General features: G+C 37.6%; 1 protein-coding gene across 2 annotated transcripts; it reads left to right on the forward strand.

Moving 5' to 3' along the window:
* Positions 1–43422: 43422 nt before the first annotated feature.
* Positions 43423–46727, forward strand: LOC129450646 (uncharacterized). Of its 2 annotated transcripts, none has more exons than XM_073870057.1 (8): positions 43423–43772; positions 43868–43991; positions 44184–44307; positions 44416–44500; positions 44602–44701; positions 44783–44919; positions 45020–45178; positions 45668–46727. In XM_073870057.1, exons 2-8 carry the CDS (start codon positions 43913–43915, stop codon positions 45806–45808), a joined length of 825 nt encoding a protein of 274 aa, XP_073726158.1. In that variant the 5' UTR covers positions 43423–43772; positions 43868–43912; the 3' UTR covers positions 45809–46727. The 2 variants fall into 2 exon arrangements, with proteins under 2 accessions (XP_073726158.1, XP_055069547.2); XM_055213572.2 differs by having other exon boundaries at positions 43640–43772; positions 44413–44500.
* The last annotated feature ends 24841 nt before the right edge of the window (positions 46728–71568 follow it).

Genomic DNA, 71568 nt, shown 5'->3' on the forward strand with positions numbered 1-71568 from the left:
ATATGTTTCCGGTCTGAAATGTGTGTTATAATGGTGTTATAGTGTCCATTAGCCAGATTTAATCTGTAAATCATCTTTCATTCAGTTTAACTCTTGTTGTAGTAGTTATGAAAATAATCTTGCTGAGCAAATTACTAAAAGTTGGTTAAATTATCGACGTGCTTATTGGTCACTAGTTTTGTGTAGACTGAAGGTTTGGGATCCATGGCCACTTTGAATCTCCAAGGACCATCCAAGATGCCATATGAATGACATGTTAAGCAACCAATCACGTTTCGCTTTGTGCGACATTTTGTTTAGGGACGCGGAAATGTTTTCACGATAACAGACCTGTCTGCAACTAGTAAATCATTTGTTCATGAACATCTCCAAAGTTTATTAGAACAATGGCAAACACGTTAAAATATCCCTTTTAACTAAAAACTCTTGGATATCTTTTAAAGACTTTATGCATTGCACCTCACATACTTAAAAAGTAGGCGCGTTTTTTCGATCTTGATGAAGCATTGTCACCAAACATGAGAGGATTCTTCTATGATCAGATTGTCACGGCTAGTCCGTGACATGTTTTGTGTATTGCACTGATTTGTCTCACCTGGACTTTCATTGACTCATTACGCCAATACACCACACCTGTCATTTGTTTAATTGTCTTTGTATTTATATGCCTTTATTCGGTCACACCGGTTGCCGGATTATTGTCATTGATACCCTGTCTGTTTCCTGTGTTGCTGTTCCTGTGTTCCTGCATTCACCATGTCTGCCCTCATGTTTTTATTATTAAATGTTATTTATTTTGAACCTTGCGTTTGCGTCCTGTCTCACTTCCCGAGTCATGACACAGATGTCTTGGTTTTGTTTCCAGGGGAACCATAAAAAAATCGCAATGCATGCATCTCTCTGATAATTCCTGTATAATTTAACCAATCAGAGGATGACTTTGAATCTGCTGAAGTGTTTAAGTTGAGTGTGCCGTATGTATCAGACGTTCAGTTGTCTGGTTTAATGTCACTGACGTGTGCAGGAAACTCCAGCGCCCCCTTGAGTATTGGGTTTGTTACCTCAACATTAATGCAGACAGAGCCGTCCGCTTGCCATGAATTTGGCCTTGCATATTTATACCTGATATTTACATTGTGAGGACATTTTAACTCATTCCCTGCCATTGACGAGTTATTAAGAGAAAACATTTGCATGAAAAAAATGTGTTCCTGATGAATTTTTATGGTAATTGTAAAACCGTAATTATCTCTTACGCAATTTATAAAAAATCTGAAGCAAAAGATGATTTATTAATTTTACACCTCATGTATGTTTTCATAATCATTCTGAATGTGATCTCTAACAAAATTCCTTCACAAAAATGCAATTTCAGCTTTTTGCAAAAAAATACCCATATTTAAGAGTTTATAAGCAGAGAAGAAATATAGATAGGATGAAAAGTTTTTTCCTGTTTTGTTTGTTTGTTTTGAAAGCAGAGGGTCTGTTCTTTCATTTTATATATTTGTATGTTTATATATTTTTAGAAAAAAATTACCTGGAAGGCATTTTGTGAAAATCGCCAAAAATGCTGACAGGAAAATTAAAAAAATAATAAAGGCTGGCGGGGAATAAGTTAGTATGGAAAAAGTATTGCAAATGCTAAACAGGTTTCTTTGAGCTCTAGGTTTAGCGTTACATAATAGAAAATATACTTCAATATAAGCCATTAAGTCAATGTGTGTCAATGTGTGCATTTGTTCGATTTGTTTGTCCTCTGCGTGAAAATCAAGAGAAATGCTTGTTTTACATCTCATAAATATATAGGGTACACGAGCTGAAGTCTCATTCTGATATCATTGTTTTTAAGAGCAAAGCATGAAGTTGATCTGCTTCTTTAAGGGCTACACGCTTCTCACAAACTTACTGTTCATAACTCTAATATCAAACCATTACTTTATCACACCTCTCACATAAACATCTCTGATGTCAAACTCGGACAGCATCCATTTCCAGGTTGTGTGTTTCTGTGAGCGAGAGAGAGAGAGAGAGAGAGAGAGAGAGAGAGAGAGAGAGTATGAGTCTCTTTCTATGACTGAAGGACGATTGCTCCACAGTGTAATTTCTGTATTTGGCTTTTAAAATACCTCTGAATGCCAAGTCCTCTTTCGGTGCCCCCCTCCGTCTTTTCCCTCCCAATCTCTCTCTCATTTCTCTATCTGTCTCTCACACACATTTGTGCTTTAATCTTTCTTCGTCTCTAAAGAGGCTTAGCCGTTTTTGTAGAAATGTCCAAATACCACCAAAACTATTTTACTTTCTTTTTTTCTCTCTATTATTTTCTTTCTCTCATTCTGTTGACAATGCTGAAAGCCCACCAACTCAAATCAAAGCCATACAAACGTCTTGTAAGGAAAATATCTGTTGTGATTTCTATATTTTTTATTAATTTAGTAAGTTAATCTTAAAGGGGTCATTTCACAAGACTTTTTTAAAGATGTCAAATAAATCTTTGGTGTCCACAGAGTACATATGTGAAGATTAACCTAAATACCATATAGATCATTTATTAGAACATGTTAAAACTTTGTAGGTGAGAGCAAACAATGTGTTATATTATTATAATAAGATCCCCTTCTGACATCACAAGGGGAGCCAGATTTTAATCACCTATGCTGGCAGAGAATGGTTTACCAAAACTAAGTTACAGGGTTGATCTTTTTCACATTTTCTAGGTTGATAGAAACACTGGGGACCCAATTATAGCACTTAAACATTTTTATGATGTGTATTCTTTAATGTTTATGTGAGGGTTTAACTGAGAGATTGAAAATAATAATTCGAAGAAATACTTATGACCTGTAAAGTTTTGACAGGTGTGGCAAAAAGATAAATGTGTTGTCTGGTTCAACAGACTGTCATTGTAAAGATCTTTTACTCTCATTCAGACTTTCCCTTATAGTTTTGCTTGTTTTCTTGTTGAATTGAAGAGTTTTATGACACAGCAGCCGAACAACAGGGAAAATCTTCCTTCCGTGAAGAAACGCTCTCGCGCATGAAATCCCAACTGCATTTCAGTCAACGCGGGTCAGAGTCAGTCCAAACATCAATAAAAGAAACACACGCTTCCGCGTTCAGCATGAGGTGTGTGCATGTTTGTTTGCGAGAGGTGAACGCGCTCGCACCCCGACCCGCCGGGGTCTTCCTGCACAAACACAAACACACACATACACACACGAGCGCAATGTTTACAAACTCACAGAGTTGTGACGACCGTCATTGAGCCTCCATAACACATCCAACAGTCCATTAGCCAAACCTACCTGATGAGATCTGCTATTTTATTTATCTTTTGAGTTCTCTCATGAGAGGCCGCGCGTTGCCGTTTTAATATCGCAAGTGAAACATGATTATGACCTCTTAATGCTGAAATTACGCAGCCTAGTTTATATTTTTCACTCTTTCTTTCAATGCGGAGAGTTTTTCCTGCATCGCACCCCATGGCATTAACATCTTTATCTCTGCGTGTGTTTCTGCTTTTAAAACCTTTCCCCCTGCTGTTTGAAAAATATTCCTCATTTCCCACCCCTACGGAGCGCAGAAATCCCCATAGGCGACCCATTTACTGCCCCCCCTTCAAACACTTACAGACGCCACACTTCTTTCTGTGCTGCCTCATTGGCTTTCGCTAAATTATGCAAATAAGGTGATGTTCAACATATACTTTTTCAGTTTCTGCAACTGCGCAAGTTTACACAGATTTGCCATCCAACGCGATGCCATTACGCTGCGCCTGCCTGTCAGCAAGATTTATGGATCGATGACAAATTAGTGCGAAAACGCTTTTCAACTGCTAATTTCTTCTCTTTCTCTCAGGTTCGGCCAACTTCCGCGTTTCGTCTTTTGGGGGCATTTGAAAGGAATCCTGTTTTTTGTTGTTGTTTTGGTGAATATGAATGTGCGCTCCCGCTGATATCATGCTGTTGAGCTCAAATGATTTCATTAATCAGAAATGATACACGGCGCTTTTACAGCACGACTGTGTTTCTGCGCTCGTAGAGAATTTACTTTATGCTGCTTAAGTTAGATTATTTCAAAGACTTCTCGTTCGGGATTCCCATCGGAAGGAATTAAGTGATCCCGCTAATCATTTCAGGGAGAACCAAACAATTCATCCAAAAATTTCTTCCTAAACAAAAAGAACATTCATTTGGTAACTTAAAAACCATCATGAAGTTCAGAAAGTCAATACACCTGCGGTTCTCACATCACAGTAACAATCCTTCATGTAGTTTGAGTTAGATGTGATTCAGTGATTCAGTGATTCAGTGAGTGGTAGTGATGTTAGGTTCTTGAACGAATCGTTATTTTGAGCCGGTTCTCAGGAAGTAACAAGTCGAGGCGGTTCACAAATCGAACCGAATCGAACTTTAGTTTTGGGCATAAGTTCCGGGTTGATGACGCAGGACGCAGAGCCGATATAGCATGTCAAAAACTCAAAACGAACAAAACGAAGTTTGTCGATGGTTGCCCAGGCGAGGATTGCGGACGATTCTGACACTGCGCGTGAATCACCGAGGATTTGAACGAGCCTGATGCGCAAAGTTTCTTGTTTTATTAGTTTCTTGCTATGCTTGTTTTATAAAAAGCTTTAGTTTTAGTACGATGTATTGTGCATGCAAATCATATTGTAGTTGTTTTTGGACTACCAATGAGTTTAAAAGACAAGTTTATTTGAAGAGTTTCGTTGCGAAACGAGATAAATCCATTTTTTTACATTTTTGTCAAAACATGTTTATTATTATACATGTTATTATTTTGTTTTATGGTGCTACATAGCTGTATTTTTTAAGTTATGAAGGTTAAACAAACCAACTGCAGTTGAATTGATATTAATTGGAATGCACAACCAAAAAACTAGATTTCTGAACAATTAAAAAAACGGATTTATATCGTTTTGCAACGAAACTCTTCATTTATTCTTTATACTTACACATCCGCAATTGTGCATCAGTGTCTTTTAGGAATCTTATTCAAGTTGTATGCTAGTCAAAACTGGTCAGTTGTATCTGGCATTTACAATCTGCAATTGAAACTGTGACCACAAACATTATTAATTTGTCAATGAAAGAAATAAATCAGCTATGCCTTCACAAAAATAACTTTTTATTTTTGAATGTTTCAATGTGTTGACACAAACGACTTTATATGACTTTTTCATCGATACAAGTCGTTAGAAAATAAACGTGTAGTGATGTCATTTTTTGATGACGTCAGGAACCGGTGAATCGGCTTTTGAACCGGTTCAATGAGCCGAACTGTCCGAAAAGAGCCGGTTCGCGGAAATGAATCGGACTTTGCATCACTAGTGAGTGAGTCATCTATGAGTTCGACACTCATTCGTGAGTCGTTTGACCACATCATTCACAGGATGATAAGACTGCACTGATCATATGATATGAGATCGTCCAGGGAATAATAGGAGATAATCCACTGTATTACATGTGCCAGGCCAGTAGATGGCGATGTTACCTTGTAAAGAAACACTATATGCCTGTACAGAGAGACAAATACAAACAATCAAGATGGCGAAAACATCAAACAGTTTTGTTTAGATAGATAATGAACCTGGACTATAAAGCATTTTGTAAACATTTTTGGAGAAGCGATAATAAACTCGAAATCTGTTTGTGCACTAAATTAAACCAATGAACACTTACGGTGCTTGTTTATCTTTAGATCTGTGCTCTGTTTCTCTGTTGATGTTGAAATGATGGTCTGAAGTGTCACTCTTACAGTAATGACGGTATACATGGCACACACACACATGCGTGCACCGGCCGCACCGAACCACGAGGATCTGCGGCCAAAGCTGGGAAACATTAAACAATTTTCCACCGTCTCTTAATTGTTTTCCGTTCGCTTGGCGATTGTAAAGACGCAGAGTTTCAGTGAATAGATTAGCGTACGCTCGAGCGCTCGTGACAGGAACGCTCTTAACCCCGCGCGGTTAGCACGCGCTCCTCGTTGTTATTAAACCCAACTGTGTGCGGATTCACCGCATTTACCCGCTCGGGGCAGGAAGGACACGTGTCGCTGGATTACAGGTTGCCAGCCCCTCGTGACAGGGGTTGATTTGGGCGCGCTGCCCCCCCACTGAGTGTTGTGACAGGCGGTCATTACGGCGTGCGCTCCACACTCAGCTGCACCACGCCACGCGCATAAATGGACACAAATGGGCCTCCGATGTACGCAAACTAATGATGCCCTCTCTCTTTTACCATCTCTGTTCTCCTGTGGAAACAGTCAGAAGTTTAGACTTCATCAATCATGACTCCAAATAAATCAAATATTGTACATACAGTCTAAAAACATTATGGTTGAGTAAAATATGGACTAACACAACTGTTGGGTTTTATTAGGTTTCGTTTTTAAAATGATTTTGGACATCTAAATGTAGCAAATTGTGCAATTTAATATTATTTTTGTGATTTGATACAATGCATTTAACAGCCACACAAACATATTCATATCAGCAAATATTAATACAATTTTGTATTAATTTAATGAGTTTATTTGAAGGAACTACTTGACCACAAAGCCAGTCTTAAGTAGCGTGGGCATATTTGTAGCAATTGCCAACAATACATTTTATGGGTCAAAATTATCAATTTTTTAATGCCAAAATTTTTAGGATATTAAGTAAAGATCATGTCTGTGAATATTGTATACATAAAATCTATTTATCATTAGTAATATGTGTTGCTTTATTTGGACAACTTTAAAGTTTATATATATATATATATATATATATATATATATATATATATATATATATATATATATATATATATATATATATATATATATATATAGTTAATATTTTTTTAAACCTCACACACTAGATTTTCAAATAGTTTTATCTCGCCCAATATTGTCCTATTCTAACAAACCATACATCAATATAAAGCTTATTTATTCAACTTTTAAATGATATATAAATCTCATTAACAAAAATCAACCCTTATCGTGATTTTGTGGTCCAGGGTCATATTTGAGTCCTCTTTTTCTTAATTATATTGTAAATGAAGTCACAGCTTAGGGGTCACGGGCACAAATCATTGCCTTGTGCTTAAATAACAATGTAATGTTGAAATTACTGTGTTAAAGTTTCAGTAGCATATGTTTAGAAGTTTTGTTTTAACGATTTGCCCTTGAAAAAATGAAGACATGGCTTAGTAATCTCCTAAACTGGATTTGAAATGGTCAGTACACATTTAGAAACATCATTCAATGATGACAGAGCGACTGTTTCATCCCAAATATTCAATTTGAAATAAAACTCCAGACAGATGAAAGCCGACCCTAATCTAATAAACAGATTTAGGGTTTGGTCTCACTGTGACGTGATAAATACGGTTTCGTGTTTGTGATTAGTACAGAAATGCTGGAATGGTTTGGGTCACGTGTGGCTGGATGTCGTAGAGGTTTGGCCCGGACCGCGCGCTGGATTACGAGCTGTACTGTAAGCTCTTCATTCTTTTACATCTATTATTTCTTCAGACTCGCCTGAGACCAAAACACAAACGCGGCCAGCAAAAAAAAAAGATTACGTCTGGATACCAAGTGTCCCCCGTCGGCCCCTGCTGGAAGAGAAAGATGGTGAAGCGTCATTCCAGGCTTTTGGGCAATGGGGGCACTTACAGCATTTGGGGTGTGAGCTGCGGTCTCAGCTGCAGATACAGATTGTGAGACTTCACAAAACTTGACTTCAAACGACACACACACAAACATTACAGGACTGATGCGTCACTAACAAAAATCCCTTCTGATAGCATCTAAAAAACTAAATGCTAAATGAAAATAAAATGTAACAAACCCTATAAAATAGTTTGGATAGAAAAACAAGAAGGTGTGATTTTTGAAAGGTATAAGAGCACACATCCCCATTTCTGGGGCCTCATTTATCAACATTGCGTAGAAAATGTTCTATATTTGTACCTACGAATGAAATTTAGAATGTGCCTAAGTACAAAAAAATCGTGATTTATCAAACGTGCGCACGTGGTTCGTACGCACATCAGTAAGTAATCCTTGATGATAAATCCCACTTGTTCTTAAGCACCATGCTCGTGCACGTTCATGTTCATTTGCATTTCGAAACGCCTCCAATGAACCATATATGGTGACAACACCTCCCGTTATAAGTCACGTGGTTGTGCTTTTTCCCTCATCGCAATAATGGCAAAGAGAGCATAAAAGAGAAACTTTACAGACGCAGAAATTGAGTTACTGGTGGATGAGGTTAAATCCTAATAACACATCCTGTTTGGTTCACTTAGTATGGGAGGAATGACTAACAAAAGAAAACAAATCTGCATGAGAACATGTTACCAGTGAGTTTAATTCCGTTGGGTATGAGAACACTTTTTGAGATAAAAAAGTCGTTTGACATTAAATTATCAGAAAAAAAAACGCGTCACAGCACACCGACGTGAAACGAGTGCAACTGGAGGAGGACAGACAACTTTCCACCTAGCCTTTACAGAAATATTACATTTCAAAAACACTTTAGGGTTAAAAAAAATGTATATTTTAAAATTAAACAATATGTTATTTGAACAATTACACCTTCTTGAGCCATCAATGTAGCAATATTTGATTTGTATTAATTAAATATAATTCCAGAAATGCTCGTCCCCACAGTCATGTACAGAGCAAAAATGCTTTATTTTGAGATCAGAAACAGTATTTTCTTCCATTTAAAATAAAATAATGTGTCCATAACTATCAAATAAATGATGTAAATAACATTAGAAAAATAAAATGCTTAATAAATATTATAAAATATATAATGAAAGTAGTGGTCCCCTGGGGCCTCATTTATCAACATTGCATAGAAAATGTTCTATATTTGTACCTACGAATGAAATTTAGAATGTGCCTAAGTACAAAAAAATCGGGATTTATCAAACGTGCGCACGTGGTTCGTAGGCACATCAGTAAGTAATCCTTGATGATAAATCCCACTTGTTCTTAAGCACCATGCTCGTCCACGTTCATGGTAATTTGCATTTCGAAACGCCTCCAATGAACCATATATGGTGACAACACCTCCCGTTATAAGTCACGTGGTTGTGCTTTTTCCCTCGTCGCAATAATGACAAAGAGAGCGTAAAAGATGAATTTTACAGACACAGAAATTACTGCTGGATGAGGTTACATCCTAATAACACATCCTGTTTGGTTTCCTTAGTGCGGGAGGAATGACTAACAAAAGAAAACAAATCTGCATGGGAACATGTTACCAGTGAGTTTAATTCCGTTGGGTATGAGAACACTTTTAGAAATAAAAAAGTCGTTTGACATTAAATTATCAGCAAAAAAAAAAAAAAAACGCGTCACAGCACACCGACGTGAAACGAGTGCAACTGGAGGAGGACAGACAACTTTCCACCTTGGACAGCAGCATATATAACCACCATCATTGGCGCGATCTTTGAAAACGCGCTACCGGCGGAATGGATTATTTGCCAAGTCTTCCAATAACGCAAGATAAGCCATTGCACTGTGTCAAGCATTTGACGGAGACTTCATTTATACAAATCACATGTAGAGCTTTCACAGTTACAGATACATATCACAAATAAATCATTATAATTATTTGCTGTTACCATACTGACATTAATCATTTTTAACACCTGCTTGTGGATAATAAATAGACACTTCTTTATACTCACTGGAACAGGGTGCTGTGTAGTATCGCTATTCTACCACTAGATGCTCTGCGTACGCATACTCCGAGGTGTGCGTATATTTACACACATTTCTAAGTATAAGTGCAATTTGATAAATTCCACACTTTGCGTAAAACTGTTCCTACGCACACTTTACGCACACTTCTGTGCGTACGCACGCTTGATAAATGAGGCCCCTGGAGTTGTGTCACTGGTGTTACCGTTTAACAAAAAAGCTCTTATATTTAAATGAAAATCACACTGATGACATCACTTGACTTCCTTCATTCAATTTCCTGAATATCTATGAAGAGACGCCCATATAAGTCCACTGTCTCTTTTCAGTTATCAGAAATCTTCTCATTTATCTCATGATTTCATATGAAGCTTTTACTTAAAGTCACTGGTATGACCTACTTTATTGTTTGGGAATTGCAAAAAACTAGAATACAAATGGATTAAACTACTAATTTAGTGAGTATATAATGATTGACAACATGTGCTTTGATACTTTGTAGCAGTAATGTTTTAAAATGCAGTTTTCATGAAAATTGTCACTGGTGTTACTGTCACTGGTGTTACCTTCCTTATGGGTAACAGCAATGAAGATCTTTTTTTTTGTGTGTCACTGGTGTTACTGTGTTTTTTTTTTCCTTTCACATTAAATAAAATCTTACACATATGACATGATGATAATATTAAATTCATTGAATTCTGCTACACTTAAGAAATAAGCTTTAAAGTACATGCACACAAAAAATTAAAAATCATTAAGCTGTCATTTAAAGAGTAATCTAATAATGTGGTATAAGTTTAGATCAGTGCTTCTCAATTATTTTCTGTCACGCCCCCCCCAGGAACAGGTAAACATTTCGCGCCCCCCCCAACTCTCCGCCGTGACTGAAAATAGTATAATTTTTCTATAAAATTACACATCTTCAAAAAATTGTATCCTTATTAACATTGAGAAAAAACAAAAAGAAAACACAAATAAATGAAATATCGATCAACTTACAACTAAGAATAACTTTATTAACATTGTTTTTTTGTCTGTAACAGAAAAGACTTAAAATGCATCAATTTGCCTGAAATAAAAAAATCAATCCTTATTTAAAGTATAATATTTTTTGACCATTTGATACTGAAAAATTTAATGTAATCAATAAATAATAATAAAAAACACAAGCGGCTTATCAGCGTGATTGGGGTGTAATGTCTTTAAAAATCACTTCCTGAAAAAGTATTTTCCCTGGGGTCTCGCGCGCCCCCCCCGGTGTCGCTTCGAGCCCCCCCTGGGGGTCCCGCCCCACTATTTGAGAAGCACTGGTTTAGATGTTAGAAAAAGAAATATATTTTAAGACATCTTGACATACCAAAAGTAGACGTTTCTGTAAAATGACCCGCATATTGTTGGACTAATGCAGTCTGTGGAAAAATCATACTTTTTACATTTGATTTCAATGACATATTTGTTGTCCTTGGAACAATTAACAATTTGTGTTCTTTGGTTGGTCACCATTTTTATCAGTTCATGAGTCGAGTCGGAGCTCATGTTGAGCTGCTTTAGAGGTGAAGAATAACTTTTTTCCTTTGCAAACCTCCACATTAATGTCAAGGAATGTTTGATTGTTTCATGTGACTTTTGGCAGATTAAAACAAATAATAACAAAGAAGAATAATTGGGATAAATTGATTTTAAAGTGTGCATGCATGTGTGTGTGTGTGTGTGTGTGTGTGTGTATGCATGTGTGCATGTGTCCATGTGTGTGTGTGTGTGTGTGTGTGTGTGCATGCATGTGTCCATGTGTGTGTGCGTGTGTGTGTGCATGCATGTGTCCATGTGTGTGTGCATGTGTGTGTGCATGTGTGCGTGCATGCATCTCAGATCCGATCATTCCCTCTGTATTCTGACTTTTCCACGCGCCACTGAGAATGCTGGGATATGCTGGTGTTATTTGTGATTTCTCTTCACTCTTTTGAGAGTCTGTGGCTCTTGTATGTGAGCAGCCAAACAGCAGGCTGAATTAAACCATGAAATTACAGATAACATTTAAAATAATCTCTGCATTATGATTACAGCAGGGCCATGGAGACATTTCTTAAGGCTCCAAAAATTATTCACTCTATTTATTGACTTTTTTCCACACTAAATGATAAGAATATGTAATCAGTTTTTCTGGTAATTTGTTGTGGATTAGTAGACGGTGTTGATCTGTTCAGATCGGTCAGAAACATCATCTGTGTGTTACGTTATAAACAACAGAGTTAATAAACCCAGCACTATTCATTCATATCAGATTTTATTAACCTCTCGCGTTGTCCTTTCTCACTTGCTCAACAAGTGACAAGTTAACTTACCGTATTTACCATATCGATTAGGTAAACTTTTTATCAATAAACAAATTACATAAACAAATATTAGAAAATAGATAAATGATCATAAAAGATGACAATAACAGTATCTCAAATGCTTGTTATTTCCTTTATGTTCATAAAAAAATATTATTGAAATATATATTTTATTTTGGCATATAAAAAAAAGTTTTGTTATTTACCTAAAATTGTTCAGAAAATGTAAAAGTCTTTAAAAAATTAATTAAAAAAAGCTTAGACAGAATGAAATGACATGAAGAAATGAAGACGAGAATATAAGAAATGTTTAATGGTGTGGTCGTCTCCCGCATGTATGTGAGTACAGTAAACACACTGCATTGTCTTTCTCTTTCTCTCTCTCTCTCTCTCTCTCTCTCTCTCTCTCTCTCTCTCTCACTCACTCACTCACTTTATTTTCCTGCTTTAATACTGTTTACACAAGTAACCAAACAAATCTTTGTGCCATAAGGTTGATTACTATATACATTACTTTATCCATTAATGCACCGTATAATAAACCATAAAATAACAAATATAATGCCACATACAGTACCTTAAAAATATTACTGTATGCGTTACGTGAGACCTTTGTGAAACAAATCATATGACATCATACCAAAAATGTTATTAAGAGAAGGATGTTAATAAAAAGCTGTTTTCATCCACCCACAGAAGACCTTACCGCCCAGATAACAAAGATTTTTATTGTGAATCATTTAGTGCTTGAACAAGAATACAAGACGTCCAGAACGCTGCTCTGATTTACAGTAAACTGTTGTAAGTGTGTGTGTTACTGTAATTTGCACCTGCGGTGAATAAAACGATTGTAAATGCAGCAGGTTAAAGTATTTTACACTTTGAAGCGCCTGGTAGAGTCAAAGAGGTCTGAAGAGAATCAGGGTTGGAGTGAAACAAAAGACTCGACTCAATTATAATTCTCTTTGATGGCATCTTCTTCACTTCGGCCCTTAAACTGAACTCTGTACATTACAGCGAGAGAAAGAAAGAAAGAAAGAGAGCAGAATATCAAAATGTATTGAAAGCATGGAGAAAGCAGGAGATTGTTCAGTTCAAGAATGTGCCAGCCGCCCCAGGAGACCAAACACAAGAAGAAATCACAGCGCCTGTAAATATTAATGTATGCTCTTTGATGCCTGTGTGCCCATTAACATGCACACCCAAACATCACATTTGTCAAAAAATGAGAAAGACTCAATGTGTATGTGTGTATGTGTGTGTGCGCGCATGTGTGTGTGTGTGTGTGTGTGTGTGTGTGTGTCCGGCAAAAGAGCAGACTGCAAAAGAGCAAAAAAGCCCAATTAAGATTTTTTTAAAGCTGGAGACACTTGAGATGAGATGGAGAAATGCAGAAAGTATCAGTGTTGACTTACTGCAAACAAAAGCGATTGGCCTGTGAAACAGCGCCCTCTTGTGTTCAAATGAACTTAAAAATGAAGCAGTATTGTAAAATCAGCAGATAAACCAAAGGGAAAAAGCTCAGGGGTTCTCAGTTTTGTCTTCAAACTTGTCCCAGATGTCTCTCCTGAGGACCCAGTAAGAGAAACCTTTGCTCTCCACATACAGAAAGTCCTTCTGTGAACCATTTCATTTGAGAAAAATTATATACGAAAAGTTGAATCTAATGAAGTTTAATTACAGACTTTGAGTATGTGAGTATAATTTGAAACATTGTTGAGATCTCTTATGAAACTTGAGAAGAAGAAGACAGAAAATCTCAATATGAGCTCCAATCTTATTGTTGTCAGAAGATATTAAAGGGATCTCATTGGTGATTTATATTTCATTTCATGGTGATATCACTGTAAAAATCTCTGCAGTATTACATGCAGCTGTTTGCCAGTAAGTTACTGTAGATTTAAATTGATGTTATTTACTGGCAATAATTTGTTCAATGGACACTAAACATTAACAAGTCTTTATCTAGACTTATTTAATGTTATAAAACTACACTTATTTTCTTAGGTCATTATGTTCATAAAAAAAATGCATCTTGATTTAAGAATTTTTAGATATTTTTACTGAAAGCATGACAAAAATACTACATAATAAAGTCATTTTTCTGCAGTGATTTATTATATTTATTCTCAGTTTCGGTCTCAGTTTAGACTGAAAAGGGTTAATGACAGAGAGTTATTTTAAAACATAATCTCCTTTTTGGTTTTATTAATAACACAGCTCACAGTGTTGTTGTGCTGATTCAAAAGAACAGAAGCAGGATTTTATTCAAGAACTAAATGCTATTATCAGTCATGTAAAGGGATAGATAGATACATAGGTTTTGGTGCCTTATCCACAGGCTGTGGTCACTTAATAATAATAATAATAATAATAATAATAATAATAATAATTTATTGTCATTGCTTTAGTACAATTAAATTACATTATTAGAGCATCAATTGCCAGTGCAATTTCATAAGTGCCATATGGATAAAAATTCTATAGAATATATTTGTTAGAAAAATAAGGTGAAATGTGTGAATAGGTATAAATATCTGGGGCACAATTATTTGATTTGAACACAGAGACAGCAGTGCCTTTACTGTCTTAGAAAACTAACATAGACAAGACACTGATGGAATTGTTTTACAAGTCCTATATAGAGCCAGTGTTGTCCCTTTTCATTAGCTGCTGGTTTGGACATCTTAGTGCGAAAGGGGCATAGCATAGGCAGTCCAATTTTTCCATTTTGCATAATCAGCCAAACTCCACATTATTGTTTCCCTTCGTTTTTTCCCCCCTCTCCTGTCTTTCCTTTTTTTTTGGCCTGATTTAGCTTTCTTTAAGAAAGACATTTCAGCACTGCAGAAGTTTGCGCTCCACCAGACTCTCAACTAACATAAACAAAATGCGCGTGCAGATGGACTAAACCATTTGGTGCATTAGCAAGGGATGTGACCGTGAGACTTTAGATAGTTTATTTAGCCAATACACTAACTTAACATTTCATCTGACATTCATTATGAAATTTTATTAGGAAATGAAAATATCACGGTAAAATAAAATTTATTTCAAACTTTTCAGGGGCCCCCTCTCCCCTTGGGGCCCTGGTAATGAGTTCTGGTTTTACCCCCGACGCCCCAGTGTGAAACAAAAAATGCACTAAATAAATGAGTCAAAACCAGTGGGAATATTATAGGTAAAGAGCAAAGAAGCTTGACAGTTCTGTTTAACAGAAATGTTTGAATCGAGCCCATTCTGTGATTTTAGACAGTGAACATTTCTTATATCCAGAGTTCTTTATGTTGCCCTCAGGTTGCCCTGTGGATTACCAAAGATTAAAAATAATTTATATAAATACTCTTTCGTTGAGAGTGCAATCAGACTATTAAATAAGTCTCAAAGGTATTTATTAAGGTTCCTATATTTTTTCTTTGTATTTTTGTAATTTGTAATATGTACTGCTATTTGCTTTTAGTACTATGAAGTACTGTATGTGTCAGTTTGTTGTCGGTTTACCTGTGCTGAAATCAAACTGCCCATAAAGGGATCTTAATAAAGTTTGACCTTGACCTAGGAATGGTACAGACATCAACAACAGTGATATAATAATTGCAGACATTATCAGCCATAGCACATGTATGTACACAGGACAATACCACAAGTGATTAGAAATGCAGTGTATAGGATACAGTAGTAACCAGAAAGATGTGTATTTGTGTGCTGCGGCAATGCAAAGTCCAGTTCACAGTTAATGTAAATGTTGAAAAATGATGCATAATGGATACAAATTAAGTAAATGGGGAGAGGAGAGGGGAATTTGAGAAATGTACACGTGGTTAAAGGCAAGGTGCATGATCTCTGAAAGCCAATGTTTATGTTTGAAATCACCTAAACAAACACAGCAATAGAATCTGGACCTTCTTTTGATAGACCTGCCCCACACATACGCAACCCAAGCAACGATGTCGTTTAGTAGACACGTGCTTTACTGCTGATTGGTTACAAGTGTGTTTTGGTAGTCGGCACTACTTCCTCTTCCAAAACTTTTTTTTTTCATAAATCGTGCACTCCGCCTTTAAGTGTAAATGACAGAAGTGTTTACGAATTTTGGAAGATGTGGACATTGAATGCATTTTGTGTGAAACAATAAAAAAATCCTTCAAGATTTGGTCCACGTAGACTTTTGTTTTACTGACTTTGCAAACAGTTTTTTAAATGTGCCCTCAGTGTTGAAGAAACTGTAATGTCTCCATTATTGTAACGTGGGTGCTTGAAATAAGCGAAGGAGAGTAGAATCCATGTGCAAAAGAGGTTTAATGAGTAAATCCCAAAAAGGGCCAGCAAACATATCCAATAAGGGCAATCCGCAAACGTAATCCAGAGACAGGCAAATGGTCAGGGCAGGCAGAGAAGAATCACAATATCCAAATAACAGGCACGGGTCAAAAACAGGCAGAATACAAAAACAAGATACAGATAAACAGGTAAAACAGGCAGAGTAAGGCTAAGTAAACAGGCTGGACTTACAAAGTAATAATCAGCAGTGAAATGAACAACAAGAAGTGGCTTTATACTATACAGACAGGAAGTGGGAAGTGAAACATGGCATGATGGTATTTCAAAATAAAAAATAAAAGCCGGAACAGAACAGGGTGTCATAATAACAGTACAAAAACACAAAACACATCCAAAGACAAGACATAAACCTTACAGAACCCCCCCCCCCCCCAAGGGCGACTCCTGGAGCCCAACAGTCATTAAATATAAAGTCTAATGGTGGGTGAGTGGGTGGGCCAGGACCTCTTGGCTGAGGCGGGGCAGTCCAGAGGACAGAGGAGGTCTTGTGGCCAGGATGGTCCAGGGTCATAGGGCAGGCTTGGAACTGGGTCATGGGCAGACGTGGAACTGGGTCATGGGGCAGACGTGGAACTGGGTCATGGGGCAGACGTGGAACTGGATCATGGGGCAGATGTGGAACTGGATCTGGCAAACACTAAACTACACAGGACTACACTAAACATTAAAACAAAACACTAAACTAAAACTTGAATACACTAAACTTAACTGGAACAGGAACAACTGGAAACAATAACTGGTAAGACAAAAAAGTAATGCAGACAAACCCGTACCGAAACACACACACAAGGACTCTTAAATAGGGACAAAATAAATTACATACACCTGGAAATCATTACAAGTAAGGGATCGGGGAAAAGTGACGAGACCCAAGAAATGCGTTGTCAGAATAAATCAATACTAAAACCACGCATCTCCCACATGAAACATTGTACTGTCAGAACCCTGCCATGCTGAACTATATCTAAATACAAAGAAGGATCTGGCAGGATCCTGACAAAATGGTCCAACCCCCATGTCTCTACGATGTTCTGATTGCTAGGGTACTGTATTTGGTTGCTAGGGAGAACATTTGCATCCATTTGTGATTATACTCTGAGCTACGGGTAAAACAGTCCAACCCCGTGTCTCTACACTGTTTTGATGCAGAGAGAAAAGTCCTTGTTTATTTGGTTGCTAGTGTAACGATACATATCACACAGGAAGCAGTCGCAGGAAATGTAAACGCAGGTTTATTTAAACACTGGAAATGACACAGGTAAACAGTAACAAACACTAATATCCACATGATGGTAACGGTGATCGAAGGACTACAGTGGTAAACGGGTGCTGGTGATTGCTGGTGCCGTTGGTGGAGTGATGTTTAGCCACTAGGTGCACTAAACTGTTGATTGCATCATCAATGCCTCTGCGGTGTTTATAAGCGAACTGATACGGATCTAACTGTGTACAATTTCCATCAGAATCCAGCACCACTCAAAACACTTTTCCAGACCTCTGATTTTTCCACTCCTGTAGCAAGTCTCCTCACCGGCAGCAAGTTTTTTTTTCACCATCTCTATCTTCTTCTCTAGGCGTGCACGCAGCAGTGTCAGGTCTGCCCTCGACACTCTCCATGATGCAAGTTTGTTTTTTTCACTGAGCGGAAAAGATTTTTTCTGTTGGCTTAAGCACATTTTTTGTAACTATTGACTATTTTTGCAAAACTTTACACACAAGTATGAAAACCCTTCACCAAATCAGCAAAACATTTTAGTTCTCTTGCAAAAGCTAAGAAACCTTGCTTAACTCTTGAAACCTTTGTAATAAAGGTATTTTCGTATCAAACCATTAACACAAGCCATTACATTAATAAGCAAACAATACGTCAACTACACACTGATGGTATGAATAAAAACACAATTGGCTTTTTCTTTCTCTGTGCACAAGGTAATCTGTGTCAGTTTGAGGTTATAATTTTGTAATAGTTCTGTAAGCATACAGGGATCCAAACTTCATGTACTGGTGTTTATTTACACACATTTCACTGAGAAAAAAAGTCAGTCTACATCGTGACGTCTCTCTGGGTCCGGCCACAAAACTTCATCTACATGACATGCAATGTCCTAGTCCAAGTCTCCAAGAATGGAGAGTATGCTGTAGGGGGAGGTTGAGTACTTCGAAGGGTGATCTGTAAACCAGTTGTGGACCAAAGCAGCCCTATGGAAACTAACACTGTCCCATATGATGACATATCTTATCTGCTCTGGTCTCTGAACATTAGTGAGCATGTCATGTAAGGTGTCCAGAAATGTAATAATGTGTGCAGTGTTATATGGGCCTAGGGTTATGATGATGAACAACACCATTTTGACTTACAGTTTTTGTCTATTGCTTACTCACTTTTTGCAGAATTTGGCTCATTATGTCTAAACTCTACACACAAGCCACACAGACATAGCACATGGAGATTAACAACTCACATCTATGCCAAAATGAAACATTCCAGTCAAAACTTAATTCAATTCAATTCAATTTTATTTATATAGCGCTTTTCACAATTTGGTAATTGTATCAAAGCAGCTTTACATAATAGATGCAGTGAAAAGCACAGAAAATCGACAGATAGCACAACATAATACACGATAGCACAAGCAGCTAAATTTGCTGCGGCTTTAAATCAACATTATAAGCGACCGTATTACTAATGTAACGTATAGAAGTTAAGCCCAAGAAGGCTGCCTCCCCGGGTTGAAAAACCCCCTAGGAGAAAAAAAACCCGGATTTTTAGCCGGGGAAGTAAAAAGGAGGAAAAAAACATTGGGATATATATATATACATTGAAACGGATAAGGAGATTAAGCGGGTTCTGCCGGTGGTCATTGGTCAAGCATCGGCTGGACATCACGTTGAAGAACAGCCAGTAGATCAGAGGTGTGCCGACTTTCACATTTACCGGAACTGGATCTGTTTGTCTCATTGTCCTCGGGATCGAGGACGAGACAGGGAGAGAGAAACAAAATCTTATTAGCATAGGGGCCGTTCACATGAAAAGCAAGTGTCATACAGTGATGTGGTTTTAGTCAGCTTGGTTCCGGACAGGCTAACTATTGCTGGTTAAGCGTATTACATAAAGTTGATGATTTTAGAAAATTTGTGGGCCCAGGGCGAGTCTATGTATGAGGCCCCCCATATGATCTTTAAAACAGAGAATCGTTTGACTAAGGCCAGAGGCCCCACTGCCGTCGTTAATACTAACGTACAGTGGCAAACGGTTCTGTATGACATATTATTCTCAAGATCATGGGAAAAGCCAAAATTGCAACCCGACCATATGTGGAAATTAAGACTCAAACTTAACACTCCTTTATAAAAATAAAAATTCTTGCAACAAAACAATACACACAAGCAACATTTTAATTACTTTTTCATATCACCAGCAACACACTGATGGGCTTTATTTAAACACTGCAGTCTTGGTTTCTCTATTTTTATAGTCATTTTCTCAGTAGTCTTCTGTAAAACTCAAAAGTAGAATTTCTGAAGTAATAAAACAACAGTTTTTACAAAAAACAAGCATTCTCACTGAAAAATAGAATCAAATCATCAAATTTAGCAACTAAATAAAAGTAAAAACAAAACAACTACAGGATTAAATTGTATTGGGGAAAAACATAAATGTTTTGTGTGTGGGGGGGTTTGGATCCTGCCTTCAGTTCGAATCTGGCAACAAGACCTCGTCAACATCAGAGGCGATGTCCTCGTGGGCTAGGCTTCGGGGAAAATATCACCTTGTGTGCTGAATCCACCAATCTATTTTTCTGATCTCACCTCAGTATCTCTGTATGCCTCTTCCGTTGCTTGCAGAAGAGTCATGCGGGCGTGTGGTTCCTAATCATATACTTTCCACTGCCACGATAAAAACTATTCCTCAATTTAGATTAGTAAAGGGCAGGTATAAAAGTGTGAAATGGTTATGGTTGTTGAAACGTCATTGGTTAGGTTCTTTTTCACATACAGTACTTTAAACTATACACAGTACTGTAACATCACATTTTTGAACAAAGTGTCTAATGTACGAAAACGTGTATAGTGTTTCGCAATAAGTATGTTACAGAATTCCAAACAAAGTGCAACGTTGACAATGTGTTTAAGCTATGGGTACACTTGCCCTTATTTATCAAAAGTGCGTACACCAAATTTCCAGCGTACACCTGGCGTACACCCAAAACCACAGTGACTTTGAGATTTATCAATATGGACGTTGGCGTACGGCACGCTCAAATCCTACGCCAGCTCAGGAGGTGGTGTACGCACATTTTGAGTTAGTGCAGGAATGCGCAAACACTTCCTAACACCACAAACCGCACTGACAAACTAAAATATATGATATATATTATGACCCACTGTAAAAAAAACTAAAACATAGTAATTATAAACTTCAGTGTTTATTTTTATGCAACAATGTTCAATGTTTAATTTGTGAGACTTTACCAAAGCATTTGATTTGTATGCATATGTATTCCTTCAGTTGAGAGCCTGTGCGCTTGACGTTTCAGAGCTAGCATGTGAACGGAGCTTAGCGTTGAGCGGTGCGGTAATATTACCATCAAAGCGCCTTTTCGAAAATTCCGCTCGCTCAGCACCGCTCGTTGAACCCAGAACGCCCTTTGATAATTAGCTAGTTCGAGAATCTGTAAAAACGTCTAGCAATAAGTTGTGGAATTCAAGCCTTATACATAAATGTAAAGTAAAAATCAAAGTTAAGATTGGACAGGAAGAAAACATTGAAAGGAAGTGCGGAGAGACTGTAAAAGTTAGCAAATATTCTTCCTGGAATCTGAAGCGGCACATTGCAAGAAAGCACAAGGATGTGCTACGAAAACATGGTAATAATGCATCAAAAGGTAAGCTAGTTACATACCATTCGATGATAAATAAATAGCTACACATGAATAGGTAAGGTAAAATGCTTGTGTTGAATGGAGCCGTACATCCGATCATGATGACATGCGGACAAAATTATGGCCACGAAGTATCTTTTATGCTACATTATGGACACTTCTTTTTCTTATTTAGTCTAAAGTATGGCCATAAATTTAGAATTTGTTCCCAATATTCAACAGTTTGTTCCTTGGAATTAATTATTATAATATTTCGTAATTACTATTACAATTAATATTATTTCAAATTATGATTTAGCTTAGTAAAACATGTGGATGTCGTGGAAACAAATTGTTAATTTGAATTATATCTGGAGCTCCGTATCAAACTGGATCTAAGATACAGCTAAAAACAACTTTATGTAAATACAGACAACACACAACAAAAGTTACTCCATCATTTTAAAATATTATTTAAAACTTAACTGAACCATTAGGCAAACATAGAATTTAGATGTAGGCAACAGTAAATAATAATAATAATAATAATAATAATGATAAATAATTATTCTTCTAAATATCAATAAGCGGCATTTATAATAAAAATAATAATAAATATAGCTGCAAGCAGCGATACCGGGGTCAAGCCAAACATGGCAAAAAATGATTCATACGTGATGACTGTCATGATTTAAGATCTAAGTTTGCATTAGTTTTAGGAAAAAAATAGCAATTTTTTTGTATCTTGAGACCACTAGGTGGCACTGTGCTGAAACAATAGATGGTGCCTCAGGTCATGACTGTGATGACACATACCAAATTTAGTGTAAATACGATAAAGCTATACAGAGATATAGCCTTAAAGGACTTGACCACTAGGGGGCACTGACCAAAACAATAGATTGTGACTCAGGTCTTGATTGTGATGACACCCACCAAATTTGGTGTAAATACGACAAAGAGATGCAGAGATATAGCCTCAAATCGTTTTGACCACTAGGGGGCACCAAAAAGTTTACAAGTGCTTTCAGAACATGTTGCTGATGAACCATACCAAGTTTCATAACAATACGTAGTTGCGTTTATGAAACACTTAACTTAAAGAAAAAATCAAAATGGCCGACACCCAAAATGGCCGACCGAAAACCATTTGGTATCATTTGACTCGACATGCTTCAGGAAATATAACAAAACCACTCTCATAATTTTACACACATGCTTGCAGTAGTTATAAGCAAAAATAGTCAATTTTCATATCTCGTGACCACTAGGGGGCGCTGTGACGAAACGGTGCATGCACCCTTACATCATCACTGTTATGACATATACCAAGTCTCATATCAATACGCAAAAGTTTTGCGGAGATACAGGCTCAAACACATTTTGGCGTGCTCGCCCTCGCATTCTTTGATGCGTTATACGACAACGGATAGGTCTACCGAAAATCTTTTGATAACTTTTTGTCTGGAGTGTCTCTAGATGATGCCTACCAAAAATCAAGCCAATCAAACGCGCACTCTAAGAGGAGTTCGAAAAAGTAGGTGTTCAATATAATTCAAAATGGCCGACAGGAAGTAGGTTTGACTCAGACATATTTGGTACAGTCGGACTCAGCATGTGCCAAGGAATCAATAGAGTGAAGTCTTATGTCATAGTGGCAATTTAATCAAATGATATAAAGATTTAAAAAATTGTTTTTACATATCCTGACCACTAGGTGGCGCCGTCCTAAAGATTTATAAGTGCGCTCAGAACATGTCACTGATGAACCATGCCAAATTTCGTAGCGATACGCCATTCTGTTTGTGAAATATTGAACTTAATGAGAAAATTCAAAATGGCCGACACCCAAAATGGCCGACCGAAAACCGTTTGGTATCGTTTGACTCGGCATGCCTCAAGGAATCTAACAAGACCAACTTCATGATTTTAGACTCAAGTTTGAAGTAGTTATAAGCAAAAATAGGCATTTTTTGAATCTCGTGACCACTAGGTGGCGCTGTGACGAAATGTTGCAGGCACCCTCTGGTCATGACTGTAATGACATATACCAATTTTCGTGTCGATACACCAAAGTGTTGCGAAGATACGGCCTCACGTCCGTTTTGGCGTGCTCGCCGCCGTATATGTTGTCACGGTATACGAGAACGCATTGATCTATCAAAAAGCTTTTGATAACTTTTTGTCAGGGGTGTCTCTAGATGCTAGATACCAAAGGACATGCAAATCGGACAAACGCTCTAGGAGGAGTTCGAAAAAGTAGGTTTTACGGAAAATTCAAAATGGCGGAAAGATGTGCATGACACAAATGACATCAATGTGTGCATTTGAATCATCATGAGCCAAGGATTCAGAGGAAACAAGAATTTAGTTTCTAGGACCGATGGGTCAGAAGTTATGAGCATGAACATAAGTGGATTTTTGGACTGTTGGTGGCGCTAGAGGGTTTGAGTCAGACACACCAAAGTTGCTATAGTAACTTCTGAGACTGTCCTCTACATGTGTGCCAAATTTCATAACTTTCCAACGTACGGTTCTATGGGCTGCCATTGACTTCAATGGCGGAAGAACAAGAAACTGAATAATAAATATAGCTGCAAGCAGCAATGCCGGGGTCAAGCCAAAAAGGGCACAGAAGAAGGTAAACTTGAGTCCGGATGAGCAGTTTAAAAAACCTAGCAAAACCTCCTGATTTCAGACAAATTAATATAACAGTAATCAGCAAAAAAGCTGTGTTCTTATTCAGTGAAATCTCTCCCTCACGTCTTGAGGAGCATTGACAACTAGAACACTGAAGGAAATGTGAGTGGTGCTTACAGTGGTAATACTTAGCTCACAAAATGTTACTGTGGTGTTAATGAGTCAAAAGAGCCCACCCCCATGTCTCTACGCTGTTCTGATGAAGAGATATAGCTCTTGCAAAAACAGTTGATAAGGTATTCTCATTGGTTGCTAGACAGTAAATTGACATCCACCAGTGATTATAATCCAAGCCATGAAATGAATAATCCATGATGACTTGTGGTTTTAGATGTGTTGTTGCAGTAGTTTTAGGCAAAATTTTCAATTTTCTATCTCAAAACCACTAGGTGGCGCTGTGACAAAATTGTGCATGCAACTTCAGGTCATGATTACGTTACATCGAGCTAGTTTTATGACTATACACTTTAGTTTAGTGAAGAAACAGTTGTATGACCATAGGGCTGGCTTGATATCACAGGTTTTGTTCAATTATAACGCCAACTAGTGGTGCAAGCAAGCAATTTTTTTTGTGTAGCCTCAGACTGTGGTCGTACATCAGCGTATCAAATCTGGTGAAAAAATCTCTTTTCGTTGCGAAGTTATAACCATTTATGTGTAAAAAATACAAAATTTAAAAGGTAATTTTTCGTTTTTTGCATTTTTCGGTCATTTCTGATGAAAATTTTAATATAACGCCAATAGAACTTTTTGTTCAGAAGGTAAGGTTAGTTTCTTCCTATGGTGTTTTTGAGTCGATCAGAATTACGGTCGCGGAGATATTCGCGCGTGTTTTTTAAGCACTATTTTGCCGCACAGGGTTAACCGTAAGGCGAATCCTGGCATGTTTGGTATCGTTGGACTCGGCAACTATTCAAAACTCCAAGGAAACAAGTCCCTTGTAAATATGATGATCATAGCCAAAGTTATAGGCCTATAAAACATTCGTCTGGCCACTAGGTGGCGCTGCAACGAAACTGTGCATGCTCCCTCAGTTCCTGACTGGCATCTCAAGTACCAAGATTTGTGTCAATAGGCCTAAGTTTGGAGAAGATACAGCCTAAAATCTGTTTTTTTGCGCTCTATGTAAAATTTGTTGACGCGCTATACGACAACGGATTGGTTTATCGAAATTCTTTTAATAACTTTTTGCCTTGAGTGTCTCTAGATGCTGCATACCAATTTTCGTGGAAATCGGGGAAAAGCTCTAGGACGAGTTCGCAAAAGTAGGTTTTACGAATAATTCAAAATGGCGAAAAAATTTCATGACGGAAAATGACGGCATAGGGTCCAATCGAATCGTCTTGAGCCAAGGAATCAGAAGAAGCAAGAATTTTGTTTCTAGGGCTTACAGATCAGAAGTTATAAGCAAAAACATAAGTCCAACTTTGGACTGTTGGTGGCGCTAGTGGGTTAGACATAGATACTCCAAATTGGCTGTGTGGACACATTGGAGTGTCCTTTATCAGTATGCCAAATTTCATAACTTTCCTACGTACGGTTCTATGGGCTGCCATAGACCGCAATGGCGGAAGAAGAATAACTAATAATAAATACAGCTGCAAGCAGCGATACCGGGGTCAAGCCAAAAAGGGCACAGAAGAAGGTAAACTTGAGTCCGGATGAGCAGTTTAAAAAACCTAGCAAAACCTCCTGATTTCAGACAAATTAATATAACGGTAATCAGCAAAAAAGCTGTGTTCTAATTCAGTGAAATCTCTCCCTCACGTCTTGAGGAGCATTGACAACTAGAACACTGAAGGAAATTGCAGTGGTAATACTCAGCTCACAAAATGTTACTGTGGTGTTAATGAGTCGAAAGAGCCCACCCCCATGTCTCTACGCTGTTCTGATGAAGAGATATAGCTCTTGCAAAAACAGTTGATAAGGTATTCTCATTGGTTGCTAGACAGTAAATTGACATCCACCAGTGATTATAATCCAAGCCATGAAATGAATAATCCATGATGACTTGTGGTTTTAGATGTGTTTGTTGCAGTAGTTTTAGGCAAAAATTACAATTTTCTATCTCAAAACCACTAGGTGGCGCTGTGACAAAATTGTGCATGCAACTTCAGGTCATGATTACGTTACATTGAGCTAGTTTTATGACTATACACTTTAGTTTAGTGAAGAAACAGTTGTATGACCATAGGGCTGGCTTGATATCACAGTTTTTGTTCAATTATAACGCCACCTAGTGGTGCAAGCAAGCAATTTTTTTGTGTAGCCTCAAACTGTGGTCGTACATCAGCGTATCAAATCTGGTGAAAAAATCTCTTTTCGTTGCGAAGTTATAACCATTTATGTGTAAAAAATACAAAATTTAAAGGTAATTTTTCGTTTTTTGCAATTTTCGGCCATTTCTGATGAAAATTTTAATATAACGCCAATAGAACTTTTTGTTCAGAAGGTAAGGTTAGTTTCTTCTTATGGTGTTTTCGAGTCGATCAGAATTACGGTCGCGGAGATATTTGCGCGTGTTTTTTAAGCGCTATTTTGCCGCACAGGGTTAACCGTAAGGCGAATCCTGGCATGTTTGGTATCGTTGGACTCGGCAACTATTCAAAACTCCAAGGAAACAAGTCCCTTGTAAATATGATGATCATAGCCAAAGTTATAGGCCTATAAAACATTCGTCTGGCCACTAGGTGGCGCTGCAACGAAACTGTGCATGCTCCCTCAGTTCCTGACTGGCATCTCAAGTACCAAGATTTGTGTCAATAGGCCTAAGTTTGGTGAAGATACAGCCTAAAATCTGTTTTTTTTGCGCTCTACGTAAAATTCGTTGATGCGCTATACGACAACGGATTGGTTTATCAAAATTATTTTAATAACTTTTTGCCATGAGTGTCTCTAGATGCTGCATACCAATTTTCGTGGAAATCGGCCAAAAGCTCTAGAACGAGTTCGCAAAAGTAGGTTTTACGAATAATTCAAAATGGTGGAAAAATTTTCATGACGGAAAATGACGTCATAGGGTCCATTCGAATCGTCTTGAGCCAAGGAATCAGAGGAAACAAGAATTTCATTTCTAGGATTTACGGATCAGAAGTTATAAGCAAAAACATAAGTTCAACTTTGGACTGTTGGTGGCGCTAGCGGGTTTGAGATAGAGACTCCAAATTTGCTGTGGATAATATTTGGACTGTCCTTTATCAGTGTGCCAAATTTCATAACTTTCCTACGTACGGTTCTATGGGCTGCCATAGACGGCAATGGCGGAAGAAGAATAACTAATAATAATAATAAAATTAAGAAAACTAACAAATACAATAGGGTTCTACGCCCCTTCGGGGCTTGACCCCTAAATATAGCTGCAAGCAGCGATACCGGGGTCAAGCCAAACATGGCAAAAAATTATTCATACGTGATGACTGTCATGATTTAAGATCTAAGTTTGCATTAGTTTTATGAAAAAATAGCATTTTTTTGTATCTTGAGACCACTAGGTGGCGCCGTGCCGAAACAATAGATGGTGCCTCAGGTCTTGATTGTGATGACACCCACCAAATTTGGTGTAAATACAATAAAGAGATGCAGAGATATAGCCTTAAATGACTTGACCACTAGGGGGCACTGACCAAAAAATAAATTGTGACTCAGGTCTTGATTGTGATGACACCCACCAAATTTGGTGTAAATACGATAAAGAGATGCAGAGATATAGCTTCAAATCTCTTGACCACTAGGGGGCACCGAAAAGTTTACAAGTCCTCCCAGAACATGTTGCTGATGAACCATACCAAGTTTCATAACAATACGCAATTGCGTTTCTGAAATACTTGAACTTAAAGAAAAATTCAAAATGGCCGACACACAAAATGGCCGACCAAAAACCATTTGGTATCGTTTGACTCGGCATGCCTCACGAAATCTAAAAAAGACCAGTCTCATAATTTTACATTCAAGTTTGCAGTAGTTATAAGCAAAAATAGACATTTTTTATATTCCGTGACCAGTAGGGGGCAGTGTGACGAAACGGTGCATGCACCCTCAGGACATCACTGTTATGACATATACCAAGTCTCATATTAATACGCAAAAGTTTTGCGAAGATACAGGCTCAAACACATTTTGGCGTGCTCGCCCTCGCATTCTTTGATGCGTTATACGACAACGGATAGGTCTACCGAAAAGCTTTTGATAACTTTTTGTCTGGAGTGTCTCTAGATGATGCGTACCAAAAATCAAGCCAATCACTCGAGCGCTCTAGGAGGAGTTCGAAAAAGTAGGTGTTCAATATAATTCAAAATGGCCGACAGGAAGTAGGTTTGACTCAGACATATTTGGTACAGTCGGACTCAGCATGAGCCAAGGAATCAATAGAGTGAAGTCTTATGTCATAGTGGCAATTTAATCAAATGATATAAAGATTTTAAACAATTTATTTACATATCCTGACCACTAGGTGGCGCTGTCCTAAAGATTTATAAGTGCGCTCAGAACATGTCACTGATGAACCATGCCAAATTTCGTAGCGATACGCCATTCTGTTTGTGAAATACTGAACTTAATGAGAAAATTCAAAATGGCCGACACCCAAAATGGCCGACCGAAAACCGTTTGGTATCGTTTGACTCGGCATGCCTCAAGGAATCTAACAAGACCACCTTCATGATTTTAGACTCAAGTTTAAAGTAGTTATAAGCAAAAATAGGCATTTTTCGAATCTCGTGACCACTAGGTGGCGCTGTGACGAAACGTTGCAGGCACCCTCAGGTCATGACTGTAATGAGATATACCAAGTTTCGTGTCGATACACCAAAGTGTTGCGAAGATACAGCCTCACGTCCGTTTTGGCGTGCTCGCCGCCATATATGTTGTCAGTTTATATGAGAACGCAATGGTCTATCAAAAATCTTTTGATAACTTTTTGTCTGGGGTGTCTCTAGATGCTACATACCAAAGGACATGCAAATCGGACAAACGGTCTAGGAGGAGTTCGAAAAAGTAGGTTTTACGAAAAATTCAAAATGGCGGAAAGATGTGCATGACACAAGTGACATCAATGTGTGCATTTGAATCAACATGAGCCAAGGATTCAGAGGAAACAAGAATTAAGTTTCTAGGACTCACGGGTCAGAAGTTATGAGCATGAACATAAGTGGATTTTTGGACTGTTGGTGGCGCTAGAGGGTTTGGGTCAGACACACCAATGTTGCTACAGTAACTTCTAAGACCGTCCTCTACATGTGTGCCAAATTTCATAACTTTCCTACGTACGGTTCTATGGGCTGCCATTGACTTCAATGGCGGAAGAACAAGAAGAAGAAATATAGCTGCAAGCAGCAATGCCGGGGTCAAGCCGAAAAGGGCACAAAAGGATGTAAAATTGAGATTGGATAAGCAGATTGAAGAACCTAGGTAAACCTAATAATTTTAGATGAAAAAACAAAAAAGTAATCAACAAAAATAATTTAAGTTCTTGACTACTGCAATCGTCCTTCTGTTATTGACAATCATGGAACATTAGAGCACTGAAGGGCATGTGCGTGGTGTTTGCAGTTGCAAAACATGGGTCACATCATGTTACAACAAGTTTAATTAATCAAACGAGACCATCCCCGTGTCTCTACGATGTTCTGATGCAGAGATATAGCTTTTGCAAAAACGGTTGATAAGGTATTCTCAATGGTTGCTGGGGAGTGAATTGGCAAACACCAGTGATTATAGTCAAAGCCATGAAAGGAATAATCCATGATGACTCGTGGTTTTAGATGTGTTGTTGCAATAGTTTTAGGCAAAAATACCATATTCTATCTCAAAACCAGTAGGTCGCGCAATGACAAAATTGTGCATGCAACATCAGGTCATGATTGTTTTACATCTAGTTAGTTTTATGTCTATACACTTTAGTTTAGTGAAGAAACAGTTGTATGACCATAGGGCTGGCTTGTTATCAAAGGTTTTGTTCAATTATAAGGCCATCTAGTGGTGCAAGCATACAATTTTTTTTGTGTAGCCTCAGAATGTGCTCATGCATCAGCGTATCAAATCTGGTGAAAAAATCTCTTTTCGTTACGAAGTTACAACCATTTATGTGTAAAAAACACAAAATTTGAAGGTAATTTTTCGTTTTTTGCAATTTTCGGCCATTTCTGATGAAAATTTTAATATAACACCAATAGAACTTTTTGTTCAGAAGGTAAGGTTAGTTTCTTCCTATGGTGTTTTCGAGTCGATCGGAAAAACGTTCGCGGAGATATTCACGCGTGTTTTTTAAGCGCTATTTTGCTGCGCAGGGTTAATCGTAAGGCGAATTCTGGCATGTTTGGTATCGTTTGACTCGGCAACTATTCAGAACTCCAAAGAAGCAAGTCCCATGAAAATACGTCAATCGGAGCCAAAGTTATAGGTGTATAAAACATTTCTCTGGCCACTAGGTGGCGCTGCAACGAAACTATGCATGCACCCTCGGTTCCTGACTGGCATCTCAAGTACCAAGTGTCGTGTCAATAGGCCTAAGTTTGACGAAGATACAGCCTAAAATCTGTTTTTTTGCGCTCTACGTAAAATTCGTTAAGGCGGTATACGACAACGGATTGGTGTATCGAAATTCTTTTGATAACTTTTTGCCTTAAGTGTCTCAAGATGATACATACCAATTTTCGTGGCAATTGGACAAAAGCTCTAGGACGAGTTCGAAAAAGTAGGTTTTACGAATAATTCAAAATGGCGGAAAATTTTCATGTCGAAAAAAGACGCCATAGGGTCCAATCGAATCGTCTTGAGCCAATGAATAAGAGAAAGCAATAATTTTGTTTCTAGGGCTTACGGATCAGAAGTTATAAGCAAAAACATAAGTGCAACTTTGGACTGTTGGTGGCGCTAGCGGGTTAGACATAGAGACTCCAAATTTGCTGTGGGGACACATTGGACTGTCCTCTATCAGTGTGCCAAATTTCATAACTTTCCTACGTACGGTTCTATGGGCTGCCATAGACCGCAATGGCGGAAGAAGAAGAAGAAGAATAACTAATAATAAATATAGCTGCAAGCAGCGATACCGGGGTCAAGCCAAACATGGCAAAAAATGATTCATACGTGATGACTGTCATGATCTAAGATCTAAGTTTGCATTAGTTTTATGAAAAAAATAGTAATTTTCTTGTATCTTGAGACCACTAGGTGGCGCTTTGCCGAAACAATAGATGGTGCCTCAGGTCATGACTGTGATGACACATACCAAATTTAGTGTAAATACAATAAAGCAATACGGAGATATAGCCTTAAATGACTTGACCACTAGGGGGCACTGACCAAACAATAAATTGTGACTCAGGTCTTGATTGTGATGACACCCACCAAATTTGGTGAAAATACGATGAAGAGATGCAGAGATATAGCCTCAAATCTTTTTGACCACTAGGGGGCACCAAAAAGTTTACAAGCCCTCTCAGAACATGTTGTTGATGAACCATACCAAGTTTCATAACAATACGCAATTGCGTTTCTGAAATACTTGAACTTAAAGAAAAAATTCAAAATGGCCTACACACAAAATGGCCGACCAAAAATTATTTGGTATCGTTTGACTCGGCATGCCTCAAGAAATCTAACAAGACCAGTCTCATAATTTTACATTCAAGTTTGCAGTAGTTATAAGCAAAAATAGACATTTTTTATATCTCCTGACCAGTAGGGGGCAGTGTGACGAAATGTTGCATGCACCCTCAGGTCATCACTGTTATGACATATACCAAGTCTCATATTAATACGCAAAAGTTTTGCGAAGATACAGGCTCAAACACATTTTGGCGTGCTCGCCCTCGCATTCTTTGATGCGTTATACGACAACGGATAGGTCTACCGAAAAGCTTTTGATAACTTTTTGTCTGGAGTGTCTCTAGATGATGCATACCAAAAATCAAGCCAATCACACGAGCGCTCTAGGAGGAGTTCGAAAAAGTAGGTGTTCAATATAATTCAAAATGGTCGACAGGAAGTAGGTTTGACTCAGACATATTTGGTACAATCGGACTCAGCATGAGCCAAGGAATCAATAGAGTGAAGTCTTATGTCATAGTGGCAATTTAATCAAATGATATAAAGATTTTAAACAATTTATTTACATATCCTGACCACTAGGTGGCGCTGTCCTAAAGATTTATAGGTGCGCTCAGAACATGTCACTGATAAACCATGCCAAATTTCGTAGCGATACGCCATTCTGTTTGTGAAATACTGAACTTAATGAGAAAATTCAAAATGGCCGACACCCAAAATGGCCGACCGAAAACCGTTTGGTATCGTTTGACTCGGCATGCCTCAAGGAATCTAACAAGACCACCTTCGTGATTTTAGGCTCAAGTTTGAAGTAGTTATAAGCGAGAATAGGCATTTTTCGAATCTCGTGACCACTAGGTGGCGCTGTGACGAAACGTTGCAGGCACCCTCAGGTCATGACTGTAATGACATATACCAAGTTTCGTGTCGATACACCAAAGTGTTGCGAAGATACGGCCTCACGTCCGTTTTGGCGTGCTCGCCGCCGTATATGTTGTCACGGTATACGAGAACGCATTGGTCTATCAAAAAGCTTTTGATAACTTTTTGTCAGGGGTGTCTCTAGATGCTAGATACCAAAGGACATGCAAATCGGACAAACGCTCTAGGAGGAGTTCGAAAAAGTAGGTTTTACGGAAAATTCAAAATGGCGGAAAGATGTGCATGACACAAATGACATCAATGTGTGCATTTGAATCATCATGAACCAAGGATTCAGATGAAACAAGAATTTAGTTTCTAGGACTCACAGGTCAGAAGTTATGAGCATGAACATAAGTGGATTTTTGGACTGTTGGTGGCGCTAGAGGGTTTGAGTCAGACACACCAAAGTTGCTATAATAACTTCTGAGACTGTCCTCTACATGTGTGCCAAATTACATAACTTTCCTACGTACGGTTCTATGGGCTGCCATTGACTTCAATGGCGGAAGAACTAGGATGAATAATAATAAGAAAACTAACAGAAACAATAGGTGTCTACGCCACTTCGTGGCTTGACCCCTAAATATAGCTGCAAGCAGCGATACCGGGGTCAAGCCAAACATGGCAAAAAATGATTCATACGTGATGACTGTCATGATTTAAGATCTAAGTTTGCATTAGTTTTATGAAAAAAAAACAATTTTTTCGTATCTTGAGACCACTAGGTGGCACTGTGCCGAAAGAATAGATGGTGCCTCAGGTCATGACTGTGATGACACATACCAAATTTAGTGTAAATACAATAAAGCGATACGGAGATATAGCCTTAAATGACTTGACCACTAGGGGGCACTGACCAAAAAATAAATTGTGACTCAGGTCTTGATTGTGATGACACCCACCAAATTTGGTGTAAATACAATAAAGAGATGCAGAGATATAGCCTTAAATGACTTGACCACTAGGGGGCACTGACCAAAAAATAAATTGTGACTCAGGTCTTGATTGTGATGACACCCACCAAATTTGGTGTAAATACAATAAAGGGATGCAGAGATATAGCTTCAAATCTCTTGACCACTAGGGGGCACCGAAAAGTTTACAAGTCCTCCCAGAACATGTTGCTGATGAATCATACCAAGTTTCATAACAATACGCAATTGCGTTTCTGAAATACTTGAACTTAAAGAAAAATTCAAAATGGCCGACACACAAAATGGCTGACCAAAAACCATTTGGTATCGTTTGACTCGGCATGCCTCACGAAATCTAACAAGACCAGTCTCATAATTTTACATTCAAATTTGCAGTAGTTATAAGCAAAAATAGACATTTTTTATATCTCGTGACCAGTAGGGGGCAGTGTGACGAAATGGTGCATGCACCCTCAGGTCATCACTGTTATGACATATACCAAGTCTCATATTAATACGCAAAAGTTTTGCGAAGATACAGGCTCAAACACATTTTGGCGTGCTCGCCCTCGCATTCTTTGATGCGTTATACGACAACGGATAGGTCTACCAAAAAGCTTTTGATAACTTTTTGTCTAGAGTGTATCTAGATGATGCATACCAAAAATCAAGCCAATCACACGAGCGCTCTAGGAGGAGTTCGAAAAAGTAGGTGTTCAATATAATTCAAAATGGCCGACAGGAAGTAGGTTTGACTCAGACATATTTGGTACAGTCGGACTCAGCATGAGCCAAGGAACCAATAGAGTGAAGTCTTATGTCATAGTGGCAATTTAATCAAATTATATAAAGATTTTAAACAATTTATTTACATATCCTGACCACTAGGTGGCGCCGTCCTAAAGATTTATAGGTGCGCTCAGAACATGTCACTGATGAACCATGCCAAATTTCATAGCGATACGCCATTCTGTTTGTGAAATACTGAACTTAATGAGAAAATTCAAAATGGCCGACACCCAAAATGGCCGACCGAAAACCGTTTGGTATCGTTTGACTCGGCATGCCTCAAGGAATCTAACAAGACCAATTTCATGATTTTAGACTCAACTTTGAAGTAGTTATCAGCGAAAATAGGCATTTTTCGAATCTCGTGACCACTAGGTGGCGCTGTGACGAAACGTTGCAGGCACCCTCAGGTCATGACTGTAATGACATATACCAAGTTTCGTGTCGATACAATAAAGTTTTGCGAAGATACGGCCTCACGTCCGTTTTGGCGTGCTCGCCGCCATATATGTTGGCAATTTGTACGAGAACGCATTGGTCTATCAAAAAGCTTTTGATAACTTTTTGCCTGGGGTGCCTCTAGATGCTACATACCAAAGGACATGAAAATCGGACAAACGGTCTAGGAGGAGTTTGAAAAAGTAGGTTTTACGGAAAATTCAAAATGGCGGAAAGATGTGCATGACACAAATGACATCAATGTGTGCAATTGAATCATCATGAGCAAAGGATTCAGAGGAAACAAGAATTTAGTTTCTAGGACTCACAGGTCAGAAGTTATGAGCATGAACATAAGTGGATTTTTGGACTGTTGGTGGCGCTAGAGGGTTTGAGTCAGACACACCAATGTTGCTATAGTAACTTCTGAGACTGTCCTTTACATGTGTGCCAAATTTCATAACTTTCCTATGTACGGTTCTAGGGGCTGCCATTGACTTCAATGGCGGAAGAGGAAGAATAATAATAATAATAATAATAAGAAAACTAACAATAACAATAGGGTTCTACGCCCCTTCGGGGCTTGACCCCTAATAATATATAATAATAATAATAATAATAATAATAAGAAAACTAACAATAACAATAGGGTTCTACGCCCCTTCGGGGCTTGACCCCTAAATATAGCTGCAAGCAGCGATACCGGGGTCAAGCCAAACATGGCAAAAAATGATTCATACGTGATGACTGTCATGATTTAAGGTCTAAGTTTGCATTAGTTTTATGAAAAAAATAGCAATTTTTTTGTATCTTGAGACCACTAGGTGGCACTGTGCCGAAACAATAGATGGTGGCTGAGGTCATGACTGTGATGACACATACCAAATTTAGTGTAAATACGATAAAGCGATACAGAGATATAGCCTTAAATGACTTGACCACTAGAGGGCACTGACCAAAACAATAGTTTGTGACTCAGGTCTTGATTGTGATGACACCCACCAAATTTGGTGTAAATACGATAAAGAGATGCAGAGATATAGCTTCAAATCTCTTGACCACTAGGGGGCGCCAAAAAGTTTACAAGTCCTCTCAGAACATGTTGCTGATGAACCATACCAAGTTTCATAACAATACGCAATTGCGTTTCTAAAATACTTGAACTTAAAGAAAATATTCAAAATGGCCGACACACAAAATGGCCGACCAAAAACCATTTGGTATCGTTTGACTCGGCATGCCTCACGAAATCTAACAAGACCACTCTCATAATTTTACATTCAAGTTTGCAGTAGTTATAAGCAAAAATAGACATCTTTTATATCTCGTGACCAGTAGGGGGCAGTGTGACGAAATGGTGCATGCACCCTCAGGACATTACTGTTATAACATAAACGAAGTTTCATATTAATATGCAGAAGTTTTGCGAAGATACAGGCTCAAACACATTTTGGCGTGCTCGCCCTCGCATTCTTTGATGCGTTATACGACAACGGATAGGTCTACCGAAAAGCTTTTGATAACTTTTTGTCTGGAGTGTCTCTAGATGATGTGTACCAAAAATCAAGCCAATCAAAGAAGCACTCTAGGAGGAGTTCGAAAAAGTAGGTGTTCAATATAATTCAAAATGGCCGACAGGAAGTAGGTTTGACTCAGACATATTTGGTACAGTCGGACTCAGCATGAGCCAAGGAATCAATAGAGTAAAGTCCTATGTCAGCGTGGCAATTTATATCAAATGATATAAAGATTTTAAACAATTTATTTACATATCCTGACCACTAGGTGGCGCCGTCTTAAAGATTTATAGGTGCGCTCAGAACATGTCACTGATGAACCATGCCAAATTTCGTAGCGATACGCCATTCTGTTTGTGAAATACTGAACTTAATGAGAAAATTCAAAATGGCCGACACCCAAAATGGCCGACCGAAAACCGTTTGGTATCGTTTGACTCGGCATGTCTCAAGGAATCTAACAAGACCACCTTCATGATTTTAGACTCAAGTTTGAAGTAGTTATAAGCGAAAATATGCATTTTTTGAAACTCGTGACCACTAGGTGGCGCTGTGACGAAACGTTGCAGGCACCCTCAGGTCATGACTGTAATGACATATACCAAGTTTGGTGTCGATACAATAAAGTTTTGCGAAGATACGGCCTCACGTCCGTTTTGGCGTGCTCGCCGCCATATATGTTGTCAATTTATATGAGAACGCATTGGTCTATCAAAAAGCTTTTGATAACTTTTTGTCTGGGGTGTCTCTAGATGCTACATACCAAAGGACATGCAAATCGGACAAACGGTCTAGGAGGAGTTAGAAAAAGTAGGTTTTACAAAAAATTCAAAATGGCGGAAAGATGTGCATGACACAAATGACATCAATGTGTGCATTTGAATCATCATGAGCCAAGGATTCAGAGGAAACAAGAATTTAGTTTCTAGGACTCACGGGTCAGAAGTTATAAGCATGAACATAAGTGGATTTTTGGACTGTTGGTGGCGCTAGAGGGTTTGAGTCAGACACACCAATGTTGCTATAGTAACTTCTAAGTCCGTCCTCTACATGTGTGCCAAATTTCATAACTTTCCTATGTACGGTTCTATGGGCTGCCATTGACTTCAATGGCGGAAGAACAAGAAGAAGAATAATATATAATAATAATAATAATAAGAAAACTAACAATAACAATAGGTGTCTACGCCACTTCGTGGCTTGACCCCTAATAATAATAAGAAGAAGAAAACTAACAATAACAATAGGGTTCTACGCCCCTTCGGGGCTTGACCCCTAAATATAGCTGCAAGCAGCGATACCGGGGTCAAGCCAAACATGGCCAAAATCGATTCATACGTGATGACTGTCATAATTTAAGATCTAAGTTTGCATCAGTTTTATGAAAAAATAGCAATTTTTTGTATCTTGAGACCACTAGGTGGCGCTTTGCCGAAACAATAGATGGTGCCTCAGGTCATGACTGTGATGACACATACCAAATTTAGTGTAAATACAATAAAGCGATACGGAGATATAGCCTTAAATGACTTGACCACTAGGGGGCACTGACCAAACAATAAATTGTGACTCGGGTCTTGATTGTGATGACACCCACCAAATATGGTGTAAATACAATAAAGCGATACGGAGATATAGCCTTAAATGACTTGACCACTAGGGGGCACTGACCAAATAATAAATTGTGACTCAGGTCTTGATTGTGATGACACCCACCAAATTTGGTGTAAATACAATAAAGAGATGCAGAGATATAGCCTTAAATGACTTGACCACTAGGGGGCACTGACCAAAAAATAAATTGTGACTTAGGTCTTGATTGTGATGACACCCACCAAATTTGGTGTAAATACAATAAAGAGATGCAGAGATATAGCCTTAAAATACTTTACCACTAGGGGGCACTGACCAAAAAATAAATTGTGACTCAGGTCTTGATTGTGATGACACCCACCAAATTTGGTGTAAATACGATAAAGAGATGCAGAGATATAGCTTCAAATCTCTTGACCACTAGGGGGCACCGGAAAGTTTACAAGTCCTCCCAGAACATGTTGCTGATGAACCATACCAAGTTTCATAACAATACGTAATTGCGTTTCTGAAATACTTGAACTTAAAGAAAAATTCAAAATGGCCTACACACAAAATGGCCGACCAAAAACCATTTGGTATCGTTTGACTCGGCATGCCTCACGAAATCTAACAAGACCACTATCATAATTTTACATTCAAGTTTGCAGTAGTTATAAGCAAAAATAGACATTTTTTATATCTCGTGACCAGTAGGGGGCAGTGTGACGAAATGGTGCATGCACCCTCAGGTCATCACTGTTATGACATATACCAAGTCTCATATTAATACACAAAAGTTTTGCGAAGATACAGGCTCAAACACATTTTGGCGTGCTCGCCCTCGCATTCTTTGATGCGTTATAAGACAACAAATAGGTCTACCGAAAAGCTTTTGATAACTTTTTGTCTAGAGTGTCTCTAGATGATGCATACCAAAAATCTAGCCAATCACACGAGCGCTCTAGGAGGAGTTCGAAAAAGTAGGTGTTCAATATAATTCAAAATGGCCGACAGGAAGTAGGTTTGACTCAGACATATTTGGTACAGTCGGACTCAGCATGAGCCAAGGAATCAATAGAGTGAAGTCTTATGTCATAGTGGCAATTTAATCAAATGATATAAAGATTTTAAACAATTTATTTACATATCCTGACCACTAGGTGGCGCCGTCCTAAAGATTTATAGGTGCGCTCAGAACATGTCACTGATGAACCATGCCAAATTTCGTAGCGATACGCCATTCTGTTTGTGAAATACTGAACTTAATGAGAAAATTCAAAATGGCCGACACCCAAAATGGCCGACCGAAAACCGTTTGGTATCGTTTGACTCGGCATGCCTCAAGGAATCTAACAAGACCAACTTCATGATTTTAGACTCAAGTTTGAAGTAGTTATAGGCGAAAATAGGCATTTTTCGAATCTCGTGACCACTAGGTGGCGCTGTGACGAAACGTTGCAGGCACCCTCAGGTCATGACTCTAATGACATATACCAAGTTTCGTGTCGATACAATAAAGTTTTGCGAAGATACGGCCTCACGTCCGTTTTGGCGTGCTCGCCGCCATATATGTTGGCAATTTGTACGAGAACGCATTGGTCTATCAAAAAGCTTTTGATAACTTTTTGTCTGGGGTGCCTCTAGATGCTACATACCAAAGGACATGAAAATCGGACAAACGGTCTAGGAGGAGTTCGAAAAAGTAGGTTTTACGGAAAATTCAAAATGGCGGAAAGATGTGCATGACACAAATGACATCAATGTGTGCAATTGAATCATCATGAGCCAAGGATTCAGAGGAAACAAGAATTTAGTTTCTAGGACTCACGGGTCAGAAGTTATGAGCATGAACATAAGTGGATTTTTGGACTGTTGGTGGCGCTAGAGGGTTTGAGTCAGACACACCAATGTTGCTATAGTAACTTCTGAGACTGTCCTCTACATGTGTGCCAAATTTCATAACTTTCCTACGTACGGTTCTATGGGCTGCCATTGACTTCAATGGAGGAAGAAGGAAGAAGAATAATAATAATAAGAAAACTAACAATAACAATAGGGTTCTACGCCCCTTCGGGGCTTGACCCCTAAATATAGCTGCAAGCAGCAATGCCGGGGTCAAGCCGAAAAGGGCACAAAAGGATGTAAAATTGAGATTGGATAAGCAGATTGAAGAACCTAGGTAAATCTAATAATTTTAGATGAAAAAACAAAAAAGTTATCAACAAAAATAATCTAAGTTCTTGTCTACTGCAATCGTCCTTCTGTTATTGACAATCATGGAACATTAGAGCACTGAATGACATGCGAGTGGTGTTTGCAGTGGCAAAACATGGGTCACATCATGTTATAACAAGTTTAATTACTCAAAAGAGACCATCCCCGTGTCTCTACAATGTTCTGATGCAGAGATATTGCTTTTGCAAAAACGGTTGATAAGGTATTCTCAATGGTTGCTAGGGAGTGAATTGGCAACATCCAGTAATTATAGTCAAAGCCATGAAATGAATAATCCATGATAACTCATGGTTTTAGATGTGTTGTTGCAGTAGTTTTAGGCAAAAATACCATATTCTATCTCAAAACCAGTAGGTGGCGCAAAGACAAAATTGTGCATGCAACATCAGGTCATGATTTGTGTTACATCTAGCTAGTTTTATGACTATACACTTTAGTTAAGTTAAGAAACAGTTGTATGAACATAAGGCTGGCTTGTTATTAAAGGTTTTGTTCAATTATAAGGCCATCTAGTGGTGCAAGAATACATTTTTTTTGTGTAGCCTCAGAATGTGCTCATGCATCAGCGTGTCAAATCTGGTGAAAAAATCTCTTTTCGTTACAAAGTTACAACAATTTATGTGTAAAAAACACAAAATTTGAAGGTAATTTTTCGTTTTTTGCAATTTTCGGCCATTTCTGATGAAAATTTTAATATAATGTCAATAGAACTTTTTGTTCAGAAGGTAAGGTTAGTTTCTTCCTATGGTGTTTTCGAGTCTATCGGAAAAACGCTCGCGGAGATATTCACACATGTTTTTTAAGCGCTATTTTGCTGCGCAGGGTTAACCGTAAGGCGAATTCTGGCATGTTTGGCATCGATGGACTTGGCAACTATTCAGAACTCCAAAGAAACAAATCCCGTGAAAATACGTCAATGGGAGCCAAAGTTATAGGCGTGTAAAGCATAAGTCTGACCACTAGGTGGCGCTGCGACGAAACTGTGCATGCACCCTCGGTTCCTGACTGGCATCACAAGTACCAAGTATAGTGTCAATAGGCCTAAGTTTGACGAAGATACAACCTAAAATCTGTTTTTTTGCGCTCTACGTAAAATTCGTTAAGGTGGTATACGACAACGGATTCCTGTATCGAAATTCTTTTGATAACTTTTTGCCAGGAGTGTCTCAAGATGATACATACCAATTTTCGTGGCAATCGGGGAAAAGCTCTAGGACGAGTTTGCAAAAGTAGGTTTTACAAATAATTCAAAATGGCGGAAAAATTTCATGACGGAAAATGACGTCATAGGGTCCAATCGAATCGACTTGAGCCAAGGAATCAGATGAAACAAGAATTTTGTTTCTAGGGCTTACAGATCAGAAGTTATAAGCAAAAACATAAGTGCAACTTTGGACTGTTGGTGGCGCTAGTGGGTTAGACATAGAGACTCCAAATTTGCTGTGGGGACACATTGGAGTGTCCTTTATCAGTATGCCAAATTTCATAACTTTCCTACGTACGGTTCTATGGGCTGCCATAGACCGCAATGGCGGAAGAAGAATAACTAATAATAATAATTATTATAAAAAGAAAACTAACAAATACAATAGGGTTCTACGCCCCTTCGGGGCTTGACCCCTAATAATTATTATTATTATAAAAAGAAAACTAACGGATACAATAGGGGTCTTCACCCCTTCGGGGCTTGACCCCTAATAATTATTATTATTATAAAAAGAAAACTAACGGATACAATAGGGGTCTTCGCCCCTTCGGGGCTTGACCCCTAATAATAAGAAAACTAACAGATACAATAGGTGTCTACGCCACTTCGTGGCTTGACCCCTAAAAATATTACAAATTGTCATGCAATTATTACTGTGTCTTTAATCCCACTCTTTAAACTCCCAAATAAAACAATTTTGTTTCTTTCCACATCCCCGGTTTCTCTTCTTTGCTGTCTTTCGTGTGTCAATGGTGTAAAATGAGGGTGTGGGGGAGGCGGAGAGTTGAATTTATATGGGCGTGTTATTCTAATGATCGTTTTCAGCCGCGGCATTTATGAAGGGCAGATATTAATTACACCTGAATTTCAAAGGTACGCACAGCTTCATAAATCAGGCGGTGAGAGGAGTGTAAGCATAATCTTACGCCAACATATACGCCCGGCCCGTTTCTACGCAAGAATGATAAATGAGGGCCAATGTGTTTAAGGTATAGTTACAAAAGCTTTAAGTTTTGTTACTTTGGTCTAAGCATGTGTCTATAGTGTTCAAGCAATAGGCAAAAACTGTATAACTACATATGTAGTTATGTTACTACCACGTTGTCCTGGGACATTGATTATGGCACGGTGTCCAATAATCAATAATGTTCCTGCCACGTCTCCTTGTTTTAGTGAGGTTAGAACCTGCCTCATCCTCATCTCATGACCCATGGCATCTGCCTCTAGCTCCACCTTGTCTTCTTCTTCTTCTTACTTCACCTCCTTGCTCTTGTCATCCTCTCCCTCTCACATCATCACCTCCATGTCCTCTTCCTCCTCCTCTTTTTCCTACTTCACCTCTGTGTCCTCTTCCTTGGCCTCATTTAATTCTCACTCTTCCTGGTCCACACGGACAGCTCACATGTGGCTTATTTATAGTGCTTAGGCTGATTGCTTACTATTGTTAACTAATTATCTAAAACAGTTTTCTCATGTGACACTAGTGAGTGTAAAATAGTGTAAATAATAGTCATACATGTGTATAGTTTTGCTAGGAGTGAGTTGATCATTTGGAAATTGAGTTTAAAGCAGTGAGTTGTGTTTACTGTTCCGCAAAAAGAGTGTTGTGCAGTGGATTGTACCTACAGTTTTGCAAAGTGTGTTTTACAAAGTTGAAAATTGAGTGCAAAGCAGTGTTTGTGTTTTTACTTTTGTAAATTCACTGAGTGGTTTTGCTATAGGTATTAATAGTTTTAGAAAATGTGCTATAAGAATCACGGTTAGGGTTTAGGTTTTCAGAAAAAAATTGTAAGCCCGAGGCACATCCTTTGGTGGTTTTTGTCATGCTAAAAAAAAGCTTAAATAAAAAACAGAGAGAGAGAGAGAGAGAGAGAGAGAGAGAGAGAGAGAGAGACAGAGAGAGAGAGAGAGAGAGTGGTTCTACTCAGTTTCCGTTTTCCGCCCTGAATTTTGGTAAATGTCACATCAACATCAGTGGTTTCATCCACAACTTGTCACCACAGGTGTGTGTGTGTGTGTGTGTGTGTGTGTGTGTGTGTGTGTGTGTGTGTGTGTGTGTGTGTGTGTGTGTGTGTGTGTGTGTGTGTGTGTGTGTGTGTGTGCGTGTGTGTGTGTGTGTGTGTGTGTGTGTACCTGGTAATTATCACGTTGTGCGGACCAATTGTCCCCACAAAGATAGGAATACCAGTGTTTTTGTGACCTTGCGGGGACATTTTGACGTCCCCATGAGGAAACAAGCTTATAAATCAAACAGAATGATGTTTCTTGAAAATGTGAAGTATCAGAAAGTTTGGTGTGATGGTTGGGGTTAGAGAATGGGGTAGGTAAGGTGAATAGAATATACAGTTTGTATGGTATAAAATGCATTACGTCTATGGAATGTCCCCACAAAACATGGAAACCAGAATGTGTGTGTGTGTGTGTGTGTGTGTGTGTGTGTGTGTGTGTGTGTGTGTGTGTGTGTGTGTGTGTGTGTGTGTGTGTGTGTGTGTGTGTGTGTGTGAGATGTGGAAGGTGTGTGTGTGAGATGAGTTTGTGTAAGCTGTGTGTGTGTTGGAAGAGTGGAAGGGTTTAGTTCACTGTGAATCATTCTTTTAACACTGAACTGTGTGTGTCATAGAGTCAGACGGCTCCAGTCAACCCATCATCTATCACACGTATGTAACGTTCATTTATAGTCTGTAAATGTGTGTAGGTCTCTGTGTCTGTGTGTTACGAAGAAATAATAGACACGCTGTAAACACTTTCTCAGTGTTTGTTGACCAGGAGAGGATTTCCAGATTTATGCTGAGAAGAAATGGCCAGGATGCAAAATCAGACTCTGATTATTACGGTGATGATGATGTTGCGCCTTCATTCAGCTCTTACAGATCAAAGTAAGATATTGTGTGCAATACACATCATATCACATATCAATTATTAAATCACAGAAATGTTGTCAGTTTGAGCTGTAAAAATCTAACTACAAAGAATGTGATGTTGGAGACTCATGAGAAATGTTTAGTTAATATTGAGATCTCTGACTATGAGACAGTTAGAGATGTCATAGTTGTTGAATGTGTCTTTAGGTTTGGAGTGTTATAATGACTACTATAACACCTTCACATGCGTGTGGAACACATCAAACGTCCAGATCCAGCCGCCCATCACACCTCAGACAAACTGCTCCCTACACGTAGAGGTTAAAAAAAGGTAAGATATCATATTTATTCACATGTTTATGTATATATGAACCATGCTGAACTTTTCAGTAACTTTTCAGTTATGAATAAATGTTTCTGTATTTCTTTCTTTCAGTAGAAGCAGTATAACAGAAACGCAGCAGATGTCCATCAAGGGCTCAGACCTCAACATCCGCACAGCCAGCGTTGAATTTAAAACACCTGTAAGTTGTGTTTGAATGAATAACAATAATTTGAGCGTATGTAGACAGGTTTGATTGAACAGTGACAGAGATGTAATGATGTGTTTTCTTCTTCATTAAAGGGAGGAATCATAGTAGGTGCTGCCACCATCTCTGAAAAAGTGTTGTGTGAGAACTTTGACGCACCTGTGGCTCAGACACAACACATGGGCATGGACAGCGGTAAGAACACAAGGAAATATGAGCAAGAATCACATGAATATCTGGTGTATTTGTGAGCGTGTGGTGTTTGTGTTTTTGCAGTAGTGAAAGTTCTGCCTCCTGTGGGAGTGAAAGTTGACGGGCTCAATGTTTCATGGAGTTTTGCTTCCCCAAAGTCAAAATATTTTGCGGGTCATGTGTTTGAGCTGCAGTACAGATCTGCTGAGCAAAGCTGGACGGTGAGCAAATCATCTTCACGTTCTCTCTCATTTATCTTCAGAAGAGGCTTAAAGATAGATACTGTTATCATCATCATCATCATCATGTGTTTGTGTGCAGGACAGTAAGAGTGTTCAGATCAATGACCCTTATAAACAGCTTGATGAAAACCAGACGTACTTACGTCAGCCGTATGTGCTCAGGGTCAGAGCCAAACTCTTAAAGAAACCCAATGCCATCTGGAGTGAGTGGAGCAGTGAGTACAGCTGGATATCTGATGTGGGTGAACCACACCCGACACTAGATTCATTATATTTCTATATTTTATATGTTTATTCATTTATTCACTCATTCATTATATTTCTATATTTTATGTTTATTCATTAATTCATTATATTTCTATATTTTATATGTTTATTCATTTATTCATTAATTAATGATATTTCTATATTTTATATGTTTATTCATTTATTCATTAATTCACTATATTTCTATTTTATATGTTTATTCATTTATTCACTCATTCATTATATTTCTATATTATATGTTTATTCATTTATTCATTAATTCATTATATTTCTATATTTTATATGTTTATTCATTTATTCACTCATTCATTATATTTCTATATTTTATGTTTATTCATTTATTCATTATATTTCTGTATTTTATATGTTTATTCGTTTATTCATTTATTCATTCATTCATTATATTTCTATATTTTGAATATAAAGTGGTAATGAATCTGTTGATTTTATTGTTTTATAGAGTTGGGCCCCAGTCCGCCTTTGTCGAGTACCAGTCAAGACCAAGTCCAAATCCAAGTCCGAGTCCAAAAGGGTCCGATTTGCACTCAATTCCGAGTTCTTACAGTTTTTACCAGTTGCTTATACACGTTTTCAAAACTAAGTCTCCTTTTTTCAAAACTCTACACACAATTCTCAAAACCTCACACACAAAATGCAAAGTAGCTCACATCTCCTTCAAAAGGCAACACTGCATTCAAAATGGCAAATCCAAAAAAATCAAGCATTTGGATCAAATGGCAAATACTTATTTCATAATAATACATTTTTGGATATACCATCTAAACATTGCTGTTCTAAATCTAAAGCTCTTTGGTCTTTCATTGGCTTATATCTACATTTCAATACAATGTTCAACAATGAAAGTAATCTGCTGAGAGGGGTAACAAGTACACTGGAAACGCCAATGCACTGTAGAAACAGAAAATATTTATTAGTCCAAACATTACTGTTGTATACATTAGCATACAACAAAACTATAAACATGTAAACCAAAAGTATATTCTTTACAGTAGAATACAGTTAATTGTGTGTGGGGTCCCGGTCCAGGAACTGGAAAGGGGGTGGGGTGCAGATTGCCAAAACAGGTAATCTGACCTTTGACCTATTTATAAGCCCATCTATACTACTGTAAAGTAAAGCAGTGATTGGTTAGTGATCAGTAAAGCATTTAGTGTTTGCACATGTGAGGAGTGTGTCTGTGTGACCTAGTGAATAAGTGTAGCATTTTGATTGGTTGTGTTTGGAAAAGGAAATCAAGTGACTTCCTCGTAGATCTTTGTGTTTTAGGTAGAGAATTGTGTGTAGTGTTTTGAAAAAAGTGTTTTATGCAATTGAAAACTGAGTCAAAGGCTGAGAAATAGCTTATGGTTTTGATGATTTGGCATGTAGTTTTGCACATTGAGAAAGTAATTAAATTGATAAAAGGAGATCCAAAATTTGTATTGTAAATTGTTACTTTCTATTAATACTGTAACCTTTCCATCCATTTAACCAATGGCAATATAAAAATGTAATAAAAATACCTCTATTGTATCTTGTCATTGCCGTTGAACATTTTTATTTTATGTCAACTAGTTTCCTATCAAAAATGATTTCAAAGAAAAGAAAGGGATATAGAGGTATCTTCTTTTTAAAAGATGTCTTGCAAATAAATTCTCTATGATTTTCATAAGCAAAACAAATTATTGCTGACTTAGGACAACATGCTAGCCACCCATTGATGTGTGTGATGTGTGTGTTTGTCTGCACGTATGATGCGACTGGCTGCTGCCTGCAGTGTGTTGCAGTAAAATAACAGGAGGGGGAGACAGTGAGACATTCATTCATTTCTCATCTCAAGTTTATGCTGGTTTTATTGTTACACATGACGCCGACTCGACTGTACTCAGGATATTTTCCGAGTCCAAAATGTCCAAGTCCGAGTACAAATTCACCCGAGTGCGTGACAAGTCCGAGTTCATTCAAAATTGGACTCGAGTCCAACTCCTTTGTTTTGGAGGTCTACTTATGATGTTCCGTGATTTTTTAACATTCAAAAACATCAAAATCAATAAGTAATAAGCTATTTTGTAACATGGTTCTGATGCTGTCTGGAGAAAAGCTTCGTTTGTACGTAGGGGTGGGCCGCATTGAAGACCATAAATGCCCACTGCTATGATTGGACAGCTTCATTCCCCGTCATTACATGTGGGGAAATGTTTTAAAAACATTAATGTGTAAAAATAGCAGACGAACACAAATATGTTTGACCCACAAAAGATTCTAGGTGCTAAAAATGATACACTTAAATGACAATACGTATAGTAAAGTAGAAACAAAACTTTAAACTTGATGTGACTAAATTACCGTATACAACACAGTAAGCACGCATCAGAATCTAAACTGCGGATGGTAAGTCCTTATTAATAACTTTGTATATTTTTATCGTTATATTACAGTTATATTGTTAAGTATTGCACCTTTATTAATCGTTTAATGTTTTAGTAAATTAAAACAGTCAAACATACACGTTTAGACACGGTTGTTATAACGGACATATCAAAGCTATCTCTAACAAAGCAATAGTGAAATGTAGTAATTTAGTCAAATGTTTTATCACTGTGTATACAATACTGCTTTGCCATTGCTGTCAGATCCAATATTAGTGGCAGGGGTGTCAGACTGGGGGTAAAACCAGTACTGATTACAAGGGCCCCAAAGGAAGAGAGGGCCCTTGAAAAGTCTGGACTATATTATGGGGTGGGGCATGGGGGCCCATCAGGACTGCCTATGCATAGGGCCCGAGATCTTGTGCAATGCCCCTGATTAGTGGTGCTTTTAATCACAGTCTCTATCCAAATCCAGCATCGACTTCTTTACAAATGAATCCGCAATACACAAAGTAAACAAACACTTCCCACGCCAGCTGGAACTTCTTCAAAAACAAACTTTAACCACACATTCCTAATGTTATGTTCCGAGCCTCCGAGTTAAGGTTATACAGCATCTGTGTTGTTCCCAGACCGTTCTTCCACAACAGAAGACTCCATTTTCGTTGGTTACTCATAACAGATCACCCCGTCAAAATAAAAGTCTCTCAGGAAAAATGTATTTAAAAGTAATTTGGCAATCTTTAAAGACATGTTTACTGATTGTTGAGGCAATGCATGGTTTGCTTATCCCCTTGCCCACACTTGTGCCTTGCGAAGCTGTGGGCAGGGCTACAAAAGTGGTCTTTGTATTTTGGGTTTGGGGAGGTGTTTCAGTTCTAATCTGACGTCACATTTCGCCACATTCCTGAACCAACCGTTTTTTTTTGTTTGTTTGTTTGTTTTGCTTGGTGCCAAAAACTAGCCTATTATATTTCAGTAAAAATGACATGTTCAGTTCTGAAGGTTGCAGGATGTTCATTTAAGTATGATGACCTCTTATACAACAGATCAAGTTCAAATTGAATTTCACTGCCCCTTTAATATTTCTTATTAATTTCATTGCTGATCAATCTCATATTTGTGAAGTTTCATGAGCTGTCCAGTCTGTGTAACGAGAATGTTTATGGAAGCTCAAGTTTATGAGGGCTAGAAAATAATATTTAGTTGGTTGTCATATAGACTTTCACTACTAGATGGGAGTAGATCTTGCACAGTGTAGCTTTAAAGACAGTTAAAAATTATTTTAGAGTGTACGTAATAAAAATGTGTGCAATAAAAACTCAGAGTTTCCCTCATTTCAGGTTACTCAGAGTTTTCACTTAACCACCTTTCTGAAACGAGCCTCTGATCTAACAACAAAGATGATGAGATTTTGGGTTATTTCAGGGTGCAGAAGACCCATTCTTTATATATACTTGATCCCATCCCAGCAAATACACTGTTTTAAACTCATATCATAAAGGAAATTTTGTGTTAAGTGTTTTAATATGCCATGTATTCAGACACCCTTTACTTTTTCAAATTTGTTTTATTGCAGCCTAATTTAAATGTGTTTTTATTATTAAATGGATAGTTCACCTAAAAATGAAAATGTCACCATTTTCTCACTCTCATGTTGTTTCTAAACCTGTATGAATTTCTTTTTTCTGATGAACACAAAATAAGATATTCCGAAAAACCATGGCAAACACACCGCAGATACAGCGTCCACCGACTTCCACAGTAGGTATAAAAAAATATGATGGCATTTAATGGGTATCGTCAACTGTGTGCTTTCCATCATTTATCAAAATATCTTCATAATTTATCACAATACTTTCATAATATTTTTCCTACTATGGAAGTCAATGGTCACTATCTGCTGTATGTTTACCATTATTTCTCAAATGTTTACCAAATATCTTCTTTTGTGTTCATCAGAAAAAAAGAAATTCATACAGGTTTAAGACAACATGAGGATGAGTAAATGATGACAGAATTTTCATTTTAAAGTGAACTATCGCTTTAAATGTAAAGTTAAATGAATTCTGGGAAACAAAATCAGAAGGAAACAACAGAAAAAGGTTGATGAGGATTTCTGGTTCCCAGAATGCTTTGCAAGAGGCTGTTATTTTAGTTTCATAAGCCCCTATTTTCCTGTATACGTTAGAGTTCCTTGTGGGTAAAAATGACCCCAGAAATTAAAAGAGTGATTACAAAAAAATATATACATTTTAATGATACAAAAACTATATCAATTGTTTTGTTATACTTCCCATCTATACATTAATGCTGTGTTTTGGGAGATATATTCAGTGATCAACTGAATCACTGAAAAAAATGATTCATTGAATTTAATAAATTTTTTAAGGTAAGTTGTTGCAATCAATTTATTTAAGCTACATTTAAACAAAAGTTTTATATTTTATTTTACTTTACTAATATTTTTTTGTTTAAATGTAGCTTAAATAAATTGATTGCACCCACTTACCTTAAAAAAAATTATTAAATTCAATGAATCTTTTTTTTTCAGTGTAAAATATCACATTTTTATGAAAAATTCACATAAATTATGATCTAAATTTGATTTTAAATTGTTTTTAGATATTGATCTAGATATTAAGTTTGGTCATGTGGTGTTTAGAAAAAAACATAAAAGAATTACAGTTTAGGAAATAAATCATTTTGACCAGCAGATAGAGACCCATTCATTCCACTGGATGTGGCCGACTGCTTACATCACTACTTTAGTAAAACATTTTGTGAATTTATGTTTATATAAACATTAGAAAGGGCATTCAAAATAAATATTATTTCAAATAGTATAATTTTTTTTAGTTTTTGATGCATTTTGAAATGTCTGTTTTTACAAAATGCCACAGAAATTTGTGTGTGTGTGTGTGTGTGTGTGTGTGTGTGTGTGTGTGTGTGTGTGTGTGTGTGTGTGTGTGTGTGTGTGTGTGTGTGTGTGTGTTTGTGTGATTGAGCATGTCTTTTCTATATTGCATTTGTGCTCTAGTACCAGGCCTACTTTTCTGTGTTGAAATTTTCAGATTTATTCTGGATGCATTGATTTTTAAAAAGTTTATTTATTTGACAAATAAAAAGGAAAAAAATATTTATTTGCATTTCCCATTTATTTCAATTGGGGTCGTTTTATCCCCAAGGGGACTCTTTTGGTAAAACAATGTATTATATCTATTTAGATCAACTGAATCAAGCCTATTTTTTTATATGAATCTTGACAGATAATCTGGAATAGTCACAAAATCTTATTTCAGTGAGATGAAGGAAACCATGTTTTTTTAACTAAAGGAAAGTTGCTTGGGGGTAAGATTGACCCCAAGGGACTTATTAGGGTTAATGTTCAATTAACTTTGAACAAATTGTTGCAAGTAAATAACATAAATATAAATCTACAGTAAGTTACTGGCAAACAGCTACATAACTACAGCATTTTTTTACTGAGATATCACATCCAAATCTCAATATTTATTACTTTGAAATGTAGTATAAATGTTGACTTTCCTGAGAAAAGCCCCTGTGATCATATTGAGAAATGTCTCAAACCGTGCTCAGATGTGAGTAATCCACATTAAAACCTTTTAAACAAAACATCTATAAAAGAGTAGCAGAGATTATATTTGTGATTTGGCAACCCAACATAATGTGTACAAATGAACTCGCACACACCGATTTTTGTATTTTGTTTTCTGTCATGATGAAGATTTTCCTGTGTATCTTTGAATATTGAGCCAGTAATGATTGTTAAATCTGATTCTCACACAAACATTTCTATCTTAATTTTAAAAATATTCCCACCAGGACATTTTCATTGTTGACTGCTCTTCACACAAGGGTGCTGTGCAGTTTTACTGTACTTTTGGAGACATTTGGCAAAATGTGACACAAACGCACACACAAGCACACGCGCACACACAATTTGGTGTTAATACTCACCTCCGTCATGTACAGAGGAATTAATTCAATAACTCATCTCACAACAAACACACATTTCATATGCACACAAACACACACACACATACAGCGAGAGAGAAAAAAAAGTGCAAACGGTGTAATTTTCTCCACAATTACATGTAATGATGTTGTAATGAGACAGTCACCAACGGACTTGAGTTAGAAAATATAATCACATGCATTAGTTTGTCTGAGCTTTTCTCCGATCTCAAATCTATCAGATTTTCAAACCTGATCTGTGGATCCATTCATCAGCGTCAGGGTAACTTTACACAGGAGAACGTGTTCATTTATTTGGGGCTGAGAGAGAGAGAGAGAGAGTGTGTGTGTGTGTGTGTGTGTGTGTGTGTGTGTGTGTGTGTGTGTGTGTGTGTGTGTGTGTGTGTGTGTGTGTGTGTGTGTGTGTGTGTGTGTGTGTGTGTGTGTGTGTGTGTGTGTGTGTCCCTCTGCTGAATAAATCTGACAGCAGCATTAGAAAAAGACAAAGTCATGCATTCAATGTTTCACATTTTGATCTCAACACAAACACACAGTTGATTAAATAATAAAATGCTACAATTATTACACTTTTAAACACAATAGGTTGTTACTGTATATAGTGTATATACAGAACAACAAGAACCTTTGGCACGTTATGCATTTACACTATTTACAAGTTTGGCATTTGCAAGTGATGTTTGTAAGTGGATTTTTTTATTAACAAAACTTTTATGATGCACTTTTACAGTTTTGCATTAGAAAATGATTAAATGTTCTGGCAATAAAACTATAACTAAATCAATAAAATGTTATTATCTCATGTGAGAAACCCCTGAAAGGTTCTTTATAAAACTTCATAATGACTGAACCTTTTGAAATGCTTCTGTATGAAACCTTTTAAGGGTTTCAAATATCACCACTAAGATTTAGCACTGAATCATTTCCTCTAAAGGAGAATGATGATTTAGTTGGTTTAAAAACAACATTTTCATTTTAAAACGATCATGTGTTTGCAATCTAAAGCCTGATTTATAGTCGTGCGTAAGTTCTACACTGTAGCTGTGTAGGCTATCCGTAGCCTGTGCGTACCTCTGTGTAGCCTGACGTGCACCTCGCAAAAATTTTAACAGCGCGTCAGATCTACATGGACCGCAAGCGCTGTGATTGGTCCACCAGAACCCCTCCCGTCAGGTAAAAAACTGCGTCATAGGTATTTCTGTTTGTGACGGTGAAAACAAAGACAAGCCAAGTTGAAGAGTGATTTAACTCAAACTGTATAAAAAGTCGTTGTTTATTTACTTCCATTATTGCTGGTCTTCTCAAATTTTGCACAAGTTGCTGTTTCTTCTTCGTTTGTGGGTTAACTTGCTAAGCTTCTTCTTCTTTGACGTTCGCGCTGCTACTGTGATTACACGCGTGGTTACTGCCTACCAGAGTGTTTGCACGTCGACGCGGACGACAACGCAAAAATATAAATGAAAACTGACGCGAAACCTACGCACAACTATAACGAGCCCTTTAGTTTGCTTCATGATGAACACTTTATACTGCATACTACATAATAAAACACAATACATTATTCAATTCTGTACATGTTTTATACAGTACTTACACAACCTTGTTACATTGCATATTCATCAGTGAGTCAGTTAAATAACTTTATACATATTTTTATCCTTTATTCTACATTTTTGCAACACTAACAGTAAGAAAACTGTAAAATACTGTAAATACAGATACATGTATTAGCAAAGTTATGAATACGTTATAATAAAAATCAAGAAACACATGTTAAAATCAAAGCTTAAAGTATCTGTATTTATTTATCACAAATGGTCAGGTTAAATCAAGTGCATTGAATTGTGGGTAAACTGCGCACATGTAAACACTGCAGAATTTTTAATTTTAGTATTTTAATTAGGATTATACCAAAAATCATTTCAACACTTATTGTTGACTTTTGACCTTTTTCTCTATGTCTATCTATCCATCACGTTTAATCTGAGCTTTAAAAGCCACACTGTGCTCTCAATGAGATCAGACATGAACGCTAACAGATCTCCTATCGAAGATTTGATTACTTTCGTGCAGAAATACAGGTGTGCCTTCTGAGAATATCTGTTGTCAGAAAAACATTTCTCCTTCATCCTCTTATTCTGTTTAAAATTGCATTAAGACACAGCACTTTAGTTATTTAACAGTTTAATGTATAAATCTGCTTGATGCATTTACAGCATAAACAGTAATGAAATTACTCGCCAGGCGGACAGATTCACGTCAAAAATCCAATAAAACAAGGTTTGAAATGCTTTGAAAAGTTGAGAATCTAATTTTGACCATTAACAAGTTTTAGTCCGGTATGTAAGACTGAAACATTTCATTCTTCATTGCTGGAGAACATTTACTGTAATTGTCAAGTCAATCGCGTGTGTGCGTGTGTGTGTGTGTGCACATCAAACACACACAGACTTGATTCCACTTATTGAATTACACACCACTTACTGAAGATCTGAGCTTTATATATTTACCTAAACAAAAAGATCAGTGTGGATATGGAGATGGTGTAAATGTCTTCGCCTGTGCTGTGAACAGTGCACACAAACACCCCAGAAACTCTTATTGGACCACAGACAAGAGTGACGCTTACTGGCCAAAAAGACAGATCCAAAAACACAAATGCATTGTGTCTTTATTTACATTTTTTTAAGGGTCTTTGTGTTGTTGTTATTTAAAATAAAACAATAAATAAAAACCAAGCAGACAGAAGCATCATAAAGAAGTAATCTGTGTGCTTGTGTATAGTTCAGTGCTGGAGCCCATACTGATAAAAATGTATATCTTGTAAGTCGCTCTGGATAAAAAAGCATATGCCAAATGCATAAATGTAAATGTTATCTATACAATGTATCAAACTAGGAACAAAATCTCTTGCTAAGTGCTCATGTGTTCAGATGAAATAATGGCCTGCGGTTTTAAGATGACATGTGGGTGAGTCTATACTGACACATTTGGGTGAACTAATTTTGAGTCTGCGGATGAAAATACAAAGCTGTGTCTCCTCCTGCTGGTGAAAGAGTGAAGCACATGATCAGATTTTAATCTGCAGTATCTGCGAGCTCAAATTCACCATTACACTGTAAATTAACAACAGTTCAGACCGAATTCATCTTCATTCACGTTCCCTGCGGCTCTTTAAGCACAGATGAAGATGAAGAGGGATTTGTAGATTCAATTTTTAATCTCCTCACTATCGGTTTCATAGACGACTTCGAGTCACAGAGAGACGTGCAGTTTGAGATGATCCTCATCAGAGATATTCAAGGCTGAGCTCCTATCTGAATGAGATTATACTGCGTGTGTTTTCATGTCTCACAGGTCAAAGCTTTACATCTGTAGAGCAGATTATAGTGAGAGTCTGGATTTAACACTATAATCACAAGAGGACAGCTGGATTTGGACACAGATTGCTCTCATTCTGCCAAAAACCAGACTAGAATGCAATGCAATTGCCCTGTTAGGACCCAGATTTACTGTATATCAAGTGTTGTCCCAGTATTTTGACAGACACTAAAGATGAATCTGTTCGGCTCTGGGCTCTTCAGATAGATCCGCTGCTGTTGCATGGGTCATAAACCTCTCCATGCAGGTTTTAAAGGCAAATGTGTTGACCTTTAGTGCTGAGGTTTGTTATTGGGCCAATGAACAATATCGAGCTTCAAATCTGTTCAAATTAACTTGCCTAAATTACTAAATCTCCAGCTTTTTCTTGGAGGCAAAACAGGCCAACAGTGGACAACCTGAAAAACAGACAAAAGCCAACAGAGAGCTGCAGGGTGATGTAGGCGAACCCCAGAAATGAGTTTTTATGGGGTTTTGGTTAAACAACTCAACTAAGATCTAGAGTTAACACAAACTCAAGATATTTTTATTTGTCTTTAAAAGGGCAGATGTTAGATGTGTCCTAATTCAAAGAGTGCGACCTCGAACCGCTGCAATTTAAGACAGCGCACATAAAGATCAGTAAGGTCGTCCCAATTCAAAGTCTGCTTAAAATGCGACCTCAGAATGCGTCCTTCTTTCTCTGGCCGAAGGATAGAACGAAAGGATCCTTCACAGCCTAGGCTGTCCAGACATTCATTGCGCGCATGTAACGGCCAGTGACACAAAACTGGAGTATGCAGTATGTGCATTGCATGGGGTGCCCACGAGGGGGGCGCCATTGTGCCAAAATAAAAATTTGAATAGAATAAATAATAAAACAAATAATAACAAGTAGGGATGGACAGATAAATCATCCAATGATGCTTGCTATGCTTCTCAATGAATTACGGTGAAATGGCGCTACATCCAAAAGCCAGAGGGCGCTCTCGTGCAGAAACTCAATATGCACCGCAGAAGAACCATTACACACGCAGCTCCAGGAAATGTCTTAAGGATATATTTATATTGATGTTCTTCAAACCTTTTTTAGATATTTTCATGATAATAAACAATATGTATAATGATTACGTTTGACGTTGCTTTTTTAAATGCATGTTATAAACGACTCAAACTAACAGTGATTTCAGATCGATAAGTACATGAAATAGCTGGGAATAATATCGGTTGTGCAATTCAGAATAGTTATCGGCCATGTATTATTAGTGTATATTGGCATTTATCGTCCCATGCCTAATAAAAAGTTTATTTGTTAAAGATAATGAAATTAATCTTTGTATAGCATTATAAAAAAGTATAAGTTATATTACAAGTTAAAATATAATTTTAGTGTCAAACGCTAATCCTCAGCGCAGACAAACACAGTCGCGTGATCCGAAACTGGACGCATTCTGAAGCACAGAACAGAAAGCGGGAACATTAAAAACTGCAATAATTAATAATTAAATATTATATTTATTAATTTACTGGTACTTATACAATTGTGTGGATAAAAACTATGTTTGAAAATTTTGAGGGGTGCCAACACTGATCTTGCATACAGCAAATGTGCATTTGCACCATTGGTAACAGTTGTATATTTAAAAATAAAGATTTATTAGCCAAAATTTTATTTAAAAATATATATATTTTTAGTTAAACCAAAAAACTTTTGTTAAATAAAAGTGTGTATTTATCAGAAAAAAAGTTTTCTTGTCGCTGTTTTTTAGTTTTATGTGTTATAATAGGTTTTGTATTAATATTATTCTGTGTATGTTGCATATATTTCTAAGGTTGGTTCATTTGATATACTGTTGGGTAGTTTAATAAACATGTCATATTTTCTAAAATAAAATGAATATTTTTCTGGTTCCATATTGATGTTAATAAGTCAGAAACGCCTCCGCTGTGTCACGCTAACAGACGCGGTGGGCGCGTACAGCAGGTGACGCAACTTATGGATCCTCCGAAGGTCAGACCGTCTCATTTCAGTTCTCTTCATGGACTTCATAGGCTGCGACCTTTAAAGACCGAGTCCTCGCCTTCAAAGGATCAAGCCATCGAATTGGGACACAGATGTTGTCTGAAACTTTAAACATTATTATGCAACATGGGCAGAATACTCCCAATAAATTAATCATCCACTAAGTATTTCTTTTCAGGGAACATGTTTAAAAATGCTTTAATACACTTTTAAGAGATGTTGGAGGCTTGGTTGTGATGATTTTGGAGTCAACCGACCGAGGTGTAGTTCGCTTTTAGCCTAATGTTTACATCAAAATTCATAAAAGTTGTGTTCATTTGTGAAGATCATCTTGATGGACAAAATGTATAAGTTGATTACAGAGCTTTTTTGGGATAAATTTAAAACCTAAAAAATCCCATAGATTTTTTTGTGAGTGATCCCATGTGAAGTTAACTTACAAAAATCTGTCATTCTCACAGCGCTCTGTTTAATGTGTTTTTTACAAGATGTATTATACGTCTCAGGTGTGCCCAGAATGTGTCTGTGAAGTTTCAGCTTAAAATACCCCACAGATCATTTATTATAGGATGTCCAAAATGTCCCTATTTGGGTCGGTGGGAGCAAAAACGTGCTGTTTTAATGTCTGTACCTTTAAATGCAAATGAGCTACAGATCATCACTTCCTTACAAACAGACAATGAGTTTAGTTAAAATAGATGTGACTAATACAGTCTGAGACAATAGTATCTAGTGGACAGAGTACAACTCGCTGAGGGAGGAAAATTATGGTAATGCAGGACAGTAAGTGGGCGGGGCTTTATCAGTGTGACCTCACATTGATAAGAGAATCCAAACAGAATGTCTGATGAGACTGCTCTGGTTTAATGGGATTTTTTTCTCAAAATATTTCTCAATATTTAGATTTTTTGCACATTCAGATTCCAGATTTTCAAATAGTTGAATCTCGGCCAAATATTATCCAATCCTAACAAATCATACATTAATGGAAAGCCTAATTATTCACAAATTGACCTTTATGACTGGTTTTGTGGTATAGGGTCACATATGTGCTCCTCATCATGTTTTACTTTAAATCTACGAGAGGGTTTGGTGTAGGACAGGGATTGAAAAACATCATTAGCTTGGTATGGAGCCAATAGAAGTCTGTAAGATATCTTCATTAACATAATGAAACAATCCAGTGTTTGTGTATTTTGATCATCTCTTCTGAATGAATTTTAAACACTGTTCATCAGCGATCTGTCCAGAGAAAAAAATCCTGCTGCAGAGTTTTAAGTTTAGAGGAAAGATGTTGAAAATTGTTTCCTTCAATTCCTAATTTATTAAAGAATAATCGAATCAATCAGCCTCTGATGCACAGACGAAAGAGAGAAAAAAGCAATTTGCCAGCGTACGTTTCATTTGTAGCACAGATTAGATCAACACACTGTCCGCTCTGATGAAGAGATTAATCTTGTTTTGATGGAAATATGTCAGTATTAGCAAACATGATGGACGCAATTTATCATTTGGGACAATCGGGCAGTTCAAATTTTCTTTCTTGACAGCTCCATCGAGCCCAAAACGCCACCTGTTGTTCATCCGGTGACCTTCTAATTTTCTAATTCAATTTCATCTTCAACCCTCTCTGCCTCCTCCATCAGCAGCCAGTAATAACAATTACTGTGACCGACTCAACCTGCACCTTACTTAAATCACGGCAAGTACAGCTTTATTACTCTGCCCTGTTAAATCAATCTACATCTCGGCATAATAAAGCCCTAATCAGGTAGAAGAAAGAATAATAGCTTGTCACGCATGAGGAAAAATAGGCAATCATGAAATGTTTTCTTTAATTAGGCTGTGAGAACTGGAAGGGCACCGAGAGGATCGCCTGATCATTTATCATCAGCACGGAGGGAAATGACTTCACTTACAAGACACAGAGAGAGAGAGAGAGAGATGAAGAGAAAGAGAGAGAGATTTGTCAAACAGTATAAAGGTGAGGAGAGAGTTGTCGAGGGCCGGAGACGAGAGCTCAGTGAGGTAAGTGAAGGTTTTGAGTTCGATTAATAATTCGGCTCAGTCTCTGTTGTAGGACTGGTTCAAAACTACCAGAAGTATAACTTGGTTAAAGGCTCTTATACACATGACGGATGGTCGCATTTAAGTCCATATTTTCAATGTGTGTGAACACAACCACCCTACAATGAAAAAATCCACCCTCTCCTTTTTTAATCTCCATTAAACCAAAGCAGTCTTAATAGACATGCTGTTTTGATTCTCTTGTTAATGTGATGTCACACTGATAAATCCCCACCCACAGCCACCGATTGGCTGGTTAATTTTAGCCGAAAGCTTTTCTAAATCTATTTAAAGATAGTATTGTCTCCAACTGTATTCACAGGAATCAGATCTGTTTATAACCCAAATCGCTCACTGTCTGTTGTCAAGGGAGTGAGGAGCTGTAGCTCATTTGCATTTAAAGGTACAGGCATGAAAGAAGGGCTTTTAGTGCCCATCCAAATAGGGGCATTTTGGACAGAGCCGGCGCCAGACCATAACTAACAGGGGGCACTCGGCTTCCAACGGGGGCACGCAATAGCAACAATAACTTGCAAAAACAAGACATTAAAACAACAAATACAGCAAGCATACACTCATACAACTAGTACAGACTGTCAGCTCATTTCCCGTATAAAGTGCAAAAGACCACAAACTATGCGCAAAATTATTGAACTTCGAGCGCGGCGTGAGCGCAAGCTGAGCTCCACTGCGCTCGTGCTTGGCTCGACGCAACAACAAACCGCCCTCGCGCGGCGCAAGCCATTGAAATGAATGGGTTTCATAGCGCAGCGCACACCGCGTCCTAGCTTTAAAAAAGCCGCTTTAACAATAATCACATCGCTATGCTGTTAACGGTCTATAGCCACACTTCACATTTAACGTAATTTAAAACAACGCTAACTTACCTTTAAAATAGCTGAAGACGGCGTGTAAGAACATTAAACTTCCTTAAAACAGTGTCCTGTAGATTTGTAAATTCCACCTCGACCTCTAATCTCTGAGTTTGAGGCAGTCTGTGTTTGCATGAAGCAGGCGGTGCTGGTTCGTTCTAAATGTTCTAATATCCATATTTTACATGATCCATAAAATGCCGCGAAAAAACACGTTGCTAGTATCAAGTCACAAATATGCTAAAGACGTAAGACGGGTGAGACGCGGCAATACATCCAATCAGAGAAACTGGTCTATTTTAATTAAAGAAAACATATATCAACTATATTTTTCTCATTTGAAGTCATGAAACATTCAATGTTTAATTTATTTTAATTATTCTTGACATATATTAAAGTAATAAAAAACTTTGTAGGGGGGGCACAACAACCTGTTCGGGGGGGCACTGCCCGCGAATGCCCCCCCTTGACGCTGGCCCTGATTTTGGACATGTTATAATAAATGATCTGTGAGGTATTTTGAGCTGAAACTTCACAGACACATTCTGGACACATCTGAGACTTATATTACATCTTGTAAAAAATGGCACAATATTGGCCCTTTAAAACTTTATAATTATAACAATTTGAAAATCATGTACACATGGAACTGTCAGGCTGTCTGACTTCAGTAAATGAAAACTAATTCAAGATTACTGCGTTCACATTTAAAGGTGACATATCGTGAAAAATCTGACTTTTCCATGTTAACTGGGTCCCCAGTGCTTTTATCAACCTAGAAAATGTCAAAAAGATCAACCCAGTAAACTTTTGTAGTAGTAGTTTTGGTAAACCATTCTCTGCAAGCATGTGAAAAAATAGGTCATTGAAATTTGTCTCCCCTTGTGATGTCAGAAGGGGATCTTATTATAGTAATACCGCCCCTTAATCCAACCATGGCACTGCCATTTAGTGCAGAAAGAAAAAATAATTGACAGCACAATTGAGTTTCAATTTCAACAAACCACCATTATGGTGATCAGTGTTTGCATTATCAGCTCATTTGCATTTAAAAGGACACATTTTTGCTCACATCTACAAAGTGTCAGATTAAACATGCTATAATAAATTATCTGTATTGTATTTTGAGCTAAAACTTCACATATGAACTCTGGTGACACCAAAGATTTCTTATTAAAGATTTGACATTTTAAAACAAGTCTTGTGAAATGTCCCCTTTAAGGTAGGGATGCTGCGATACAAAATTTCTATGCTGATACTGATATTCTACTGATAGCGATAGTTTTGCTTTTACTTTCAAATGATTTAATTATTCATTAATTACATTTCATAGCTAATAATGTTGCACATTTAATGTTGGTCACAACAATAAAGATCATTGAGAAACTTCATTATCATGATGGACTACATATGTTTTGAATAGAGAGACATTTGCTTTATATGGGGAAACCATATAGCCACCCCATCATCTCTTACACACACACACACACACACACACACACACACACACACACACACACACACACACACACACACACACACACATACATACATACACACATACATACACACATACATATATATACATATATAATCTTCAATTGTAACACTTGAGTGACCAGTGATGTGCATCACGCTGGCAGCAATAAATCATCCCAACTCTCATCTACTAATATTAATGAATGAGCATTTATCATCTAATCAAATGATGACCCCTCCTCTCTCTCTCTCTCTCTCTCTCTCTCTCTCTCTCTCTCTCTCTCTCTCTCTCTCTCTCTCTCTCTCTCTCTCAGTATGATGGATTATATCCTTAAACTGTTATTACACTTCTAATGTTCTCACTTAAATTGACACTTGATCATTTTGCACACCCGTATCTCTCTCCTTTAGAGATTTCAGTAACATCACCTATACCCACTGTGTTTGTATTTCCACTTCAACAATCAACTTCCTGTTTTAACACATCAGCTCTGACATCGCTGTTTTAATTTGACTCAACAAATCCAAAGTGGCTGCAGTTTTAAAATACTGCATAAAAACACTGACACTTACAACACAAAATACGATAATACAGTAAATATGATGAAGTAAATAAAGAAGAAGATAATTAGAAATAAATTGTTTTAAACAGGTTACTGCATTAATAAACAATCATAAATAAAGATATGTCTTCTTATTTATCATCATTATCTATTGACTGAGAGGATTTAAGGCTGAAGACATACAGTAAAGAGGTGTGTGTAGATCTAAAACCAAACCAAAATCCTCAATCATACACATATCAGTCAAAACACCCCAAATCACAATCAGAAAATACATGCCACAAAATGTTAATGTTCACTGAAAAAAACTATTCATTCAATTGTATTTAAGCTACATTTAAACAAGAAAAATTAGAAAAACAAAACAAAACAAAAAATTTTTTTTGCTTAAATGTAGCTTAAATAAATTAATTGCGAACACTTAATAAGGTAAGCAAATTTAATGAATCATTCTTTTCTCAGTGAAGACATGCACAACAAACCAGGTCTTTATAAATATAAATACTCTTGTGTTAAGGGAAAGACCAAAATAATGATTCCTAAAACCACAGGACAATAATGACCTCTGGGGGTGACTGCTGATATCACCATTAAATATCATAATTATAACATTGCTATAACATTTTAAGAACATACAACATTACCTAAAAATATTTCGTAGTCCAAATCCAATTTTTAATCATTTTTTAAGATATTTTGCATTTAATTCAAGTAACTTTATCAGTTGTCATATTTAAGCAATATTGCTCGAGTAGGAGTGTGATATAGCTCTATATCATCACGGCTGTGATTAGGCCAGAGGCACGAGGCCGCAGGCCGAGTGCCGGAGGCAATCACAGCCGTGATGATATAGAGCTATATCACACGACTCCGAGAGCGATATTGCTTTTATACAACAGTTCGACGGCACACGTTTGAAAAACGAAAACTAGAAAACAACAACGGAGTTATTTTAAAAGCCTCTTTGTTTGAGAACTACTTCTTCCGCCACGGATTTGAGGGCAGCCAGAATGACAGGTAAAACTTTCGGCTGCTTTGAAGCTCATAACAACTCAATGGACGGAAAAGCCGTTTCTTTATATTACCGTTTCTTGGTCACAAAGTGTAGTTTTAAGATTAGTTCAGTCGAGAATGTATCTGTATTATATTTAAATCTGCAGTCGATTAGTAAAGATAGCGCCTGTTTGAACGTTTGCTTAGTGAGATTCGGTACAAATGAGAACCAAAGCATGAGCGGACATCAGTGTTCACTCGCCCCGCTGACCACCGCCCTCTCTGGGCTACATTTCTGAAAGAGATACCCTGGCTCTCATGTTGGCCTTGTTTGTTTATGATCGTCAAAATGAGATCAAATCAGCAGTATTTGGTGTCATGATCAAACTTGTACTTGTTTTTTTATTCATATTTAGTGTCTTTTGTGTTTGTTATTGTTTTGGCGCGAGGTAAAAGTTAATAAAACTATACTTGTGAAACGTTACTATTGCTTTCTCATTTATTCTTAACGCGATACGAGCACTCGATTATTATTATTAAACTTTGTTCTTGTCAGTACTATACAAAACGGTTTTTTATAAGTGTCAGAGAGATGTTTTTGCATGCTGCTTATAAATATACCAGTGGCGATATCTCATAACATGTTTTAATAGTCACGTCACGATAAAGTAAATTATCAATGTCCACATTTAAAAGCTGCGGGGCTTACCTGCAGTTCCACGGTGTTTTCGCGTTCTGATAAAAGATATAGCTCCAGAAAAAAACGAGTGTTTATATTCCTCTTTCCAAGTGTTAATCTTCCACACGATGTGACAAGACATTTCTCCCATTAACTTTAACGTAACATCCAATAATAACTTCCGATTGGGATTCACAGACTGATTTATGAGCTAGTAAACTAATGAGACACACACACGGAGAGTGATTCAAACAGCGCGTCTGTGTTTTTCCATTCAGAGATGAGCCTGCTTAGGACCTCCATTCACTAGGTGGCGGAATAATACGAAAGGTGAAGCGGCTACAGTGCTGTTATCAGTACAATATCGTATAGCTCTTAGCCAATCAGATTCGAGAACCAGAAAGAACTGTTGTATAATAAGATTTACGCTGTGACCACTAGAGGTCAGTGTGTGTGTTTGTGTGTATATATACAGTGTACACACACACAGACCTCTACACACACACACACACATATGTTGCATGACTTGAGATATTTAATTTCCATACAAACAGTACAGCCGAGTTAATTATTGACCTGTGTTTGAAGGTTTGGATGAGCAATGCATGCTTTAGTAAAATACTTTTAATATGAGACTCATATGAGTAAACAACTAAATTCATCTTAATTTTAGTCATTAGAGCAAATCTTGACTTTCTCATTAACCCTGCACACAAGATGCTATTATATTAACATCTTAATTATCTAAGCAGTCTAATTACAACTTCATGTTAATTGTGTTTGTCCATTTGGGATAATTTAATGTTTATAGAGCCATTCATTTCATTAAGATCTACATCAATTGATCCCAGAAGTGAGATCCTCCGTCAGTCAATGACAGTTTATTAAAGCTTCATTCAAGTCTTGATATGTTTATTGTTACAGGTGTCAGTAAAGCTATGAGCATTTGTGTGAATGACATTTATGGCATAACATCGTTTATCTAAAACTTTGTCTTGCACTTTCAATATCCTCCTAATCGATTATAAAATACAGTTTTTCTTTCTTGTTGAATGTTTCGTTTCACTCTGGAATACTGAAGAGCAATGGATTGTGTTTAACTATCAGAAATCAGTACATATTCTTCTTTATTTTTGATATGTATTTAAAAGACAATATATTTTAAAGCATTTTAAAATATATTTAGTCCTCCATATGTTTCAATAAGAAAATATATTTACGCCGCATTAGTTGTTTAACTTCAGAAATACTTTATAAAATGAACTTGCATATATTGCTATATGGGTTGTAAACTTAGAAATGTACACTCACCTAAAGGATTATTAGGAACACCCAGTTCAATTTATCATTAATGCAATGGTGTGGGGGGTGCTTTCTTGGCACACTTTAGGCCCCTTAGTGCCAATTTGGCAGTGTTTAAATGCCACGGCCTACCTGAGCATTGTTTCTGACCATGTCCATCCCTTTATGACCACCATGTACCCATCCTCTGTTGGCTACTTGCAACAGGACAATGCACCATGTGCTCGAATCATTTCAGATTGGTTTCTTGAACATGACAATGTGTTCACTGTACTAAAAGACCCCCACAGTCACCAGATCTCAACCCAATAGAGCATCTTTGGGATGTGGTAGAACGGGAGCTTCGTGCCCTGGATGTGCATCCCACAAATCTCCATCAACTGCAAGATGCTATCCTATCAATATGGGCCAACATGGGGGTCAAACACAGAATTAGTATGGTGCTCCTAATTATCCTTTAGGTGAGTGTATTTGCTTTCCCTTAAAATGCATTTAAAAAAATAAGTTGATACATTAAGGTTAAAACTAAATAAAAAATATATATTTAATTAAGCTTTACTTTCTACAAAATGTATGTAGCATATATTTAAAACATATTTTTGTCATATGGGATTGTGTTATGGTACAGTGGAGACACCAGAGGGATTCAGTTTTACCCTGTTTACCTCAGCTGCACAGCGGAAAAAATAGTAAACCAATGGCAGGAAGGAAACCTGAGCGTTCACACTGGGATCTGGTCCTCATGAAGACCAAAATAGATTTTCTTAGACAGCACATACAGTATATGATTGACAACATATCCCAGAATTCTCTGCGCCTGTGTCTTACACCACATAATGTATATACACCATATTTACTTTTATTTGCATAAATCATATAGTTATAATAAATGAGTCTGCCCAGATTTCTATAGAAACACATCCTTAACCAGAAACACATTTATTTTAAAGAATGCAGTAATCTGCTGGCCACAGTTTATAAGATCCATGTGTATCCGAGCAAAAACCAAGATTTATTAGTTCGTGTCTGTAAAATGTCACGGTACGATCAAAAGCACTCTGAAGAAGAAGGTCCGGGTCGTGACCTGAAGTACTTGTGTGAGTTTGATGAAGTTAGTCACATTTATTATGGAGAACTGCAGATCTATTGTGGGATCTTCTGGGAATAATCACTTTCAGAGTATAAACCAGGATTAATGATCTTTGATCCACAAGAGATAAACTTCATCCAGCCAAAACCCGACACAAATTAGTTTTAATTTAATACAGAGCGTCTGTCTGGAACCGTAGGAGCACTTTAGAAAACAGCAGTATAGTGTGCGTGCGTGCATGTATACAATAATTTCCTACTGATTAGTCTGCTTAGTCAAGACAACCAAACAAGCTTACTGTGATACTATCTTAGTTTCTGTGCAGACAGTTCTGAGTTTGACTAGTTTGAAAGTTCATTGATGTTTTATATATTTAAGCTATAATATGTCTGTACTATTCAGAACCAAGTCTTTAAATTGGCATTATATTTTAAAGCAGAAAAACTCGACTCATGACTCATCTGGCATTGCTCTTAAAGAAATGTCTGCAGGTGATCGAGTTTTTACCTTCAGCTCCATTGAATTACAAATCAATCTGAGCTTTATTCCGAGTCCCTGTGGACCGCACCAATGCCTTTGTGTTTGCTTTTGTAATGGTAAGTCAGGCTGGTCTTGCGACCGGGTCCGGTTCACAGCATTGAGACTCACATGGTCAGGTCTTGAGTGATTGAGGTCTGTCCGCGCGGCGCCACGATATCGACTCGTGCCGAGTAAAAAACAAGTAGAGTGACAGTGAGGTGTAAAGTTACAGATGGACATCCTGAGCTATTGGGTGTCCTGTATTTGAGCTTTGAAGGTTAACAGGTTTAAGTGCATTATTGTAACAGACCTGAAATCCCTTCTGATGAATTATCTCAAGATGAATGAAGACCCGTACACGTCATCCATTAACCGGCAGCTGCGCTCCTTGCAGAAATGCAATCGTGATGTTGATGTCGTGTAACATGCACTTTATCCACAAAAGTGAAGTTTGTTAAAAAATGCAATTAAGGGGAAAGATTCTTCGATTATAAACGCAGGAAGAAGGAAATGAACATTAGATTTCTATCGTTTCTAAGAAACATGTGAGTGACAGTTGTTCCCGGTGTTCTTGCTTGGACTTGCCAGTAGTCTGGAATTTCTAGGTGGTTGCTTGCATGATTTGGAAGATTGCCAGGGCATTGCTAACTGGTTAGTAGGTTGCTGCTTTAAAAAGCGTACGATATAGCTTAACCCCCAACCCTTAATGTAAGTCAATGAATATAACCTGTTTTATTATCAGCCAGGTCTGAATTTAGACATAGCTTATATTCTACAGCTTGGGAAATAGTTTGCATTTTTTGGAGTCAAGCCTGGTTTGTGTAGGCCAAAGACTCCTGTGTTTGTGTGCGCGCGCGCGTGTGTGTGTGTGTGTGTGCGTGTGTGTGTGTGTGTGTGTGTGTGTGTGTGTGTGTGTGTGTGTGTGTGTGTGTGTGTGTGTGTGTGTGTGTGTGTGTGTGTGTGTGTGTGTGTGTGTGTGTGTGCGCGTCTGTGTGTGTTTATGTGAGATAGAGAGAGAGAGAGAAATGAGCCGTGTCCAGAGATGGTGAGATCATCACACTGGCGCCAGTTATCAGTATTCCATCTTAGACTGACCACAAACTTCACACATATGCACACACTAACACCACACACAAACACACACAAACATACACACATACTCACACTTGTTTACCTGGTTATATGACATGTTATTCAAACTTGACTTCCGCTTTCAAGTGTAGTTTGGTTGTATGTGTGCGTGTGTGTGTGTGTGTGCGTTTGTGTGTGCGTGCGTGTGTCTGTATGTGTGCATGCGTGTCTCGGTGTATGTGTGTAAGTGTGTGCGTGTTGACAACAGGAATCAAGTTATTAACAAGTAATTATTAGAGATGCACAGATGTATTTGCCGATATTTATATTCAAGTACTTCTGCAGATTTCGATAGTTTTGCTTTAAGGCCTTGTTTTAAATTATTATGTCGTGAAATCTTAGAAATACAGAGCACCAACTGCAATTCTGTTGTCACTGTCACCCAACTCAAAATAAAGCAGACTGATCTCACAGAAAGTGTTATAGTCACAAAAAATGTTATTAATTTATTTGTTTCTATGGCACAAAGTTCAGCTTTTTTGGCATTGACCACCAATGTCACGAATTTCTATGAATAGTTGTTTGTGTCCATGGCACAACTTTCTTTTTCGTGTCATCTTATTTATTATTTTCTCGTTGTTTTGTCCTATTTTCTTACCGTTGTCGCTTGGGGTTTGGGTTAGAATCACTTTCTGTTATATTTTTTGACATCCTAACCCAAACCCCAACTTTAACCCCAACTTCAGGCGAGAATAGTTTTAAAAGCAGAAGAAAAACATGTAGAAACCAAAACAGAGAAGTACATCTTAACCCAAACCACAAATCTAACCCCAACCCCAAGCGACAATGATTTAAAAATAGGAAAAAATGAGAAAACAATACATAAAATTACACAAAAACGAAAGTCGTGCCACAGACTAGGAAAACTATTTATAGAAATTTGTGCTGAGTGACTCGAAAAAGAGATACGTGCTCATGACACAAATAAATGAATAAATTTTTTTGTGACTATAACATGACTTTCCGTGAGATCATGTTGCAAGAATCACACAGTATGAGTTCAACTTTCGGGTCTCTATCGTGAAGCCAACACAGAAGCAACTTCAACTGCGATTCATCGATTGGCTCTGAAAGGGAGTAAATTCCCACAGACCTCCATGTTAAAATGACCAACTTAAAGGTGCAGTGTCTAAATTTTAGCAGCATCTAGTGGCGAGGTTGCGAATTGCAGCCAATGGCTCAGTCCACTGCTCTTCCCTAGCATTTGAAACGCATAGAGAAGCTAGCCACCATCAAAAAAAAAATGTAATTGACGGAGACAACTTAGTAAAAAAAGTTTGTCCATTAAGGGTTTCTGTAGAAAAATGGCGGCACAAAATGGCAACTTCCATGTAAGGGGACCCTCGGTGTAGGTAGATATAAACGTCTCATTCTTAGGTTATAAAAATATAACGGATCATTATAAAAATGTCTTTATACACCCCTGATAATATAATTTTGTATATTATTTTGCATTTCTGTCAAGAGATCCTTTTAAAAATTACACACTGCACCTTTAAGAGTAGAAAATAAAGTGTTTACAGCCTGGTACTAAAGTGTTTTTGGTCTATATAGCTAATTTTGGCCATCATGACAACTGCAAGTGGGTGAATTTTTTTGTAACTCATCCGTTTTAATGATATTAAGGGTTAAAGTTCTGCATATTTAAGGGCGTGGCCATTTGAGTGACAGGCCACTGCTGCCATTACAGTTGAGTTAGGTGGGTGTGGTTTCATTTTTGGTTATCAGCAAGTGATGCGCGGTGACGCAGTGATGGCGACTATTGGCTTTAAAAAATGTCTACTAGTGATGTCACGGACACTACATCCCGTTTTTTACAGTCTATGGTTCTGATGTGGGTTTTTTGATTGTAAGGCTGTAATCTGTACAGACCATCGGCTGTTTTAAACTATCGGCCAATGCTTTATTCTGCACATTCAAATTATAGGCTGATACTGTATATATCGATGCATATGTATAACGGTTGTCTCTGTGCAGGTGACCCATGTTCAATTCAGATACTGAAACACAACTGAGGATTCACTTCCAAAGACAAAGTTTGGTTTAATGTTATTTGATTTATTGATGATTGTCATTGTTACTCTGCAGGGCTGTTTTTTCCATGAAGGCTTGGTGCAAACATAGTGACATCACTTAACATTTAGCATCAGTTTTTAGTGATACAGTAGCACAATGATGCAGGTATATGGCTCCTCACTAAAATAAACAGACATAAATGACAGATAATTGACATAACCAACTATGGTTACACTGTAACCAAACAGACATATATGGTGTGTACAGGAACGGTACATACAGACTACGGATGACAAATAAACAAGCAGTTTTTCAGTCATACAAGAAAGCATAAGATCAGGAATAATTCAGTAAATGACATCATCATGACCCCAAACCAAACAGTTACAGTAAAGCTGAAGAATCTGATTGTTTGTCTGCACTGAAAGTTAAAAGTATCATTAAAACTTAAAGTCTCATTTAATGTCTCAGGTTTCTGCAAGCAGATGACAGACTTAATAACACACTTAGATTAGATTTAGTGGTTTGTGTGAAAGGTGAAGATAAATCTGTTTTATAAAGTAAACACTTTGTCTACACAGTTTGTGTGCAGTAGCACCTGATAAAAACTCATCGTACCAGTAACGTCTTCATTTCATTCTCATGGTGATTGTAGATTAGATGTTCAGATATGAGGTCAGCACACGCGTGTGTGTGTGTGTGTGTGTGTGTGTGTGTGTGTGTGTGTGTGTGTGTGTGTGTGTGTGTGTGTGTGTGTGTGTGTGTGTGTGTGTGTGTGTGTGTGTGTGTGTGTGTGTGTGCTGCAGGGGATTTGTTGGAAATCAAATGGGCTTGATCTCTGCCTCCTGACGCCTGGATGACTGACACATCTCATTTTATCTGTTCAGCAACACTTACAGGTGTTTGCGCGTACGTGTGTGTGTTTGTGTGTTATCTAAGTCTATAAACTTACTGACACTGTGTTTAGGGTAAGCAATGTGAACATTAACAGATGATGATGTCATTTAATGATATTTTAAGAGTGTATATGGGCAGATGGTACAGTTGCATTTAAATAACTGTGATACGAGAATTCATAAACATGCCACATGGGTGTGTGTGCACCCATTGACCCTTTTATCTGCTCGCTCTCTCTCTCTCTCTCTCTCTCTCTCTCTCTCTCTCTCTCTCTCTCTCTCTCTCTCTCTCTCTCTCTCTCTCTCTCTCTCTCTCTCTCTCTCTCTCTCTCTCTCTCTCTCTGTGTGTGTCTGTCTCAGATTATTAAAAGTGTGATCAAACTAAAACAGGTCCTCATGTGAGTGTGTGTAAGAGTCAATCTTTAGTTCAGTCTTACATAAGATGAGTTTAGCTTTCACTGAACTTTTTAACTGGACAAAACTGCACCATGCAGTAGCCTGAAAACTATTTGAACACTTAAATTTAAATTTCAATCAGCATCTTCCCTGGTGTTTGTCTGGTATGAATAATTTAAGGATCTAGCCCAGTGGTTCTCAAACTGGGGGCCGCAAGATTGTGCCGGGGGCCCCAGTTTTATGACATACATAGCCTACATTAATTTATTATAAATTCTGTGTAATAAAACCTCAGAAAAATAAAGCTACTAAACAACAGCACTACATTGTATCATTTAATCAGTTTGTTTGATTCAAATTATATGTTTTAGAATGTTATTGTGCCACATAGAGCACAAAAAGGGGCCACCTACACAAAGAGGGGCCACCTTGCACTTTAACTTCTTCTGCTCATTAATGTACATTTGGGTTTACTGTGTGTTACTGTATGTGTTTATCAGTCTTTGTGTGCTCTTTTAATGCGTGCAATAAATAGTAATGCTTACAGTAAGAAAGGTCATGACCTCTGGCACACCCTGACAAACACACACACCCACACACATGTTCAGTA

The sequence above is a fragment of the Misgurnus anguillicaudatus genome, chromosome 8 (genome assembly GCF_027580225.2).
Source record: "Misgurnus anguillicaudatus chromosome 8, ASM2758022v2, whole genome shotgun sequence".
Classification (NCBI taxonomy): Eukaryota; Metazoa; Chordata; class Actinopteri; order Cypriniformes; family Cobitidae; genus Misgurnus; species Misgurnus anguillicaudatus.

Excerpts from the sequence above, each read along its gene's own strand:
- LOC129450646 (XM_055213572.2), top strand. The coding sequence starts at position 43,913 with ATGGCCAGGATGCAAAATCAGACTCTGATTATTACGGTGATGATGATG. Across the intron at positions 43,992-44,183 it reads TTCAGCTCTTACAGATCAAA|GTTTGGAGTGTTATAATGAC; the intron begins GTAAGATATTGT and ends ATGTGTCTTTAG. Across the intron at positions 44,308-44,412 it reads CACGTAGAGGTTAAAAAAAG|TAGAAGCAGTATAACAGAAA; the intron begins GTAAGATATCAT and ends TCTTTCTTTCAG.